The sequence below is a fragment of the Myxocyprinus asiaticus genome, chromosome 11 (assembly GCF_019703515.2).
Source record: "Myxocyprinus asiaticus isolate MX2 ecotype Aquarium Trade chromosome 11, UBuf_Myxa_2, whole genome shotgun sequence".
Lineage (NCBI taxonomy): Eukaryota > Metazoa > Chordata > Actinopteri > Cypriniformes > Catostomidae > Myxocyprinus > Myxocyprinus asiaticus.
Window position 1 is genome coordinate 22,990,243 of NC_059354.1, and position 69,008 is coordinate 23,059,250.

The window sequence follows — 69,008 nt, forward strand, 5'->3', positions numbered from 1 at the left end:
GGAAACCTTGGCTCAAACCAAACAAAGCATATCTCCGATTTCATTTCCGCTTATAAAAATTTTCTGCCATCTTGGATTTTTCATAAAACTTACTTTTGCAAACTAGTCCTAGGTTTTTCGTCTGATCGGGACCAAACCAGTGCCAAACGATTCTATGGAGTCTCAATATCAAAAGTTATCAAAAAAAGTTTGAACTTTCGACTCGAGCTAGCTACGGAATGCAAAAACATCGGAAGCAGGAGTGGCCAATTTTACGTAAATGGCTATAACTCATGAAGGAATGAGATATCTTCACCAAACTTGGCATGCTAGTCTAAGAGGTCAATCTTTGGTTGCCCAGAAAGGTTGGCACGGTTTTGCCACATGGTGACGGTATAATACCAAAAAAAACATGAAATTGGTTGTAACTATGAAACCGTTAATCCTGTTGACTTCAAAATTTGCATACATTGTCTTTGTTTCAGCTGCCATCATTGTCTATATGGACATTCATGTATGTTGAAAAACATGACCGCCATCGGCCAATCAAATTTCAGCAGCTATTACACAAGGTTAACAATGACTGATCAGAACAAAACTTGGTGGACCTATTTGACTTTTGGTCTGAGAGGGTTGTGCAAAATTTAAAAAATTGGCCACTAGGTGGTGCTATCACGATTTTTGTAGGTGTTAATAGTTGTATATAATTCAGTGTTGTTAAAAAACACAAGTAATATATATCACCTGATAGCTCTTCTCATTCTAAACAACTTTGCCTCATGACGCATTGGTGTCTGTCAAACCGTTCGGTAAATATTTCAGATAATGTTAAAAATCTACTTTTGCAAACTAGTCCTAGGATTTTCTCCCGATCGGAACTAAACCAGTGCAGAAATATACTCTGGAGTCTGATTATCAATAATTATCAAAAAAAGGTTGAAATTTCGACTCAGGGTCGCTGAGGGGTGCTAAAACATTTGAAAAGGGCAGGCCATTTTTACTAAAATGGCTATAACGCCCGAACTAAATGAGATATTTTCACCAAACATGGTACACGTGTATGAGCTCAATCTGAGGTCACACAGAGTTTGGCCACTTGGTGGCACTATAGCAGGAAAAAAAACATGAAAACGGCTCTAACTATGCAACCGTTAGTCTGATTGAGTTGAAAATTGTCATGCAGTGTCTTTGTCCAAGGTGCCATGACTGTTTACGAGGACATTGGCTTATCTCAAAAAACATGGCCGCCATCGGCCAATGAAATGTGAGCACCTATTAGACAAGGTTATCCGAGGCCGATCGGCACAAAACTCAGTGGGCCTGTTCGACTCCTGGCCCTAGAGGTCTGTGAGAAATTTGAAAGAAATCGGCCAATGGATGGTGCTAACGAGTTTTCCGCCTCTGTAATCACGTAGTGTTTCACACATACACACAGTGTCCCAATTCAAAGGCTGCGAAGGTCGGACTGAGCATTGTTAATTGGGACAGTCTAGCCTACGGAGGACTGTTCTTGTCGCCTAACAACTGTGACAGCTGCCGAGTGACTAACATTTGTACTGGACTTTTTTGAAAGTTATATTAAACTGTCTGAAAACAAAACAGGGTTCACAAACTGTCTAAATATTTTCACCATGGTCCATTTCTGTGTATAATAAGGAGTATAAACTATATTTAATTGCATCTTAGTAAGATATAAGTCAACATTTGAACCACTTTAAAGGTTTATATATATATATTTGTATCATTAAATATTTGAGTAAGTTAGCTATCTGAAACTTTGCATCGCAAAATTTACCAGAAAACATGAAAGATATTTTTCTCAAGAAATCTGTAGTAAACATATGAGCATATTTCTCTAAATGTGCACACTTTGGACTAAAAGTTCTAATGGATATTGTTTATTGAAGCATTGACATGAAATAGCCTATTCAGCAGAGCTTCCCTGATTGAACAGGTATGTGCATGTTACATTATTACAGTATTTTTGTAGAACAGCTTCACAACAGGCAGGAAGGAGAACACAGAGAAGCAGGTTTTTCCTGGCTCAGGTAGGACTTTTAATAGACCACTTCAGTGCTTTACAACTTCACAAACTCACCAGCTTCACAGGCGCATAGGCATTTAACACATCAGCTTCACAAACACGTAGTCACTTAAACACATCAGCTTCATAAACAAAACAGGTTAAACGTAACAGCTTCAGCTTCAGGAGCACCATGGCCTTCTTTGTGCCAGACTCTCTCACCCTCTCTGCTGGTGGTGTGGCTGCTTATATGCCGCTCACCCCATGCTCACTGTAATTAGAGACAGGTGTTACACATAATCTAGCTCAGGTGCAAGCGCCCTTACCTCTTTCTCTCTCTCCGGACAGACGCTCGACCACGCCCCCGCTGCCACATATCCCCACCGCCCGACTCAGGCCGGGGAGACATCTGGCCTGTCTACCACCCCCCCCATTTCTGGAAGGGAAGTCAGCGACAGCCATCTGCGCTCCCGGTCTGTGGACCACTTTGAACTTAAATGGCTGAAGAGCCAGATACCAACGGGTGATCCACGCGTTGGTATCCTTCATGCGGTGGAGCCGTTGGAGTGGGGCGTGATCCGAGCAGAGAGTGAAGGCCCGCCCCAACAGGTAGTACCAGAGAGTGAGGACCACCCACTTGATGGCGAGACACTCCTTCTCTACGGTGCTGTACTTAGTCTCCCTCAGTGAGAGCTTGCGGCTAATGAACAGCACCGGGCGCTCCTCCCCCTCCACCACCTGCGAGAGTACGGCCCCCAGCCCTCTGTCTGAAGTGTCTGTCTGCAAGACAAAAGGGAGAGAGAAGTCAGGTGAATGTAAAAGCGGCCCCCCGCAAAGTGTGGCTTTAACTTGCTTAAATGCCTTTTGACACTGCTCCGTCAACTGGACCGGGTCTGGAGCTTCCTTTTTTGTGAGATCAGTCAATGGGCTGGTGACATCCGAATAATTAGGCACAAATCTCCTATAATAGTCAGGCAGCCCCAGGAACTGTCTCACCCCCTTTTTGGTCTTGGGCCTCGGGCAGGTCACAATCGCCGCAGTCTTGTCAATTTGGGGATGCACTTGCCCGTGGCCCAAGTGGAACCCCAGATACTGTACCTCGACCCACCCAATCGCGCACTTCTTGGGGTTTGCTGTGAGTCCCGCTCATCTCAGCGATCTCAGAACCGCCCACAGATGCTGCATGTGCCGCTGCCAGTCACTGCTGTAAATGATGATGTCATCTAAGTAGGCAGCGGCGAAAGACGAATGCGGTCCAAAGATTCAGTACGTGAGACGCTGAAATGTAGCCGGGTCTCCATCACAAATTGGTGTAATCCAAACGGCGTGGAGAAGGCTGTTTTTTCATGGGAAATTGGAATCAAGGGGATCTGCCAGTAACCCCGTTGTCAAATCCAATGTAGAATAAAATCGAGCAGTGCCCAACCGATTGAGCAACTCAACGCGAGGCATTGGGTATGCGTCAAATTTAGACACTGCGTTGACTTTTCTATAATCCACACAGAACCATACAGACCAGTCACTCTTAGGAACTAGAACAACCGGGCTGGACCAATCGCTGTGGGATTCCTCTATTACCCCCATATTGAGTATTGCATCCAATTCTTCCTGGACAATTTTTTTTTTGTGCTCGGGCAATCGGTAGGGACGGCTACGTACCACCACCCCCAGCTTGGTCTCGATGTGGTGCTGTATAAGGTTCGTACAACCCGGTAAAGGGGAAAACACGTCTGCAAACTCCTTTTGCAACTTGGCAACCTCTGCGAGTTGATACGGTGAGAGGTGGTCTCCGCAAGTGACATGATTGTGTTTTGTATTCACCTCTGGCCCGAGCTCCGCCCTCTCCGGGACTACCATAGCCAATGTCACAGGGACCGCCTCCCTCCACAATTTCAGGAGGTTGAGGTGATATATTTGACGTGCGCCCCTCTATCAGTTCGCTTTACCTCATAATAGAGATCCCCCACTCATCGTGTGACCTCAAAGGGTCCTTGCCACTTGGCGAGTAATTTGGAGCTCGATGTGGGAAGTAAAATGAGTACCTTGTCTCCCGGTGCAAATTCTCGCAGCCGAGTTCCCCTGTCGTACAGTCGGCTCTGTCGTTCTTGAACTTGGAGCAAATTGTCTTGGGTTAGTTGCCCCAAAGTGTGGAGTTTTGCTCTAAGATCAAGAACGTGTTGAATTTCATTCTTACTGTTTGAAGGTCCCTCCTCCCAAGCTTCGCACATAACATCAAGCATGGCGCGCGGGCACTGCCCATATAGCAGCTCAAATGGGGAAAATCACGTGGAGGCTTGCAGGACCTCTCGAACTGTGAATAACGGGATCGAGCCATTTGTCCCAATTTCTAGCATCCTCGTGCATGAACTTACGAATCATATTTTTAAGGGTTTTATTAAATCGCTCCACCAGGCCATCTGTTTGTGGATGGTAAACACTGGTGTGGATTGATTTAATGCCCAATAATTCGTAAAGCTCGTGTAGTGTTCGTGACATAAAGGTTGTGCCCTGATCAGTGAGGATTTCTTTCGGAATCCCCAACCGGGAGATTATTTTGAAGAGTGCCTCCGCAACACTGCGTGCTGAGATGTTGCGCAGAGGCACTGCTTCCAGATATCGTGTTGGATAGTCCACTAGGACCAATACAAAGCGATGGCCCAACGAGGTCCATTCCGATTCTCTCGAAGGGGACCTCGATCAGCAGAAGAGGGAGCAATGGTGCTTTTGGGGTGGCCGGTGGATTCACCAGCTGGCATTCGTGGCATGCCGCACACCACCCGCGGACATCGCCGCCGATGCCCGACCAATAAAAACGGGCTATTAGGCGGTTCAGTGTTTTTCTTTCCCCTAGATGACCCGCCATGGGATTTTAATAAGTTGCCTGCAACACTATTTCCCGATGGCTCCACGATATTAAGAGCTGGATTGTATCTTCCTTTGTTTGAGCATCCTGCGTCACTCTATACAACCGCTCTTTTATAATTGCAAAATAAGGATATGAAAGGGCGACACCCGGCTGGAGTTGTTGACCATCGATCTCTCTCACTTGGTCAAAAGCATGCTTGAGGGTTTCGTCTCACCACTTCCCCTTCGGGAAATCCCCAGAGGACAGGAGGGGCTGCAGCCTCCCCCCCCCCATGTCATCCTGATGTGGAGCAGATGAAGACGGCCCTGGCTCTGCCTCCCCTGCCAGAGCATCGCACATCTCACAACTCATTGCTTTAGTGCAGGACCCATACACATATTCCCTTTAATGCATTTCTAAATTCAGGCCAATTATTCCCCAAAATCAGCGGATGGGTGAGGCGGAAACTAACCGCGGCCTCCACTCTATGTATTATTCCCCGAAATTTAATAACAAGGGTCACCACAGGGTAGTTGTGAATATCCCCATGCACACACTTCACCCTCACCGTTTTAGCTGTGCCCAAAGTCTCGCATTGAACCAAGTGTTGGTGGATATTGGTTTGGTTACAACCCGCGTCCACCAATGCTTGGTGAGTACTCCTCTTGACACTTACTGGTATCCGGTATGCTCTGGCCCGATCGAGGTCAGCCTGTGGAGTGTCGAAGGTCCAGACCACTGTTACCAGCTCCATCACAGGACATTGATCCCGGAAGTGTCCCGGATCCCCACAACTCCAGCAGACCGGCCCAGGCGCCATGCCCGCATATGCATCGGTGTACACTTCCACCTGAGGGGGAGAGTGGCGGGGCACTGTAGAGGCAGGGGGGTGTACCCCCCACCTCGCTCGGGGAACTGGCCATGGTGGCAGAGCTCCTCACCTCTCTCTGAATGGATGCTCGACCACGCCTCCGCTGCCACAATTATATTACAAATCACTTATTTCACATTTTGCATGCTTTAATGTTAACTCCTGATACAAATTAAGAAATTACTTTCGATATGGCATTTCTGTCATAAAACAGTGGTCTAATATCGAAGCTGGCGAACTGGAGGATGAGCTTCTCCTTATCCTTCTGATAATGTTTAAAGCTTAAAGATAAAGATTAAAGAAGAATTTGAAATATGATACAAGTACATACAGTACCTTCTTCTTGTTATGGCACTTTTCCACTGCACGTTATGGTTCGACTCGACTCGACTCTGCTCGCTTTACTTTTCTGAGCTTGCTTTTCCACTGCAGTTTAGTGCCGCCTCAACGTGGGTGGGATTATAGGCTGATCGTCATAGTTGCTCCGCCTCTACTGCCGTGACATCATCTTAAACGCGACACAAACATTACTGACCATAAACAATAACACGACTGCTAGCTGTTAGATACTAACTCATTGTGCTGCATAAAGTAGTTGTTGCATGGTGATTTTACACAAGTATAACAGTTAAATTGGCCTGTTTTTTTTAGAAGCAAGCTTTCCAGTAGCTGGTCAACTAAATAAAGTGAAGCTTTCAAGCAGAATATAGAGTTAACATAACAAAACGTACTATCCTCCATTGTGGACTCCAACAACGCCGAGTCCAGGGCACTCTCCCTCCCATTGCTCACTGGTCTATTGCCATAGATAGCGTCTATTTGGTCGAACCACTTCCACTTTCTTCTGTTTGAACCACTCCGGCTGCTGTGGTCCTTGATGGGTCTCTGTCCCTTTATGACAAGGACTCAATTGTTTAAAGACTCAGACTTGATTCTGACTTGACTAAGGTGGACTCGAACCCAACACTACATATTTCATATTGGCCTACATGCTCTGGAGATCATGAAACCCTGTCAGTCCCATCAGGTCCCGTCCCTGTTACCCGAAGGGTGGGTGTTCTTCGTGGACGGTCCCCGATTCTATGTGGATGGAAAGACCAACACTGGTTGGGCTGTGGTGGAAAACCTCTCCTCCATCCAACAGGGGAGCCTTCCAGGAGGGCATTTGGCCCAAGATGTGTAACTGATAGGTTACAGAGAGGCACTACATGAAGATGATGTTGAGCCCACCACTATCTACTCTGAGTCCCAAAACTGCTGTGAGGGTCCTCAAACAGCTGCTGGAACAAAGATGTGCTTTGCTTTAAGTCTCAAGGTCGAAATTGCTAGGAGCCTCTAGAACAAAGCAGTTCTCATTCTGCAATCTATAAAAGGCTATGTGTTGATGTGCTGTTTGTTCTCTGTGCTTAATAAAGAGAACATGCCACGGAAGCTCAGACTTGAGTCTTTATTTCCTACTACAGTTGTATAAGTCGTACGTTTTCGTATGAACAAAGTCATACGATTTCGGCATATTGTGCTATTCTAACGAATTGTCATCAAACTATCTTGCCTGTTCCTGCAGCTGTTCTGTTCTCATCAGTAGAATCTTGTTCTGCTGCCTGGGAATCTCACCTCAAAAAGGGTTCCTTCTTACCTGGAACCAAATCCTGTTTTGATTTCACCAACACTAAATTCAACTTAATCTGTTTTATCTGTTGTTCTATTGCCCGTCTCACATACTTATTACACTGTGTCTGTGTCTCTATTTTCAGATGCCTGCAGAGTCTCTGCCTTTCCAAAGTTTGTAACTTCAATCAGTGTTTTTGTGTTCTTGCCTTGAGCCTGTGTTTTCTTTTCCAGCTCACGATTCCATATCTTTGCCCATACCTTTGTTCCAGTTCCTGTGAATGCTCCTTTGTTTAATTTTCTGTTTTCTTTGGATGCGTAAATGTCCATTCCCAAGTCTGAAACAATGTCCACACTCAACTCCAGTGGCGAACTCTCAGGGCCAGCAAAGCCTTATTTGGCTCTGCTGGCATTACAGGGTCTTTTTTCCCTTTCATTGTTATTTATCTTTATTCTTGTATGTATTTTTTATAATTCCCAATTCTATGCGACTTCAGTCTACAGACAAATAGTGGTAAAAAGTTTATCCAATAGGAATTTATTTCTTGTTGTTTACAAGCAAAGAGTGAGTCTGAGCTTCAACCAGGACCTTTAAAATTTCCAGTGAATCCCTCAACAGCACAAATGAATTGGAATCTTATGTCAGATTGTGATTCATTAACAAGTAAAAGAGTTTTATTTGTAACAGGTGAGTCTAGTACTCATTTAGATTTGTCTCTGCCGAGCCCTTCTAGCGGGTCTTCAGTTACGCAATCTCACATTATGTGATGTACGTAACTTTGAAGCCATTTTGTTTAGTTTGTATGTTGGTAGCTGTAATTTTGGAATTCACAAGTCATGTCTAATATGATCCATGTTAAATCACACAGTTCTGTTATCATTTAAATATATATTCTTCACTTGGGTTCAACTTCATCAATCATCTTGCTTTGTTTATAAGCCGTTGGCATTTAGTTGCTTAATAGCATTTTACCAAGCTATCAATAAAATGTATTGATCAATAATTTTAAAAACATTTTAGCCTACATCTTGAAAACTGAAAAATAAAATAAAACCATCTACAGTCCAAGCCTGAGGAGATTTTATTTTATCAAATATTTTTATGTAATCTGCAAGTGTTTAACTCATGGGGTAGTTTTTGTGTGGATTGCTCATGCAAACATTAAGTAGCATTAAAGATTTTTCATATGATACGCTAATACAACTATTGGTTATATTATGCTATAATAATTTACCAATGATTTCTGTTAGATATTTTTCTAAAACGTATAGTTTGATTTATAACTTAAGAAAATACATTTACATTGGAAACTTTGGAAAAGGCTATCTGAAGAGATCTGAATTTTCTGCAAAACTTTCATCTGGTGAGACCAATCTATAATTACTGCAGTTATTACTACAGAAGGAAGGCCATCAGAAATATTGTTTAATTGTACATTTGCTTTTGTATTAACATACAAAACCCGATTCTATTTTTTGTCCACCACAAATTACTGGTGAAAGCAACAGGTCATACAACAAAAAGAATATCAAAATGAATTGATAAACAGAAAAAAGCAAAAGGATTTTGAGGATTTTTAGTTCAAAAGTGCTTTATTGTAAAGTAGCACCAATTTTGTGACACAAGTACGATTACATTTTTAATAATAGGAATCAATGATACGCCTCATGCTCATGAATCTCATGCCACCCATATTGCTGAAGCTTCTGTACTCTCCAGGCCTGAAGTAGTGCATCCTGCCTCTGTAGTTGGGCTGCTCATACATGAGCCAGTGACCGTCCATCACATGGCAGGACATACAGTGAGACATGCGATAGCGGTCCATGATGTTGTCACAGTCATCCATCATCTCATACATCTGGCCCATGAAGTTCTCCCTCTCATAGATCCTCATTCTGTAGGATCCCCTGTACTGTATAAGAAAAAAAGAATATATATAGAATATTATTTTTTCTGTTCTCAAAGTGAATCGATTTATTACAATCACATCAAAATGTTCAAGGAACTCACCATAGGGATCATACGGCAGGACTTGATGCAGTCACTCATTCCAAACATAGACATGTAATCAGCATACTCGCCCCTCCTAAAGAAATACTGGTTTCCCATGTAGTTGGGGCGGTCATACATCATGAAGCAGCCGCTCTCTATTCTGCAAGAGTGACAGCGGCTCAGATAGGAGGACATGTCAGCACAGTCGCTCATGCACTCATAAGAGCGCCCCTGGAAGTTCCTGTCCTCGTAGAAGATGACCTGGGAAAACACAATATAGTAAATTTTGATTGGATTACTATTTATCATCAGTGAGAAGAGCAGCACAATTTTAAACATTACCGAAATAAATATCCAATTATCCAAAAAAGTAGGACTGTTGTACTGAGAATTTTTTATATGAGCTGATTAGATGTTATTTTTAAAACAGAAAAGCAAACAATTAAAGTATGTATTTTAGAAATAATGGTATGGTTATCCTTTACTCTCTGCTTACCTTTCCGTGCATGGTTGCAGTTGTGGTTGTTCCAAACTTGTCATTGAAACGACAGCCTACTGCCTTATTTATACTATATGGACTCCCAAAGAATTTGTGTTCCTATTGTTTAAAAAGGACTTAGTCAGCTGGATGGTATAGCGAGTGGTACCCTGTGGTACTACAGACCTGAAAGGGTTATTATTTCAAGCCTTGTGGTGGAGAATATTAGAATTTTCTGCCCGTAAACAATTCTATGGGCAAGAAAGCACTCTAAACAGACAAAATACAGCCTGAAACAAATATTCTTGTGTAACTTAGGCTTGTGGGGAAAGTGAACATAATCATAATATTTATTATTATTTTCTTTATCATTCTATTAGCATGTATGTCAACTAAACTTACCCTTGCTTGGTTGTAAATATACATATATCACCACAGATTTTTCACATTACACTTTTGGTTTTAAACTTTTTTACATGTTAAAATATAGAAATTAAATATAAGGTTATTTAAAAATTAAGATACCTTTGTCCTTTCGATTTCTGAATTGTACTGAATTAATTATCACATTTAATGAATGAATTACCCATAATAGAATGTGAGATATTTCCAGTGAGATATCTGTACAAATATGTGAAAAAACTTTGGATAAATTATCCAAATATTCTCTCATGATATTACAGTATTTCCAGATATGACTCCTACATGAATTTTATTTTTATTTATTTATTTTTTTTTTTGTGGCGTGTAATAGTCTGATTCCATGTGGCCTCTGTGTATATGTGAGCATATAAAAGCTATTATTAACAAATTATATTGACTGCTGTCTAAAAGAATTAGCAAAATTCTGTTTATTTGCTTTTTTAGATTATAGCATGTAACACTGCAGAACGTGTAGGCTAAGCTTTCCAAAAATATTTCATGTCAATATACAGTATACCTACAGTACTGTGCAAACGTTTTAGGCACCTGTGAAAAATTTTGCATAGTGAGGATGTCTTCAGAAATAATGCCATAAATAGTTTTCATTTATCAATTAACATCATACAAAGTCCAGTAAACATAAAAAAGCTAAATCAATATTTGGTGTGGCCACCTTTGCCTTTAAAATAGCCCCAATTACACATGGACACAGTTTTTCTTGGTTGTTGGCAGATAGGATGTACCAAGCTTCTTGGAGAATTCACCACAGTTCTTCTATCTATTTAGGCTGTCTCAATTGCTTCTGTCTCTTTATGTAATCTCAGACTGACACAATGTTCAGTGAGGGGCTCTGTGGGGGCAATGCCATCTCTTGCAGAGTGCCCTGTTCTTCTATTCTAATCTTTTCTATATGCAATAGTAATGTTTGGGAGTCTAAAATGTATTTTTCCTATTGACACACTAAAGCTGAAGATATAAATAACCATCTTAAGACAAATGTTTTTGTGAAACATCTTAAGTGCCTACAACTTTTGCACAGTACTGTATATACAGGGTTTTAAAATAACAACCAGCAACCATGACTGATAGTTTGGGTTGCCAACTGTCCGGTTGTAAGGGGGTTCAGTGGAAAGGAGGAGGCGAGAACCGGCTTGACAACTTTAATAACAATTTATTAAACACAAAACACAACCAAAAACACACAACTAAAAACACACAGTACAGCTGTCTGCAATTCTCTCTCTCTCTCGACCTCTCGCCTTTATCCCTCGCGCGCCCCATCAGGCTGATTGGGGACCGGGTGTGTCTCATTCTAGCCTGGCCCCGCCCTCCTCGGCTCTACACTCCTCCCGGCGTTGCCTCAGGCCGGGGGCTCCCCGCTCTTACATCATTAGTCATATATATGACTAATGATGTACATCCCCCCCACCCTTCCTCTCCGGGGGGGGCGTGCCTTATGCCCCGACTGCCGGCGGGTCCTCCCCGCCTTCCTCGACCTGGGAGGAGACAGGAGGAGAAAAACAACACAAAATGGCGAGGGAAAGGCCAACACGGAGCGACAGAGAGAGAGAGAGGAGAGAGAGAAAAAGAAACTCACCGGTTCTCTGATGCACCGTCGCGTGGTCCTTGATCACTGCTCCACCCTCTCAGGCGGACTGCAGCCGCTCCTCCCCAGGTGGACCGGAGTCAGACCTCCGACCCCCAGCGGACAGAACGCCCCTCCGCGTTCCCGGCGTCCCGTGGGGACTCTTCTCCGCCCCTGGCAGCGGCCCTACCACTCCAGGCGGTCGGGGAGTCGCTTCCCTCCTCCCCCCCGCGGACGGCGATCTTCTCTCGACCCCTCCGTGTTCCCGGGGGACGGCAGGGCACTCCTCCGCCCCGGCAGCGGCTCCTTCGCTCCAGGCGGTCAGGGAGTCCCGTCCCCACTCGCCTCGCGGACGGCGGCCGTTCCCCGCGTCCGGGTGGTCGGGCTACTCCGTCCCCCGTCGGACGGCAGCGGCGCTCCCCTGGGTGGACGGCAGTGTCGAGGACCCTGCGACGGGAATCCCTCCTCCTTCCCGGGTTTCGGCACCAGTGTAAGGGGGTTCAGTGGAAAGGAGGAGGCGAGAACCGGCTTGACAACTTAAATAACAATTTATTAAACAAAAAACACAACCAAAAACACACAGCTAAAAACACACAGTACAGCTGTCTGCAATTCTCTCTCTCTCTCGAACTGTCGTGCCCGGCCGCCTTTATCCCTCGCGCGCCCCATCAGGCTGATTGGGGACCGGGTGTGTCTCATTCCAGCCCGGCCCTGCCCTCCTCGGCTCTGAAAATAAATGACACAGGTCTATTGTCCTATATTTAAGTTGCGATATCTCATACTACGTAATCAAAACAGCATTTCTGGCATGCTACTCAGTTAGCCGTATGCTAAAATAGCAGGGAAATTGTCTACCAGTATACTGAGCTAGCATTTAATATGCTAGCCTTATGCTAAATAAGCAGGCTGATCAGTTAGCAGCATTAGAGGTCGACCGATAGTGGATTTTACCAATACCGTTTGGCAGTACCTGCCGATACCCGATTAATCAATCGATAGTTTTTAAAATTGATACTGACTTAAAAAATAACATTCAAATAAAATAGTGTTGAAATGTATTACAAAAATAAACTGACTGAACCATGAAAATGTATTGTACATTTTTAAATGAAATAAATACATAAATATTAATATATATGAAGTAATATTCGAAATATATATATATATATATATATATATTAACTAATATTAAAATATTAGTCAGCTGATGTTTAAATTGACGTTGTTTCCTTAGTCCACAAGAGGGCGCAATAAATACATAAACCATTCAGCACCATTATATTATTGCATAGAACATTTCTATCTTGGCTGTTAAAAAAGAGCTTTTCATTTTCAACTAATGTGCATAAAATAAATAAATAAATAAAAAGTTTTAGTCAGTCCATATTCTCAAATATTAAGTCAAAAGTAAAATGACAGGGGAAAATGCTTCAATAGACAGTTCATAACATGGTGTTACACTTGCACTGATTCCTACTACTCCAGACTCAAGCTTCATAATAACAGCGAAATACCACATTGTTTTTTATTCAGTAAAATTGTTTGTAGAGTAGCAATATTTACAGATAGCAGTGGTATTCGGCTGAACTCAGTGGTGAAGCAGCTCAGACTATGAGCCCAGGCCAGGGGCTGTTCAAATAGACAGAACACAACAGACTGGAACCAAACACGAGGATCTTGAGAGACACAATTCCAAGTTGAACATCTTTCCTGACAAAGCATTTAAACAAATCATTGCTTAATCTGAGAAATGTTTATATGAGAGCAAGACGCAATGGCCAAAGACCTCCACCAACTTTAAGGGGCCGTTCACATGGAACACTTTTGCAACCATCCAACCACAAAGAAACATCTTTGTTTCCCTTTGCTTTTGTTTATTCAGCATCTTGTGCAGGAGCGCTGTTTTTTAGATGATATGTCTAATTTAAAACAACTTTAAAAGCATATTGAGACCTGCTTTCTGTTAAACTGTGTTTGTTGTGCTATGTCTAGCCTTTTTCAGCACAAGAATGTGATCAATCTGAAGTCATCATATTACAGTGAGGATAACATTTTTTAATTTAAATCAGATAAGTTTCTGATTTGTTTATATGTTTTTCTCGGCTGCATGAAGATATTCATTTGTTTTCTCATGCCACTAGCTTTATATATGCAACTTATCTGGCTAGCGAATGCATAAACGTGACAAGCTGGATATAAACTAATGCAAATTGATGGTAACAAGCATGACATTTAAACATTTGGGTAGGACTTGCGTGTATTTTTGTCACATTGTTCTAACCGCTTGAGGTCAGCTTTAATGTTAGTGTCCTCTCAGCCTTGTTGGAAAACATACTGCTGTTCTCTACTAATGCAGCATATAGTCAACAAGTTAATTATTTTATAATGATATGACAACGTGTACTTTAGTGTACTGTATACATACCTTTTCGTTGTTGATGTTTTAAATCCGCATCTGAAGTGTTCTGCTCCATGCAGAGTGTAGTCTCGTGTCAAAACAAACACCTCAAGGCATCAGTGAAGTGAAAGTTTTTATTTTGCCTCTAGAGTCCGTTCTCATACTGTATAATGACAGCGGACCCTTCCCAGCCGCTCCAGCACCGGACACAACGGGGAAAAACTATCGGTGTGGATTTTTGCCGATAACCGATAGTTCCAGAAATCTATTATCGGTGCCGATTAATCGGCAAAACCGATTTATTGGTCGACCTCTAAGCAGCATGCTTGAAGCTTGTAGAGTAATGTCCTGGTTACTTGCGCAACCTCCGTTCCCTGATGGAGGGAACGAGAAGTTGTGTCGATGTAGTGACACTAGGGGTCTCTCTTGGGAGCCCGAGACACCTCTGGTCTTTGATAAAAGGCCAATGAATATTGGCGAGTGGTATTTGCATGCCACTCCCCCGGACATACGGGTATAAAAGGAGCTGGTATGCAACCACTCATTCAGGTTTTATGCTGAGGAGACGAGACAAGGTCCAGCCATTTCAGCGAGTAGTTCGGCATTGTGGCAGGAGGAACACAACGTCTCATTCCCTCCATCAGGGAACGGAGGTTACGCAAGTAACCAGGACGTTCCCCATCTGTCACTCACTCGACATTGTGTCGATGTAGTGATACTAGGGGTCCCTATATAAAACGCTGCAACTGGCTGAACTGTGTTACGTGAACTGGCGGTGTGTGAAGGGCAGACAACTGTGTGCCTCGTAGCCAGTGAACCAGGCAGACACGTAACATCCCCCAACATAGTTATGAGTGTCGAATGGCCCTTTGGGGACAAGCCGACTACCCAAAAGATAATGGCTAACCCAGTCGTGGCCTCTTTTCCCCTTCTTTTTTTCCACTCCCTAAAAAACAAGGGGGATTATCTGACTGGGCTGCCAGGTCTAGTCGGGGGGTGTCCCTCCCAAGGGGAGGACACCGCGGAGACCACACCTTGCCCAAAGACCATGTGGAGAAGTCTCATGGTAGATCCTACCCAACGGGGGAGGAGTTACTACAAATATGGAGACTGTGGCAGATGGGGCTCTGCCCAAGGAAGACTCAGTTTGCCAACAGGGAAACGAATTAGGGGAAGATATACATAACATGGGGTTACCTTACAGGGAACTGCCACATGTGGAGCACCTACCCCAGAACAGGGCTCTTAGTTAGCATGTGTACTGGGCCGGCAACCAGGGAACAAAGTTTGTGAACACTACTGGGAATTAATGGTGCACGTCTTCAGCTCAGAGAAGGTGAAAGGCGCTATGTGCAAGCGATACACCCAGCCGGCTATCCCAGGCTTATCCGCTTGTATTGCGTACCTGGGACGAAATCGGTTCCACCTGGAGGTTGTAGAACCTTGCAAAGGTGTTGGGTGTTGCCCAGCCTGCTGCTCTGCAAATGTCTGTTAGAGAGGCACCCCTGGCCAGGGCCCAGGAGGCCGCTACGCCCCTGGCTCGTAGCCCTACTGGGGATGGCACGTCCTGGGCATGATACGCCATAGCTATGGTGTCAATGAGCCAGTGGGCGATCCTCTGCTTGGAGACAGCGCTTCTTTTCCGTTGTGCACCAAAGCAAACAAAGAGCTGCTCAGAGATCCTAGAGCTCTGCATGTGATCCAAATAGATGCGTAAAGTGCGCACCGAACACAGCAACAACAGGGCTGGGTCTGCCTCCTCCTGGGGCAGCGCTCGCAGGTTCACCACCTGGTCCCTAAAAGGGGTCGTGGGAACCTTGAGCACATAGCCCGGTCGGGGTCTCAAGATCACATGAGAGTAGCCCGGACTGAACTCCAGGCACGTTTCGCTGAGAGAGAACGCTTGCAGGTCTCCTACCCTCTTGATGGAAGTGAGCGCAGTCAGGAGGGTAGTCTTCAAGGAGAGTGCCTTAAGCTCAGCTGACTGCAAAGGCTCAAAGGGGGCTCTCTGTAGACCCTGAAGAACTACAGAGAGGTCCCATGAGGGAACGAGGCGCGATCTGGAGGGGTTCAGCCTGGGGGGGGAGCTGTCACGAGGAGCATGAGGTCCGAGAACCACTTCTGGGTGGGCCAGTAGGGTGCTACCAGGATGACCTGCTCCTCGTCCTCCCTGACCTTACACAGAGTCTGTGCAAGTAGGCTCACTGGGGGAAACGCATATTTGCATAGGCCAGGAGGCCAGATGTGTGCCAGTGCATCTATGCCGAGAGGTGCTTCGGTGAGGGTGTACCAGAGCGGGCAGTGGGAGGATTCTTGGGAGGCGAACAGGTCTACCTGTGCCTGCCCGAATTGACTCCAGATCAGCTGGACCACCTGAGGGTGGAGTCTCCACTCTCCCCTGAGGGTAACCTGCCATGACAGCACATCCACTGCAGTGTTGAAGTCGCCCAGGATGTGAGTGGCTCACAGCGACTTGAAGTGCTGCTGACTCCAGAGGAGGAGACGGCGGGCAAGTTGTGACATACAACGAGAGCGCAGACCACCTGCTCTTTTCCCAGTTGACCTGAAGCCCTAATCAGCTGAGGTGTGAGGGCACCATGTCGTGTGCACACAACATGTCCCGAGAGTGAGCTAGGATTAGCCAATCATCGAGATAGTTGAGAATGCGAATGCCCACTTCCCATAATGGGGCAAGAGCTGCCTCTGTGATCTTCGTGAAGATGCGAGGGGACAAGAACAGGCTGAAAGGGAGGACCTTGTACTGATACGCCTGACCCTTGAATGCAAACAGCAGGAAGGGTCTGTGTCGAGGTGAAATCAAGACGTGAAAGTACGCGTCCTTCAGGTCTACCGCCGGACGCTCGCCTGAATGCGTTTTTGCGTTAGCATCTTGAACGGGCGTCTGTGTAAAGCCCGGTTCAGTACTCGCAGGTCCAAGATTGGACGCAACCCACCGCCTTTTTTCGGTACGATGAAGTATGGGCTGTAAAACCCCTTCTTCATCTCGGCCAGAGGGACAGGTTCTATCGCACCCTTCCGTAGGAGGGTGGAGATCTCTGCGCGCAAGGTAGCAGCATTTTCATTCTTCACCATGGTGAAGTGGATACCGCTGAACCTGGGCGGACACCTGGCGAACTGAATCGCATAGCCGAGTCGGACGGTCCGGATTGGAAAGCACAAGCCACGCATCCAAGTTCTGTGTGAGGGGGACCAAAGGGACAACGTTGTCGGACGTACCGGCAGTTGGGGCCTCGCGACGGGGCGGAGCTCGAGGTGCCACACCATGTCGTGGCCGTGCTGACTCTAGGGACAGCGAAGCACTTACCTGGCTCCTTGTGACCACCCCCGGAACAGCCTGGGATGGGGGAGGAAGAGGCCTTTCCTCGTGACCCGTGGAGACGGTCACATCGGGGGCGGATGTGTGGGCGGGGAGACCAATCCTGCAAGGGAAAAAAGGAGGACGGTGGTCATGATGATGACCGTGCACACCGGGTATGTGACCCAGGGAAGGAGGAAACCGCTCTTTTGCTGAACTGTTTGGTACCTCAGCCACTTGGGCATGCAGCGAAATTAAATGAAAAGGCAACAAAAGATTCTCCATCCGGCCCTCCACCGAGGGATGGAGTGGTCTTACTACCAGCTCCGATGCAGTGGGTTTCACCAACCCAGGGTCGCCCATCTCAGGGGCGCTTTGACGACCTTCGTGGGTTCTTGGCGGCCGGCCGTGAGACGGGTGGCGTCTGCTTCCTGCGGTGGGCTCCATGCCGGGGCTGGGCCGAAGGGGCGGGCTGCGGCCGGTGCAGTCACCACAGGGGGACACCCTTGCCAACGAGCAGATGGGGTGCAGGATCTTGAGCCATGCCGGAGCAGGATATGCCAGATAGCCTCCGTCTGCTGCTTCACTGTCGAGAACTGCTGGGCAAAGTCCTCAATGGTGTCGCTGAATAGGCCAGCCTGGGAGATGGGGGCAGGAAGGAACCATATCTTGTTGGCCTCACCCTTCTCGACCAGGTTGAGCCAAAGGTGGCGCTCCTGGACACTAGTGTGGACATCATCCGCCCGAGAGACCATGCCATGAAGCAGTTCCTGCATCAGATCTGGGGCGGAACTACCCTTATGCAGTTCCTTTAGCACCTTGGCTTGGTGGACCTACAAGAGAGCCATGGTGTGCAGGGCAGAGGCAGCTTGTCCACAGTGTTGTAGGCTTTGGCCGTCAGAGACGACGTGAACCTACAGGGCTTGGACGGGAGCTTTGGGCATCCACGCCAGGTGGCGGCGCTCTGCGGGCATAGGTGCACCACGAGTGCCTTATCCACCGGGGGAATCGCCGTATAGCCCCTGGCCGCCCCGCCATCGAGGGTAGTGAGAATGTGGGAACTGAGAAATTGGGACCGGGCAGTAAAAGGTGCCTCCCACGATTTTGTCAGCACCTCATGCACTTCCGGGATGAAAGGCACTGGAGCAGGGCACGGCTGCTTTGAGCGGAAAACTGTTCCTGTGCCTGGCTGTTCTTGTGCTCAGTGCTCTGTAGCATAGGCCAGAGGGCAACAATTACAAAAGATAGTGGGCTGGGTGAATGGAGTCAAGAATGATTTTCCAGCCCTTTTTGTCACTCTGGATGTGTACAGTTCTAGCAGGGTGGTTAGTGGAGCACCAATAATCCTCTCAGCAGTCCGAACAATCCTTTAAAGTCATCTGATATCTGACTTGATAGCTGAAACAAACCAGACAGATATAGAAGTGCAAAGGACAGACTCAATGACTGCTGAGTAAAACTGTATCAGCAGCTCCTGTGGCAGGTTGAACTTCCTCAGCTGGCGAAGGAAGTACAACCTCTGCTGGCCTTTTTCAAAATTGAGTCTATGTGGGTCTCCCACTTCAGGTCCTGTGAGATGGTAGTGCCCAGGAACCTGAATGACTCCACTGCTACCACAATGCTGTTCAGAATGGTGAGCAGGGTTAATGTTGGGGTATTCCTCCTAAAGTCCACTGTCATCTCCACTGTTTTAAGGGTGTTCAGCTGTAGGTTGTTTTGACTGCACCAGATGGCTGTTCAACTTCCCTTCTGTATCACACTCATCGACATCTTGGATGAGACCGATGACTGTAGTGTCACCTGCAAACCTTAGGAGCTTAACAGAGGGGTCATTGGCAGTGCAATCATTTGTGTACAGGGAGAAGAGTAGCAGGGAGAGTACACATCCATGGGGGGCAACAGTGCTGACTGTACATGTGCTGGAGGTGAATTTCACCATTCTCACTAGCTGCTGCCTGTCTGTCAGAAAGCTGGTGATCCACTGACAGATAGATGCAGGAACAGAGAGCTGGGTTAATTTAGTCCATAGGAGAACGGAAGTCAACAAATAGTATCCTTGCTTAAGTCCCTGGTCTGTCTAGATGTTGAAGTATGTAATGTAGTTCCATATTGACTACATCATCCACAGACCTGTTTGCTCAAAAGGCAAACTGCAGGGAATGCAGAAAGGGTTCAGTGATGTCCTTCAGGTGGGCCAGCACCAGTCTCTCAAATGAATTCATAACCACAGACATCAGAGTGATGGGTCTGTAGTCATTAATTCATTTGATATTTGATTTCTTTGGGATGGGGATGATTGTGGGGCTTATGAAGCAGCAGGGTACTTCACACTGCTCCAGTGATCTGTTGAAGATCTGTGTGAAAATGGGGGCCAGTTGGTCAGCACAGGATTTTAGACAAGTGGGTGAAACAATGTCTGTCCCTGTGTTTTTCTTGTCTTCTGTTTCCGGAAGACCCAATGCACACACCCTCTTCACAGATCTTAAGTGCAGGTAGAGTAGCAGGAGAGGTAAGGAGGGGGGGTTACAGGAGGTGTAAATGTTTGTGTGCTGTGAAGGTCAGAGTGGGTGTGGGGTGTGAGACTGGGCTTTTCAAATATACATTAAAACACATTTAGGTCGTCAGTCAGCTGTTGATTCCATAAAGTGTTGGGGGATGGTGTCTTGTAGTTGGTAAATCTTTTAAGTCTCTCCACACTGATGCAGGGTCAATAGCTGAAAACTGTTTTTCAGATTTTCAGAATAGCTTCTTTTAGCCACTCTGATCTCCATTGTCAGTCTGTTTTCGACCTGATTATTCAAGATTTTATCCCAACTTCTGTAAGCATCCTCTTTGGCCTGACAAAACTGCCTGAGTTTTGCTGTAAACCATGGTTTGTCATTGTTGTATGTTAATTAAGTCCTAGTAGGAATGCACATATCCTCAAAGAAACTGATATATGATGTCACACTATCTGTGGGCTCGTCCAGGTCTGTGGCTACAGCCTCAAAAACACTTCAATCAGTGCAGTCAAAGCAGGCCTGTAGTTACAGCTCTGCTTCATTGGTCCATCTCTTTACAGTCCTTACTACAGGTTTAGCTGGTTTTAGTTTCTGTCTGTAGATTGGAATAAGATGAACCAGACTGTTTGATGGCCAATTTGTCTGAATTTGCAAGAGACCCAACACGCTGTTACACATACGTTCGTCAGTAGTGCTCACCATGTTCGCAATCCGTCACACTGCTAGCATGCACTAATACTAAAGTAACCTTTGGTTTAGCACTACGTTTGTGGGCAGATTTATTTCTGCCTCAATGTGTCTCAATGAGGGCTCATTGCAGTACCATATTTGACCACAGATTTCCATTGGGATTGAGGGGCGCTATGGAGTTCAGGAGAGCAGTGGATTCTCTGCCCCATATGCATCTATGACAATCACAGTGTAACAGAGGTTTCAGCTACATTATGACTTTAAAATAGATTAAAAACTTAGACTAGGCCTGCTTTTAAATACATATGTCAGCATTCTGAACACATTTATTGGTTAACAAATTACATTATTGTCACTTTATATTATGGATCTGTTTTCAAGCACATCAATATTTAGGTGGGGCTCTGCCCTACCAGCCCATATAGACGAGCCGTGTCTGCTTACAATCCATTGAAACAAAACCTGCAAATGCATCCCATTGGTTGGCAGCATTGAAAAAGTTCTTCATTAAGTGCAACGTATGCATGTGCATCTTGTGAATGACTCACTACTCCAGGTAAAATAATTACCAAAAAAAGTATCAAAACACTAACATTAACTGATAGGACAAGTAATCAAAGTTAGACATGTACAGTACCATGGTAGTACCATTGTGTTCTTTGAAGTACCTGTAAATATGATGGTGATACATAATATTGTATTCAGTTAAAGGGATAGTTCACCCAAAAATAAAAATTCTCTCGTCATTTACTCACTCTCATGATATCCAAGGTATGTATGACATTTGATGTATGACTTTCTTCACCAGAACACATTTGAATACCGGCAGCTGTATCAAAATTATAGCAGATAGCCCGTGCGTTATAAAGGAGCCTGGGCTCACTCACTGGGCTCACAAAAAAAAAGTTTTTCAATAAAAGAAAATGTTTATTATGCCCATAGACTACTCAAAAACACACACAAAAAATATGTAAACAATTAAAAGGTAACGTTGTAATATGGAATTGAGTACACGTGTTTGTGCGGGTCTCCATAAAATTACTACATTTTACAATTGTTCATGAAAAGTTCACTTCCCTTTTGGGCTGGGCAATATGTAAAAAAATATTTGAAAGATAATTGCCTTGAAAAATATCGCGTTATCTGATTATATCGTCAACTCCCCTGCTGAGGGTCAGTGAATATTTTAACTTTATTGATTTTGCTTTAAAAAATTAAGTTAATTTAATGAAACGTGAAAAACGTAAATACATTTCTAAATTCACATTGCACTTTAAATGAATTGAAAAAGTAATTAAAATAACTAAGTGATCGATTAAAAAATCTTATATATAACCACCTCCCCAAATCCAAACATTTACCGTCTCCAACGGCCCCATTTGCCATCACGCAAGTACCAGTCAGCGACAACAGGTGAAAAATTACTAATAGCCTACAAATTAAGAACTAAAGACAATTATAAATGTTAAGATAAAAATAATAATAATCAAAATAAATAAGCCTAATAAATTCCCATGTGTTCCCAAATGTGTGTTCTTATCGAATGTGTTTGTTTTGCATTTTGGTAATACAAGTTATGCTGCCTAAAGAATATAAAATAGCACTCAATTTTAGGTTCAAGGTGTCTTATATTATTTTATGATTTAATCACTACCGTCTTTGTTTCTTTAATACAAATATATATTATATATAACAGAGTTGCATTCACAATGCTTAAAAGGAAATAAAGCGAAACTCACAGCTCCTTCTGAGATGATCGGAGATCATTTGCAGCATTCTCATAGACAACATTATTCTTACAAAAAGTTTTCAGACGAATGAAATGGATAAAAAGGAGTGATAACTCTTTTGTGTTCCATGAGACAGGGTCCCACTGCACTCTTCAGAACAAACAGCGAATCAGACACAAGCAATGACGGCTTTTCTTTTGTCTGTTTTTATATAATAAAAATATAATAAAGTTTCTTCAAGTGCGTGTCTTTGTGACTTGGCAGGAGTTGGCGCTGTTTTTGCTGCACAATGGTTTTAATGGTTTTAATGTTGTGAGCATTTCTTGTCATGTGTCACTCCGAGATGTCTTACAGGTCACCCACCTGTTGCGGGTAGATGAGCAAAATTACTCACGCATGAAATACCTGCATTTGGACAAGGAGCTCGGGAACTGGATTGAGCCTTGTCGCATTTGGCGATTTCACACATGTTTTGTCAAACGCATGTCTTTGTGTATAATTTCTTGTCATACAGTATATCACTCCGAAAGGTCTTACACGTCACCCTCCACAATGGCTGGTACTGTACATGAAAAATTTGCATTTGGCAGGTGTTAATTTCAAACCTTGTTCACCAGGAGTAGGCTGTACGACAATTCAGGAGAGAGGAAATCAAAACAATGTCTATGACTTCAAGCTTTGCCATCACACCCACACTTTCTGCAGGAAAATTATATCTAGAAAGTTTTAAACGATCATGTGTTGGTGAATGGTGAGACACCTAGTGAGCAACTTGATTTTTTAACAAAGAGCCACTTGTGGCTCGTGAGCCATAGGTTCCCGACCCCTGGTCTAAACTGATGGGTAGCTTCACGTAGATATTCAGTGCCCAGACTGGGCATAACAAGTGCATCGTCAGTTCCTCATCCGAATTAAACGGTGGAGAAAAGAAGGCTTGTAGGCGGATGACCTGGGCCCTGAAGGGCATGGATAAAATTTTAGGCATGTAGCCTTTTCTGGGTTTGAGGGTGGCCTTCAAGATACCCGGCATGAATTCCAGACATGTGCTGTCGATAGCACTTACATTTCACCCACCCATTAACTGAGGCTAGAGCCAGCAGGAGTGTGGCCTTTAAAGAGAGCACACTCAGCACATTCCGAAAGCTCAAATGGGTGGCTTGAGAGTGCCTGCAGAACCAGGTTCAGGTACCAGGTTGGGACTGTAGCAGGGCGAGGGGGGTTAAGATGCCTCGCTCCCTTGAAGAACTTTATAATAAGATCATGTCTGCCTATAGAGGAGCCAGCCTCCGGGGCATGGTATGTCGAGATAGTCACTACATAAACCATAAGCATCGACAGGGTGAGACCTGCATCCAGCCACTCTTGGAGGAATATGAGGATCTCAGCTATGGAGAAATTCACTGGGTCTTTGCCACGTGAAGAGCACCAATTTGCAAAAACACGCCATTTTAGCATGTAGAGGTGTCTTGTTCATGGCGCTCTAGCCTGCAGGATGGTGTTCATTTTGGTGCAACCAGTAGAAGCATTTCCATATCCTCTCGGATTTTGCAGAAGACAGAATGGAGGAGGAGATGTATACTTGCATTTTGCGGGCCTCTTGTGAGCCATGGCATCCACCCCTAGCGGGGCTTGGGACATGGAGTACCAGAGGGGACAGTGGGTGGTCTCCGTGGAGGTGAACAGGTCCACTTCCGCTTTGCTGAATATGCCCCAAATCCTCAGTACCACCCTGAAAATCCTGAGGATGAAGCCTACAATTCCCAGGAATCACTCCCTGGCATGACAGCAGATCTGCGCCATAGTTCAGATGGCTTGGGACATATGTTATGCATAAGGAGAGGAGATGGCACTCACTTCAAAAAGGAGGTGGCATTGTGTCAGGCTCATTATAGGCAGCGATCGGATTCTGCTTTGGCGATTTATGTAAGCTACGACTGTCATGTTGACTAATAGAATCAGAACGTGGTGATTACTAGGCTATTCAAATGGCAGAGTAGCAAATTCCTGTGCTTGCGTGCGTGCAGAGTAGGGGCACGACATGTCTTCGTGAGCTCCACGTGGACCTCCGGGAAGAATGGTGCTGCTCTTTGGGATGCAGTCTTTTGATGGTGGCTGGATGGCAGGAAACATTCATCTAGGCCAGATCTTTCCGGCTCCACCGGAGGGGACCACTGTAAAATGGGCTCCTCAATGCATGCTGTGTGCACGCTCTTCACCCTCGCTGGGGGGAGGGGCGGCAATATCCTCCGCCGGGCCTGACCATTCACCCACCGATGCTGCGAGGGACATGGCATCATCCCTATCATCAGATCCGCCGAATGTGATAAGACCATGCCTTCCGATGGAGGGCAGGAGATTATCATGGCCGTACTGCACGGGCAAAGATGCTGCGTCGGGAGACCGAGGGGTTCGTAGGTCTTGGGCCAGTATGAGATCTTCCCCGAATTCTTCCAGCTCAACCTTGCGGCCAAATACCATTGTCAATTATAGAATTGCCGTTATTTTAAGGGTCACAAGGAATTCCCATAAACCAGCCCGTCTGGCACCAACAATCATCCATGCGATTATCTAATCAGCCAATCATGTGGCAGCAGTGCAGTGCATAAAATCAAGCAGATACGGGTCAGGAGAATGGGAAAAAATGTGATCTCAGTGATTTGGAGCGTGGCATGATTGTTGGTGCCAGATGGGCTGGTTTGAGTATTTCTGTAACTGCTGATCTCCTGGGATTTTGAATTTACTCCGAACGATGCAAAAAAAAATAAAAAAAATAAAACAAAATCATCCAGTGAGCGGCAGTCCTGCAGATGGAAACAACTTGTTGATGAAAGAGGTCAACAGAGAATGGCCAGACTCAGATAACCGCTCTGTACAATTGTGGTGAGAAGAATATAATTACAGAATGCTATTCTGACATGTGAGTTGCCGCTGTTTTGGCAGCGCAAGGGGGACCTACACAATATTAGGCAGGTGGTTTTAATGGTTTTAATGTTGTGGCTGATCGGTGTAATTACGGGATAACTCAGTTGTCCAGCATCTGCGAAGAACATCAAAAACTAGCATGGGTGTAATAACATGCAGTATTTTCACAAAGTTTACTTGCATAAGTGTTACGTCCCGTTCCTCTTTTGTCTAGGGTTTGAGGAAAAGGGTAACAAAAGAAAACATTCAGGAGGCTTTGTCTCCTGTCCCAGAATGATTGTACAACATACGAGTTCAAAACAAAGATATATATTTTTTAATGGTTTTAAATACAAACTAAGATGGCTTCAGGAGGGGACCAGGCCAAAATAATAAAAAAAAGGTATTCTAGCTAGTTAGTTCCACTCCTATCTTACCTTTGATAAAATAAAATTAAACAATAAACAGAAATCTACCCTCACTCCCTAACTAGCCAAAAACAGGAGAAAAAGGTGGTCAATAAACACAAAATGGCATCCTCCTCCCTACAATTTTCTATATTAACAAAGTGTTCAAAAATTATAAATAAAGTCAAGCAATTTAGTATTTTCTTCAGTCTTAGCACACAGCACAAGATGATAGAAAAACACACAAAAACTCTCTCTGCTCACAAAGAGGTTCAAGCACAACAGTTTCTGGGGCAGGAGAATCAAAGATCCCTGACGACACGCGCATGGAAAGCAGACCACAAGTCTTCCACAAAAGGAACTCTGCCTTATATAGCTTAGATCTGGCTGCATCTCCAATCAGGGTGTCATTGCTAGCAACTGCTGCTTCAGCTCCTTCATTAAAGAGAGAAATAAAACACACAGAACATATGCCCCCAGCAGGCATATAACAGCATTACAACAATAACACGTTAACCTGCATAACATTAAAATATGTCTCAAGGACATAACAATAAGTTAAATTTAAATGTATATATACAGTATATATAGATGGATAGATATATACACTGGTGGCCAAAAATTGAAAACATCACTTAAAATACTAACCAGGCATTTTTTAGAACTTTTGAATCCAGAACTACGGAGGTTAAATGGGCTAAGGGTTGAACAGGCGTAGTGATATACTGCAATGAAATTAGAAGGCCATGAGTTGAACATTTTGTGCACAGTTATATATATATATATATATATATATATATATATATATATACACACACACACACACACACACACACACAAACACACACACACACACGCACACACACACAGGCGGCCAAAAATTTGGAATAATATACAGATTTTGCTCTTATGGAAAGAAATTGGTACTTATATTCACCAAAGTGGCATTCAACTGATCACAATGTATAGTCAGGACATTGATAACGTGAAAAATTTCATACCACTCCCCCGGACATACGGGTATAAAAGGAGCTGGTATGAAACCACTCATTCAGATTTTCTCTTCGGAGCCGAAGGGTCGATGTTTACTGAGCTGACTGTTCATTCACCTCTGCTGGATCTGACAGCGCATTTCAGTGGCTTCTCCCTCCTCTGCACTGGTGCACTGCAGAGAACACCCCTGGGCGCTTTGGCAGAAATAAGGGAGTATATTTTTCTAAATGAGTATATTTCTCTAAGAGAGCGGCACACACGGAACGTCTTTTTAAAGACGCATCTTTTTAAATATGCCTTTCCGTTTGTGTGTTATTCCTGGTTGCGGTCTTTATCTCTCAACTTCTGATGGTCACGATTGCTGTCTTTCGTGTCTGGGCGCGACCCACGTGGAGACATCGTTCGTGGATGGATCATGTACTCATTGCGAGACAATGACAATGGCAACGTTGCGGTCGTGGCTTACTTACAGATTGAGAGGTCTCAGTATGGGAACAAAAAGATGGAGAGGTCTGCTTACCAGCTCCAGAGCAGCGGGTTTTGTCGTCCCTGGATCACCCGTCTCAAGGGCGCTTTGAAGCCTTTCACGGGTTCTGGGCGGCCGCGAGACGGGTGGCGTCTGCTTCCTGCGGTGGGCCGAAGGGGCAGGCTGCGGCAGAGCCGGTGTAGTCACCGCAGGGGGACGCCCTTGGTGACGAGTAGACGGGGTGCGGGATCTTGAGCCGCGCCGGGGCAGGATATGCCGGATAGCCTCCGTCTACTGCTCCACCGTCGAGAACTGCTGGACAAAGTCCTTGACGGTGTCGCCGAATAGGCCAGTCTGGGAGATGGGGGCAGCAAGGAATCGTGTCCTGTCGGCCTCACCCATCTCATCCAGGTTGAGCCAAAGGTGGTGCTCCTGGACCACTAATGTGGACATCGTCCGCCCGAGAGACTGCGCCGTGACCTCCGTCGCTCGGAGAGTGAGGTTGGTCACCGAGCACAGTTCCTGCATCAATCCCGGGGCGGAACTACCCTCGTGCAGTTCCTGTAGCGCCTTGGCGGACTTGCAGGAGAGCCATGGCGTGCAGGGCGGAGGCGGCTTGTCCAGCGGCACCGTAGGCCTTGGCCGTCAGAGACGACATAAACCTACAGGTCTTGGACGGGGGCTTTGGGCACCTGCACCAGGTGGCGGTGCTCTTCGGGCATAGGTGCACCGCGAGCACCTTTATCCACCGGAGGGATTGCCAAATAGCCCTTGGCTGCCCCACCATCGAGGGTAGTGAGGGCGGGGAAGCTGAAAAGATCGGGACTGGGCAGTAAAAAGTGCCTCCCACGACCTTGTCAGCTCTTCATGCACTTCCGGGAAGAAAGGAACGGGGGCGGGGCGTAGCTTTCAGCGGCGCCATGAGCCCAGGAACCAATCATCGAGCCGCGAGGTTTCAGGGAAGAGCGGAGGATTCCACTCTAGCCGACACTCGCGGCTGCCCGGGAAAGCATGTCATCATCTCTGCGTCAGCCTGTGACTGGGCAATCATCCCCAAAGGGAGGAGCCCAGCTGAGGCTTCCACGTCCAACTGGACGAGCCCGCTCTCCGATGCTGTGCTCGAGAGCTTATCACTTTTGCGGGCTCTGAATAAGAGGTTGAACTCGCCATGAGACGAGCCGGCAGACTCATCCAGAAGCCTGATTGGGGCAGACGAGCGTGCTGGGGAATGGGAGGTCTGCGGGGGGATTCCCGGCGGAGGCGGTCCCACTGGGGTCCCCAAATCACCCCCAGTGCTAGCCGCGCTGGCCTCATACCTGTGGGTAAAAGGACCGAGGCGGGGAGCCTCTGGGATGGCTTGCTTTCATACGAAGGCGAGCCGCGACCGTATCGTTGCCATGGACATGTCCTTGCAATGAGAACATGACCATCCATGAATGCTGTCTCCGCGTGAGCAGTGCCCAGACACGAAAGAAAGTGATCGTGACCGTCAGAAGGCGAGAGATAACGAGCACAACCAGGAATAACACACAATCGGAAAGGCATCTTTAAAAAGACGTGTCTTTAAAAAGATGTTCCGTGTGTGCCACTCTTTTAGAGAAATATACTCTTTTAGAGAAATATACTCTTATTTCTGCCGAAGCGCCCAGGGGCATTCTCTGCATTGCACCAGTGCAGAGGGGGGAGAAGCCACTGAAATGAGCCATCAGATCCAGCAGATGTGAATGAACAGTCCTGGGAATTCAGCTCAGTGAGCATGACCGTTTGGCTCCAAAGAGAAAATCTGAATGAGTGGTTGCATACCAGCTCCTTTTATACCCGTATGTCCGGGGGAGTGGCATGCAAATACTACTCGCCAATTTTCATTGGCCTTTTATCAAAGACCAGAGGTGTCTCGGGCTCCCAAGAGTGACCCCTAGTGTCACTACATTGACACAACGTCGAGTGAGTGACAGATAGGGAACAGCCTCTCTCTCCCATACTGAGACTTCAGATAGACAATCAAGGCAACGTCGCACACCCAAGCATCTGGAGGAGAACATCCTTGACTATAGTCAGCATCGACCTACCCTTTCCTACCACCGTACTGGAAAAGGGTCGGCTATCCAGCAGTGTCACCCCCACTTGCATTGAGTTATTCACTTCCTCACTATACTTTTATGCATCCAGCAGCATCAGTCCCTCAAACCCTGTATAATGCTTCAGTTCCCACATTGACCATTCCAGCCTTCACTGCCCCTTCACAGCAGCCATTTAACAGGCAATAAAAGAACCAGAATATTTGATGCCTCGTCACCCGTTGCATTCTGCCCCCAACCAAGAATTCCTAACTTTGTTAATGACAATGAAAGAGAATTCGCTAACCTGAAGATAGCATTGGTTAACCTCCTTAAGCCTCACGCAGAGCTGGATGAGAAATACAAATATGACATCCTGCTAGAACACCTTAAACTGCCTGAAGCCCAGATGATTGGGCAGTCCTGCCGTCATCACCCATACCCATATTCAGCAGCATTGCAAGCTCTTCAATTACAATATGGTCAACCACACCAGCTGGCTCAGAGTGAGATAGCGGCCATTCTCACAGCACCACAGGTAAAACCAAATGATGCTCGCAGCTTCCAGAGTTTCGCTCTGCGAGTTCACCTCTTAGTGAGTATGCTGTTGTCTTTAGATGGACCTAGAGGGATGGAGCTAAACTGCTGCTCACACGTTGATCGCCTGCTTAGTAAGCTACCCAAGTACCTAAGAGATGGATTCATAGAGTTTCTCCATCTACAAGGGAAGCTCAACTCCCCAAGCATTAATCCATACAATCTGCAAGACTTCACTTGATGGCTCCATGTCAAGGCCCAGCAGCAGAGGCTGTCCGGTAGATTAGTGCAACGCTACCAATATGAGAAATTTCCAAGCAGTGCAAAGGAGAAGACTGTGGTTAAACCTAAAAGCCAAATTACAGCCTTATATCATGGTACAGTACCTGCAGAGTCTAAAAACTCCCTCAACCCCAAGGTGTCTTGGAACAAAGCCTCACTCAAGGTCAACTGTCTCTACTGTGCCAGTAAAGAACACTATATCACTCGATGCAACAGTATCAAAGAGCAGTCGGTTGCTGATCTTTGCAAGTGGATCTCAAAGGGAAAGCGCTGCTGGAAATGTGCTCATTCCCATGCACCTAAGATATGTAATTTAAAGAAACCCTGCAGTGACTGTGGTGGAATTCACCTTCAAGTGCTTCATGGTGTGGCCCAAATTCGTATGACCAACACATCATCAGCTACCTCTGAGAGCCATATATACCTCCTACCCTCCATAGCATCAGGCAGAGTCCTCTTGAAAGTGGTACCAGTGCTGCTACACCACAACTCAAAGACATTGGAGACTTATGCTATATTGGATGACAGAGCGCAGCACACCATGATCCTACCCACTGCTGTCCAACAGCTACAGCTTAGAGGTGAACATGAGACTCTAGCCCTTCGTACAATATGACCAGAAACTACTCATCTTAGTGGCTCCAAGGTGACTTTTGAAATCTCTCCCAGAAGTAACCCAGAGAAATGCTATAAAGTATTGGGAGCATTTACAGCTTCAGGTCTAGATCTAGTGGAACAGACATACCCAGTTCAGAGACTTCAGAGAAGGTATTCACACTTAAGGGGAGTTCTGCTACAGCCATTTTACAAGGTCCACAGGTGCTCATAGGATCAGACCAAGTTCATCTCATTACCGACGAAGAGCCTATTCGGCAAGGTGCCAGAGGGGGTCCAGTAGCAGTCCGTACAGCTCTTGGGTGGACTCTCCAAGGAGTAGAAATGAGTACCGCAGACCATGCACCAGTGCAGCAGTATTTCTTCCTCTCAACTGTCAACCCAGATGATCTTCTCTACCGAAATGTGGAAAGGTTATGGCAACTTGATGTTCTGCCCTTTCACAATGAAAAATTGGTGGTCCAATCTAGGGAAGATAAAGAGGCTATGCATCTTCTTGAGTCCCGAAATCAGCAAGTCAATGTCAGAGGTGTACAGCGTTATGCCACCCCTCTTCTATGGAGACCTGGTGCACTTAAACTTAAAGGCTCCATACAAGCTGTGCTTGTGAATCTGAGGAGTACTGAAAGGAGACTCAAGAAAGACCCTGAGAAGGACTCAATCTATTCAGGAGAGATTGCTAAATTCAATGAGGTGGAAAAAAACTCAGTCAGAGGAGGTGTGGTACCTACCCCACCATCTGGTGAGCCATAACAACAAGCCACGACTGGTTTTTAACTGTTCATTCAGACATCAGGGCCTGTCCCTTAATGATCAACTCCTGCCAGGTCCTGTGCTTGGACCATCACTGTTAGGCATACTCCTAAGATTCAGACAGCATCATGTTGCTGTAAGTGCAGACATCCGAGTCATGTTCCATCAGGTCTGTCTGCTGCCAGAAGACAGACCCTTTCTCTGATTCATTTGGAAAGACCTGCGGAGCGAGAACCGTCCAGATGTATATGAGTGGCTGGTTCTATCATTCGGTACAACTTGCAGTCCATGTTGTGCTATCTTTGTTCTGCAGCAGTATGTTCACAATTCTGAAGCCAAATATCCAGGTTTGCTACAAACAGTGCAGCAAAGCTTCTACGTGGATAACTGCCTAACAAGTTTCCCTACTGTCTCTGCAGTCAGAGAAACAGTGGATCAGTTACGCAGTATGTTAGCAGATGGAGGGTTCATCATGGCTCATCTTCCGACTGAAGCATGGTCCTCTGTTACAGAGCAGTGGTTAGTTCATAACCGAATTGACCCTCTGGAGCCCACCCTAGGCCTCAGGTGGAACTGTGCAACTGACACACTTGGCTATCATTATCAGCCCATTGCTCATGCAGCACTGACTATGAGAGCAGCCTACCAGGTGCTGGCATCTCAATATGATCCACTGGGGTTCATACTACCGTTCACCACCAGAGCCAAGGTGATCATCCAACAGCTGTGGGCTAAAAAGAGAGACTGGGATGACCCAGATTTACCGCCAGATCTCCAAGCCGCCTGGATTAACTGGGAAAGTGAGCTTGAATATATAAGTGCAGTGTCCATTCCTCATTGTTACTCATCAGCATCCACAACTACCGCAGAACAGCACAATTCCCTCCATATGTTCTGTGACGCCTATGAATGAGCATATGGAGCAGTGGCGTACTTGGCAGTACACACAAACAGCGATATTCACATCTCCTAAATAATGGCCAGATCGAGGGTCGCTCCTAAGAGGCAGCAATCCATGCCTTGCCTGGAGCTTTGCGCTGCCTTAGCTGGAGCTCAGTTTGCCAAACTGGTGAGGGATGACTCTCTCCATCGGTCAAACAATCCTATGGACAGACTCCATGACTGTGCTGGAGTGGATTCAGTCAGACTCCTGTCGATTCAAAGTGTTCGTTGGAACACGAGTCTCCGAAATACAAGAATTAACAGACCACATATCATGGAGGTATGTAAATACACAGCATAACCTGGCTGATGACATAACAAGAGGTAAATCCCTCCAAAGTCTGGCCGAGCTTAGTCGATGGGGTCAAGGGCCTTCATTCTTAAAACAGAGCCCAGAGATTGGCCTAAGAGACCTGAACTCACACAGTCATAGGGAGCATCTGAATTGAAAGGGTTTCCCTGCTATTGCCTAATGGAGGTTGAAACCGCTACCAACCTCCCTGACGCCACTCAGTTCAATACATGGCGGGAATTAGTGAAGGCTACTCGACAAGCCTGTCAAGGGGCGGCCATATCAAATACTGCAAACAGTAAGCCTATGACTAATAGAGAGGCAGAAGCTGTTCTGTTGAGGGCATGTCAAACTCAGAGCTTTCCAGAAGAAGTAGCTGCCCTTAAGGCACAGAAACCTGTCCCTATACACAGCCAACTAGCCAGTCTTGCTCCTGAGTGGGATCCATTGACCAACATGCTCAGAGTTGGGGGGCGACTATGGAGGCTGACATGTACAGACATGTACTCTTGACATTTTCTCAACCAACTTCTTGAGGTATCACGCTGGGATGCTTTTTAAACAGTATTGAAGGAGTTCCCATCTATGTTGGGCACTTATTGGCTGCTTTTCTTTATTATTTGGTCCAAGTCATCCATTTCTTTTTTTATTAACTTTTTATTAAATTTTAGTTTTATAATGAAATAAATTAATAGGTTGACCCAGTTATATTTTTGTCTACGAAACTAATTTCAAACAATTAAGCATGCGCCTTCAGATCAAAAGATTTTTAAGATCATGAGAAACATTTCAGTCAAGTGTTTCAAAACTTTTGAACAGTAGTGTATATATATTTTTATGTTTAGCACTGAAATAAATTTACAGCGCAAATTATGGTTACTCCAGGGATGCTTGTGCATTAGCATTAGACACTGGCAATTTCCCACCCCTTACTGAAATGGAAAATATGATTGGTTTACTTATTAGTGTACTGGTTTACTTATTGGTTGATTGGTTGACACTCTGTTGTATGCCAGAGGGTCAACTTCTTGGTTATGGGCCCGCTAGCTTGAATAGCTTGAAAGGGGTCTTTTTTAATAATTTTATTATCTTCCCTGAGATCCACTGATAGTGTTAGTAAAGTTTTTTGCACCAAAAAAAGTCATAATTTAGTAATATATGATATTTTTTCATCCTGTCTCTGGCCCTCTGTCTGAAATGCTTGATTTTGTCCTAAGTGCCTCCTTTAAATTTCAATGTAAACACCCACTGTTCAGATTGGCTAACATCGTGCAGCCCCTCAAATAAAGCCATATTTGAAACTCAGTTGGAATAGAATGAACAAGCTCCACAACATTATGAAACTACATTTCAGGGTTTACACATACCGCACATGCAATACATTGCTTCCGAATATATTAAACTGTTAATCTTAAGCACAAGCTTTAATACTCAGCAACATAAACTATAAAACAATCATGACATTTAAAATTTTCATTAATGAAACTGTTTACTTATGGTTTTACGTTTTAGTGTTTTTAACTGCCCCATCCTTCAATAACAGTTCCTTTGCAAAGCTTGAATCGTATTATCACTGGTTCACAAGCAATCCACGGTGATATGAGCCCAAAAAAACATACATAGTCCAAAGCACATTGAACTAGACATACACACATATAGCTATTTTCCACCGAATTTGCGATGGTTCTCGTGCTGAGCTTGTGCTCTGCTGGTTCACAGCCAGGGCAATTTGAAGCCTATCTTAAACTGGCCACACTTTTCCATTGACCTGAGAGCTGAACGGTGACGTAACGGGTTACTGTCTACGTGGTAGTTTCACATGACTACCTAAAACATAAACAAACATGGCCCATTACAGTGTGTTTGTATACAGCTTTTGCTCTTGTTTTTGAGGACAGATTTAAACATATCATCAGAGACGACATCTACGCTAAAGACGACAGGTAATGTAATTACATTATATTGTATGAACTATGGCTTAACTTGAAATTATTAAAAGGCGTATGGCGAATGATAAAAGAAAAGAATTAAGTAAAACGTATGCCATTATAATGATTGACATGGAGATAATTGTCCAACCACGAAATGAAATAATCATTCAATAATGTACAGCAGGGGTCTGGATCTTTTCTGACATGAAGTGACATTTTTCATTTCCCTTGTTAATCACTGTTCCATACCCCCTCCTTTATAAAAAGAAAAAAGACAGATAGATAGATGGAGAGATAGATAGACACAAACAGACAGACAGACAGACACCGTCCATACAGTGGACTAAAATATAGTTACTAAAATAGAGTATAGTTACTTCATCTCATGTGAGTGATCATTTTATACATATATTTTAAAATTAAATTTAATTAGGAGTAAAACTTTGCAATGAGGAAAACAATGGCTGAGTGCAGCTTTAATTATGTTGTTTTGAGAGTCACCATCTTGTGTGTGTGGAACATTAAGGACCGTGCATGCAATTTTGATAATCTCAGCAGTAACTCTTTATTTACACCAGGCAAGTAGGCTATTGTTCTGAAAGCAAAACACAACTAATAATAAAAGAAACTGTAGGCTGTCATCTGCTCGCGACCAACACAAAGCAGACACATTTACTCATGTGACCCTCTACTTCAGCACTGCTGAACCTGATGTGTGTTGTGCTTTGAGCGGCTCGTGATGTATGAGCAGGGTTGGGAGTAACAGAATACATGTAACGGGATTACATATTTAAAATGTAAAATATAAGTAACTATATTCCACTACAGTTACAATTTAAATCATTGGTAATTAGAATACAGTACATTCAAAAAGTATTTTGATTACTAAAGAGATTACTTTGCATTTTATTGTCATTTGTTTCATTTAATATTTAGTCCTTTCAGATGGAAACCATTTATACATATAAATGATGTGATCCAAAGTGCATTTGAACAGCGGTAAAACACATTCTTATGATGTGTTACATTCAAACAAGCAGACAGAGAAGTATGTTTGAAATAAAGAAGAAACAGAAATAAACCTTGTGTAAATTGTCAGTTTACGCTAAGCTTTTTCTAGCCATTTTACATGCACGTGTTACCAGGCACAATCATATTTTATTTTTTTTTATCAAGAAAATTTATGTTGGATCATAATTTCTTTTTTTCTAGTAAGACCTTTGATATTAGGGCAAAAATCTTATTCTTGATAATTTTTGTATTGTTTTCCTGTAAAAATATCTAAAAATCCTTAAAACAAGATCAATTCAGTTTATCTTGTTTTAGAAACAACACTGCATAAGATATTTAGGTTTTTCAGAGAATGTATTTTTAACGTGTATTTTGTCTTGCTGTTCTGGCAGAGTTTTTATAGTCAAAACAAGTACATTATGGGGAAGTGCATATACTGATTGTGATGGGACTGTAGTAGAAGAAATGCTAGATTGGAGTGTGCTAGTGTGCATCTATGATGGAAGGGCTACAAGAGTTTATGTTTCTCTTGGGCAGTATTCTGCATTATATTTATCTCTTGTCTCTGAAAATCTAGCAGGGAAATGTGTCTGTAATGTTTTGAGTCAAAGCAAAATGGGAAGTGATCATTTTACTATTTGCTGCAAAAAAGGGGTGGATGTATCACAAGCTGTGGTGGAGAGAATTCCAATTTCAAAATGGCTAACTGGGATAAGATAAGGAAGTATGTCAAAATAAAATGATGGGAATGGGTGAACCCATAGAAGAGATAGAAGATTTTAATAATTAGTTAAATTAAGTCCTTTGGAGTACAGTAGAATAAATAATTGGTAAAAAGAAAGGGGTTAGCTGGAGGAAAGCAGTTCCATGATGGAACGAAGAATGTAGTGGTGCAGTCCAGAATAGCGATAAAGCACTAAGGAAAGTAAGAAGACCCTTCTCATATATTGACTTCATTAATTATAAGAGGGCACAGTCAATAGTTAGAAGAGTAATTCGGATTGCTAAAAGAAGCTATTGGAGGAAATTTTGTTATAATATAGGTGAAGAAATTGAAATTAATGAAGTGTGGGATATGATTAGGAAAATGGGAGGGATTCAGAGAAACATCAGTATACCAGTCCTAAGTAACGGAGACAAACTTGCAATAACAGACATTGATAAAGCAGAGGTATTAGCTGAAACCTTTGTAAAAGTGCTCAGCAATACTAACATTTCAGAGGACATGAGGATGCGCAGAGAACAGAGTGTGAGGGAGAACCCACATACAGTATATTGGAAAAAAAGGTCCATCCGGATGTACCTTAGATTCAGATTTCACTCTGTATGAAATTAAGAGATCTCTTGCAGGGCCTAAATAAACATCTCCAGGGAAAGATGAAATATGTTAAGACATGATAAAACATCTACCAGATTCATTATTGTGTACCATCTTGTGCCTTTTTAACAAGGTGTGGCAAACAGGGAACCTAACCTCTTCCTGGAAGCATGGGGTTATTATACCAATTGCAAAGCCAGGAAAAGATAATTCGCAAGCTATTCACTACAGGCCCATAGCATTGACATCTAATATGTGCAAACTGATTCAACGTATGATAATTTTTAGGCTGGCTTATGTAATTGAAAAAAAGGATATTTTTCCCCATATCAGAGTGGCTTCTGGAAAGGACGAAACACTATGGATACTGTTCACTGTTTGGAAGCTGATATAAGAAAAGCACAAGTCAATAGAGAAGCGTTGGTGGGTGTGTGTTTTTGATGTGGAAAAAGTGTATATGTTGTGGAAAGAGGGGCTCTTAATTAAACTGTATTAGTTTATACATCCAGGATGTATAACTGGATTGTGAACTTCTTGTTTGGCAGAACCATACAAGTTAGAGTGGGATCTTCCTATTCCAAGACATATCCAATAGAGAATGGAACTCCACAAGGTTGTGTCTGCGTCCCTATTCTTTTTGATATAATGATCAATTATTTTATCTCTCAGATTGATACTGGAATAGGGAAGTCATTATATGCAGATGATAGGCATTATGGAAGAGAGGACGTAATATTCCATATGTGGTTAAAAGCATACTGCTGTTAGCGAAGTAGAAAAGTGGTCCAACAAATGGGGCTTTCGATTTTCAGTGGCCAAAACACAAATAATCTGTTTTTCTCAAAAGAAAACTACATCGATGTAACCCTGTGTAATGTGAAATCAGCTGTGTAATGTGAAATCAACATAAATTAATTGTAAAAAGAAAAAGACAATAGATATGAAACTGGTTACAGTAATAATAAGGTAATCAGAAATTATTAAAAGGCGTATGGCGAATGAAAAAAAGAAAAGAATTAAATAAAACGTATGCCATTATAATGATTGACATGGAGATAATTGTCCAACCACGGGAGATCTAAATCTGAAGTCCCGCCATACCACGTTAGTCACTAGATGGAGGGAGCCATTTTCTTTATTTTCCATGAGACTGGCGATGTGAGCAGAATGATGCTGAAGTGTGAATCATTTCTGAACAAAAAGAAAAAAGTTTAAAAGCGTTGGCGAGGATAAAACGGAGACATACGTTTTGCTTTCTTTGGATTTGGTGAGTGCATATATTTGATATACAGGCGATAGTTAATGTGATTAAAGGTGCAATATGTAACATTTTTCTTGCCAATGTGTGAATGGCTTGTAACGCAATTTAAAAAATGAGCCCTTCCCGGACTTCCTAGGTTGCCTATAAAAGCCTGTAGACTGATTTTCACGTGAAGGGAGCGGGTCGCTTTTGCCGGGAAAATCCAAAGGATGTGACGTTTATGTGCACTCCCGAGAGCCTTGCCTCAGACAGTAGCTTCTCTTCCGCTATTCAACAGCAACAACAAAATGCAACACTAGGTAATGTTATCTTAGAGATGGAATCCAGCAAATGGCCGGCTCCCAGCACAACACCGACTCCTACACAAACTCAGAGTAAGCCAAAAAAAAAAAAAAAATGTATCTACTGAATCCTGTCGGGCTAAGCGGGAACGTGATCGTGGTCGAGCGAAATCTAGAGTGAACATCTGTAGGGCATTTGATTCCTGGAGGAACCTTCGTTCGGTTTTGGGGATCAAAACCGACCCTGAATTGATGTTCGTCTTATTGGACAGGTAAGCTTACATAACTGCAAAGCATCTGTGTAATTTTAGCTAACTTGATCTTGCCTGCTAACGCTGACGAATTGCAAGCTACATTGCTTCGTAACTTTTAAATAATTTCAACGATCTTCTCTTTATACTAAAAGTCAGGTTAATGTCAATGTTAATCTGTATTTATTCAGCAAGGTAAACTACAGTAATACATGAAATGAATGCTAGACAATGTTCAAGATGATGTAAAAAGACCCATTCGTTAATGTAACATAACTTGGTCATACAGAAAATATATACATTCTCTTATTATAAAACGATAGCGCATCGATATATCAAAATGACAGCTGTGATGGAATCACATCAATACTGAATTGTGTCAACATATTTATAATTTTATAAACAGCTACAGTCATCATCCACCCAAATTTAGCTAACAGCTATTGATAAAGCTAGCTAACGCCGACATAGGCTATCATATAAATGCAGTCAAGGTATCATGCAAAGAAAAGTGATTACTTCAAACTACAGTCTCGCATAGTCAGACCTATATCCACACTTTGTTTTAGCCCTGTTCCAGCACTCGAGAGTCAAATATAATATGCAGTCTCAAAGTTTGTAATAAAACAATCATAACTGTGTAATTTTAATTATGATACCTCATCTGTCAGCATGATGTCAGTGAATCACGTTCAGCCTCTCCACTCCGCGTCCAGATGGAGTGTGTGTGTGCGATCACGAGCAACAGGTAGCTGGCTGCAGTTCACATAATGGCCACAGGTGTCATTAACAACAAGGGTTTCTGAATCTTACATACTGCACCTTTAAATATGCTGATGGTGTATTAAACAGAGAGAAAATGAATTTCTTTATCAGATGGTAATGCTGATAAATACTGATGTTTACAAGTTAAGTGAGATGTATTGGTTAAAGAATGATATGTACATGAGTTAATAATGTTCACATATATATGATAATGAGAGTAAAATAAGTAGCTCCGAAGCTAACTGAGCTGCTGTATTTCGGTAGCAATATAAATATTGAATATGTTAATACTGTTACTGTGTAATGTTGTTAAGTCAGTAATTGTGAAATGTGTTGTAAATGGATTCAAAAGAGTATCATTTATTTGAGCAAGTTGAATATATGCTGTGAGTTGAAAACTCCCTGTTGGACAAACAGGACAGGTTTTTTTCTATGGTGGAATTAAAATCTCCCAGTATGGTGATGATGGAAGATGGCAAGTCAACCCAGTGAGATGATGAACAGTGATTAATGTTGAGAGCCTAAGTTCAAACAACTCAAAGGACTGTGGTAGGAATGTTCCAATTAATTATTTTTTTCCAGAGGAACGGAGCTGAGGTTACAATTGTTTCCTTCAGTGACTGCTCAAATATATTTTTCCTGCTTGGATGATCCACAAAACTTATGTCACATGGAGTATGTCAAATACTTGAAGTTATATTTTTGAACTAAAGGTTTTGAATCTACTAAACTGAGATTACTGAATGGAATCTAAGAGGCTGACTTATTGGAATTATTTTTATTTTTATTTTTTATTTCTTTATCTGAACTGAAAAAGGTTATCATATTGAATGGAAGTTAATTGAAATGTCTGAATTTCATAACTGTGGATATGATTATGTGTTAATATTGTGTGATGGCTCATTCCAGGGTAAAATCCTATAGCTCATAGGGTGCACCCAGGTATAAATAATCAGGTATATTATGAGTGATACTGGAAAGAAATTGTGAACAATTAGTTGTAACTTAATTTATTTTATTATTTTATTTTCTTTACTAGTGTTAAACCATTTATTACAAAGGACAAAGTTCATTTTTCAATACAGAATTATCTGGCTACTCTTTCAGTGTTGTTTCACTCAACTGCACCTCTCTAGTCGAACCTATTGGCCTATAATTAGAGTTAATACATAACTCCTGATACGTGTTACACAATAGTGAATCTTAATATGTTTGGACATCAGCTAGAACAAGTAACAGTTATCAGATTTTTAGGAATATGGATGGATTTAAAACTGACTTTTGGAGTGCATATACAGAAGCTGAAAGAGAAATGTATAAAAGGCATCAACATATTAAGATGCTTGGCAGTTGATTGGGGTGCAAGCTGTCAGTCACTTAGAAATATATGTTGTGCATTAATTAGATCAGCTATAGATTACTGAAGTATGATATACAGTTCAGCATCTAACACATAACTGAAAAAGATAGAGGTGATACAATCACAAGCTTTGTGCATATGCTGTTGAGCATTTAGATCATCACCAGTTTCAGCAATGCAAGTGGAGATGTGGGAGATGCCTTTAGAAATCTGAAGGATTAAATTAAGTATGACATATTGAACTACCTTAAAGGGTAATTTGGAGAGACATCCAGTTAAAAAAGTGTAGGAAGATTGTTGGGAATACGAGTATAGTAAAATAAAAAGCTTTGGATGAACAGTCAAGGAGGCACAGGGTGTGGGATTAACTGATATTGATATTGCTCCTTCTGTGACTGTGTCAGTAACACCCCCTTGGCTTTTTTCAAATGCCCTCAATTGACCTCCAGATACATGAAGATGTTCATAACCAAGAAAGGTGCCTTCCTATAAACATATTAGCGCAATAATATTTAAATCAGACATACAAATCCATGATACAGATTTTTACAGATGGATCAAAAGAACCAGGTTTAGGATTTAAAGTGGAAACATCAGTATATATACCACATTTTAAAATCACTATAGCAAAAAGGACAACAGACCATATAACAGTATTCTCAACAGAATTTGTAGCCATTCTTCTAGCCCTTCAGTGAGTAGAAGAAATACAACTACTGACAACAGTAATATACACAGATTCATTATCAGCCCTTACAAGCACGTCAGGTGGAATATCAACATCACGACAAGACATCTTGTATGAAATCCTGCAGAGCCATTTTAGAGTACGGCAATTAGGCTTGGCAGTTTTAATGGGTGCCGGCTCATGTAGGAGTTGAAGGCAATGAGGTGGACCATCTAGCTAAGCAGGCTCTGAGACGATCACAAGTTGATATTAAAGTGTCACTAAGTAAATCATAAGTGAAAGGACTAATCAAGGTTGCTGTAATGAAGAAATGGCAGGAGACCTGGGATAATGAATCTAAGGGAAGAAATATGTACAGTATTCAGGGACAGGCTGTAGTTGAGAGGGTGAGATAACAACAGACAAAAGGACATTGTTATGTCCCAATTACATATTGGACACTCTGGTTTAAATCACAGTTGGAAAGAAAGAGTCTGGTGACTGTGAAAACTGTGGTCGTTCAGAAACAGTTGAACATGTACTTTTAAAGTGTGTTGTTTATGAAAAAGAAAGAAATCAACTTCTTCAAGCACTTGAGATAATGGGAATCATTAACATATCACTCCAGGTTATTTTGAGTAGAGGTCCGGGGCAATCACAAATATATAATGAATTATTCACATATTTAAATGAGACAGGATTAATTAACAGGAATTAGTATGTGATTATGTAATTAAAAAAAATATATATTTTTTTTACACTATACAACCATATTGCGCTCCACACTCCAGTCCAGTTGGTGACGGAAATGCACCTCTAACGTTGGTTTGCCAACTGCCATAAAACACTAGTAGAAGAAGAACAACAACAAACTCAGAATCCCATCTTTCATTGTAATGAAAATATGGTGGGGAGCATAGCCGGCAAGTGCATTCGTGATCGCATCTCATCTCATTTATCGTAATCAATCATTATAAGCATCTAAAAACCACATTATATGTTTGATAATATATAATCTACCCTTCAGTGCACTTGCTGTGATCTAATCTGTCCTCCAGTGCATCTGCTGTGACGTGTAAGGTAAGATTTATTTTCATTACAGTGCACATTAAAGAACTCACTCAGGGAGGTCCGTCAGTACAGAAGAAACTCATGTGTGAAAAGAATCACATGAGCACATATTATGATTTTAATTTTATTAATTGTCCATTCATACAGTACTTTTATCACAGATACTGTATGTCCACTTCCATGACATTTTGTTTTATAGTTACTTCCGTTAGACCCTACGTGTCAACATTTCAATGAATTTAGCTGTTGTTGCCACCTTATTTGAGCAACTAATAATTTACTAATGATATCTGTTTGATATTGTTTTTTACACTCATAATTTGAATTACAACATATAAAAAAATATATTTACATTGGAAAATTCATCTGATTAGGCCAATCTATAATCTATCAATGGGAGGCCATTAATAATATTGTTTAATTAAACATTAGCCTATGTATTAACATATCAATTCTATTTTTTGTTTCACGGAAATTACTGGAAAAATCCATAGGTCATACAATAACAAGTGTATCAGAACATATTGATACATTTAAAGAAGCAAAAGGATTTAGAAGATTTTGTTTAAAAATGCTTTATTGTAAAGTAACTCCAAATTTGTGACATTAGTAGTTAACTTTTTAATAATAGGAATCCATGATGCGCCTCATGCTCATGAATCTCATGCCACCCATGTTGCTGAAGCTTCTGTACTCTCCAGGCCTGAAGTAGTGCATCCTGCCTCTGTAGTTGGGCTGCTCATACATGAGCCAGTGACCGTCCATCACATGGCAGGAATTGCAGTGAGACATGCGGTAGCGGTCCATGATGTTGTCACAGTCATCCATCATCTCGTACATCTGGCCCATGAAGTTCTCTCTCTCGTAGATCCTCATTCTGAAGGGTCCTCTATGCTGTAAAGTATAAAGTTAGAAATGTACAAATTGTGCTAAATTGTTATAAAAGCATTAATTGAACAGCAAAGTAAAGTTTAGTATATTATGCTCTTACCATAGGGATCATTCGACAGGACCTGATGCAGTCACTCATTCCAAACATAGACATGTAATCAGCATACTCGCCCCTCTTAAAGAAATACTGATTTCCCATGAAGTTGGGACGGTCATACATCATGAAACATCCACTCTCCACTCTGCAAGAGTGACAGCGGCTCAGGTAAGGGGACATGTCAGCACAGTCGCTTGTGCACTCATATGAGCGACCCTGGAAGTTCCTGTCCTCATAGAAGACCGCCTGAAGATGTAAACCATATGAGGTTATTAAAAATGTCATGTATGCATATCAGTAAATATTGCATTCAAATATCTTCTCTCTTTTCTTACCCTGCACATGCTCATTCCGGAGGTAGTCATTTTTTTGCGTGTTCTGTTTCTTAAGCTGCTTTGCTGTTTTACACTGTACTGTCCACCTGCCAGCTTTCGTCCTTACTTTTATACCCCTAGCAAGCTAAAAAAAAAAAAAACTGAGCTTTCTATTTGGATAGACAATCTCCTGACTCAGCAAACAGTATGGAAGCCTTTAGAGTGCTTTCATTGTTGTCCTGTGGTGTAGGCTTTTCACAATAACTTTTTCAAAGACTTTGAAATACAGTTTTGTTAATTTGTGTTTCTTTGTATGAAATCATGTATCTTTGCCCATGTAAAGTTGCATAGTTGTTTTCAACAATGCTATTCAAAATGTTAAAACAATGGCTATTTACAGTATATGACTAACAATTACTATTGACTGTTTAAACCTGCTGTGTGATTCACTAGCTTTTTTTATAAACCGTGTATCACATACTGAAATGAAAGGACAAAATATTAAAGCACAAATACAGTTATTTGTTTAGAATCTTTCCAAATAATTTAAATCTGCAAAAAATACCAGGTTCAAAGAGATTTTGTTTTTCTGTTTTTCTCTTCAATCTAAAATGTAGAATCTTTGAATTCTGATACAAGGTTCTTCTTCATACCCCCCAAAATAAAAACAAAACCACATCACAGACTTTTCATGACTTTCAAAAGGTTAGGTTTACCTTTACTGACCATCAATGTGTGAAATTTGACTGTGCGGTGAAACAGTGAAAAGCTGCTAAGTTTTCCACTATGTGGAATGAGGACAGCATTGTACTATGTTCTCCATGAGATCTGTTTAGTTATTTTAAACTACATTCTCCATTGTGATTATTTTGGTCTACAATGGATTTTATATATATATATATTTTTTTTATTTATTTATTTTTACTGTCAGATTTTATTTCTGTGTTTGCAAAATCCTGCCACATCAACCTGTACATGGTGTTCACTATTGCACTTAGCAGCTCAGGTCATGCAGGGTGATTTTACAGCAGTAGTTATTACTATAAAATACAATGTGATAAAAGTTTATCAATATTAATGAGTTCTACTAAAATGAGAGAGTGATATGTCTCAAGAACAAATATAAATATAAGGTTTTAATAACCTCAGGGGAAGGATATGGGAATTTTGTTAAATTAATTTACCAACTCTGGTGAGATGAAACTCTTTGTTTTGAAGTGAAAAAGATACAATGAATATGTGTAGGAAGAGCAAAGAACTCCACACATATATAGTATCCCTTTAGGTTCAGTTAATTGTTTATTAAAAACTCAAGAAACACCATGCTAGCCAACAACACTAGGTACTCAAGAATGATAAACAGGAAAACATCTCAATCAAACTGACATATTGTGAAAGCATTTCAGTTTTCCATGGGCCTCTATTCCATGTTGCTTGGTCAGGAGTTTTCACAATAGGAGGCACATTTTCTTTAGGTTTAGGCAGGTATAAATGTAAGGGTTAAAATGAGTAGAGTGTCAGTGTAACAGTACGAAAGTGCTTTAAAGGACTACTACCACCACCGTCATGGGCAGGGTAAGTATAGCTGATAAAATGTGAAATAAAAAACAATAGTTAATCTTATTGATGGCTCTTTTCCTTGAATAAACATTTACCCAAGTGGTTCATTGTTTCTTGTCATGTTCCAAAAAGATCATCTTCTACGAGGACAGGAACTTCCAGGGTCGCTCTTATGAGTGCATGAGCGACTGTGCTGACATGTCCTCCTACTTGAGCCGCTGCCACTCTTGCAGAATTGAGAGTGGATGCTTCATGATGTATGATCGCCCAAACTTCATGGGAAATCAGTATTTCTTTAGGAGGGGAGAGTATGCTGATTACATGTCTATGTTTGGCATGAATGAGTGCATCAGATCTTGCCGTATGATCCCTATGGTAAGAACATAATAATGGACTTTGCTCTGCTGTTCACTAAATTCTTTTATAATGACAGAGCACAATTTTTATTTTTCTTATTTATACCTTGACAGCACAGAGGACCCTTCAGAATGAGGATTTACGAGAGGGAGAACTTCATGGGCCAGATGTATGAGATGATGGATGACTGTGACAACATCATGGACCGCTACCGCATGTCTCACTGCAATTCCTGTCATGTGATGGACGGTCACTGGCTCATGTATGAGCAGCCCAACTACAGAGGAAGGATGCACTACTTCAGGCCTGGAGAGTACAGAAGCTTCAGCAATATGGGTGGCATGAGATTCATGAGCATGAGGCGTATCATTGATTCCTATTATTAAAAATGAAATTGCAAAAATTTTCTAAGAACATGTGATACTACAATAAATTCTAGAAATAATTTCTAAATGTAAGGTTCACTCGTTTTTAATTTTTTTATTTATTTACTTATTAATTTGTTTTGCCTAATTAAAAGATTTAACACATAAAGAAATGAATAGCACTTTGGGCTATAATTCAGATGATGCACACTCATTTGAGATGAAGACTCCCGACATACTGTATCAGTAACCTAGAAAGAGCAATTTTACACTTCATGGTGTGGGTCTCCCTGCTTGGGGGCTGACATCTTGTGATCACTTGATCAATCATGCCTTCAATTCAACATACTGTAGTTAGTAATAATAACAACAAAGTCATTCAAGTGCTTTAAACTGAGCTGTTCTATGGTGGATGGTGGTGGTTCTGAATAGGTTTTTATTTGGGAGTATACAAAACTTCTATTCTGCAGATATTTGAAAAAGTGTTTCTGTGGGAGGTCATATTTTACCACCAGTGGTTATTTAATCCTGCTCAGTCTGTTTAAGTTTTAACAATTTATTCAATCCCCTTGTTTTCCAACTACAGACCCTATCTCCGACCTACATATCATGTAACTGTAATATAATTATTGGCATGAAGATACTGTTTGTCTGTGCAAAAACAAAAAAAAAAAGAAGAAGAAACAATTAACACTGCACCCAGCCAGTCATGCATTTCCCCAAATTAAATGCCTGATCAGAACCCTGAGAACAAAATTTGGTTATGAAGAACATTTGATCCATACAATATAGAGCAACAATATGTGAGCTTTCATTCATTGTGAGCCCTCACAGGCTCGCTAAAAAATTAAGACAAGCAGACCACAAGACTTAGGTCAGCCATGTACAGAATCATCCTTATAAGATAAGAACAGTTGACTAACCCTATTCAGTTCAACTGATACATATACTGTAAAATTCTTAACTGTAAAGTGTTTTGTTGTGGAATCATAATTTAGCTACTCCTAAGTTCCTGACTTTATTCAAGGATCGTTGTAATAATTCTTCAGAATTATTTTAAAACTGTTAACCTGTAAAATCTGTCCTCAGTTCTCCACATGGCGTTGTTCATACGGTGGCTTGTACCCCTCAAATAAAGTCATCAGCCTCTGGGACAGACTTGAAGATGTGGTGCTGGTCAGTGTGTGTAACTATCAGATGTGTGGGGTAGAGCATGCCATAAGAGATATCCATGGCTCTGAGCTGGGCCTTCACCCCGTCTCAGCTGAGAGATCAAGGAACAGGCTGATTTGATGACCTCCATATAATATCTCCTTCAGTTTCCTGGCTGCCCTCAGAGCCTTTTCTTTGTCTTTGTAATTCAGGAACTTCATCACAATCATTCTTGGAGCTATAGGGCGATTTGTATTAACTTGTCCTACCCGGTGTGCCTGTTCAGTGATAGAAGTGAAAGTGAAAGTGTCGCCCAGAGCTTTGGGGAGCCAGTCTTCTAAGAAGGCACATGTATCCGATCCATCTTTTTTTTCAGGCTAGCCAACCAGCCTCATGTTAGAGCGTCTTCCGCGATCTTCCAGGTCTTGTACTTTACTGCTTAATGCCTCGGTTGTTTCCTCAAGTTTTTTTACTTTTTGCTAAAAAAGTATAACATCCTCAGTTTGCAAGATTCTCTCCTCTGTTTCTCATTCTTTTTGAGTGTGACAGTAAATCCGTTTTAATGCCATTAATAGCCTCCAGCATATCGGCGGATTGTTTAGAGAGATCATCCTTCAGTGAACGAATAGCGCAGAGAATAAAGCTATTTGTAGCCACGTTTTCATTAGCCTCGCTCTGTTCATCAGCTACCATTTTGCTAGCCTAGGATGAGCTATCCACATCAATCTGCTGTGACTTTAACTATTGCCCCGATTTAGCAGGTTTTGGTGGCATAACCTCTCGTAGGTCTTCTCCAGTAGATTTAAACACATGTACAAGAGTTTTGGTCGTTTTAAACTATTTTTTCCCCAGAAATTATGCGACAAGCCAAAGCCGTGTGTCTTATCAGCTACATGTCATAACAAGAAGTAGCCTGGCTCCCTTTAACCCTTGTGCACCCTTCGTTACATGTGCATTCTTCTTTGGGGTCTTTGGGGTCAAACAATTTTGTACCATAATCATGGAATATTTGTAAACAAATGTAATTACACTAACTTCACTAATTTAAAAACTTGTGAAGTTTTTTGGGGAGGGGTTGTGATATTTATATATATTATTTACCTCTAAATTACTAAATTACATCATTAATTTTCATATAAAATGAGATAATTTTATGTTACATTGACTTCAGTGAAGATCTACATTTCTCAGTATAATTCAGGGAGGAAATATGAAAAAGGTGTCATGCATTAGGGGCAGATTGCTCCCATTTGGTGAAGAAGAAGAAGAAAAGAAAAAAAAAAAAACTTTTACATTAAAATTACCTGAAATTACATCTATAACCAGCAGACTGCTGCAAATGTCCACTCATTTGCCTGGTTGTAGCAAACAGATTTTTTTAGATCTTATCACAAGTTCTGCATTTTGATATACAATATATTTAGACATTATCAAAGCCATTTAAAAAAAAAAAATCACTATTTTTGATAAGGTCTGGCATTTTTTGGGTTTGAGGTGTTTTGAAGTGTCAGTTATTTGCAATGATGCCACATTATGATTACAAACCATGGTGTTACAAAGAGAAGACTTAGAGTAAGATTTTGTTACCTATCATTTATTTCAAACATCACAATTCAAATTCAGTTGATTTAAATTCCAATAAATTAATAATAATAAAAAAATAAAATAAAAAAAAAATAAATAAAAAAAACAGAAATAAATTGAAATGATCAGGAAAGAACAGTGATATTTAATTTTGTGTACTAACATAAGACTTTGTGAATTTGCAATCACCCCTAAGCGTGAACATCCTCATTGTGGAAAAAAATCAACTCTCTCAAACTCAGCCTTTGATCTCTCTCTCTCTCTCTCTCTCTCTCTCTCTGTCTGTGTGTGTGTGTGTGTGTGCGTGTGCTCGTGTGTGTTGGTGTGCATGCATGTGCTTGGTGTGTGCTGTGTTATTGTCTCACCCCTTCATTTCTGTGTGTGTTCTGCATTGTGACCAGGGTTGGGAGGGTTACTTTTGAAATGTATTCCACTACAGATTACAGAATACGCTGTTAAATGTAATTTGTAACGTATTCCGTTAGATTACTCAAGGCCAGTAACCTATTCTAAATACTTTGGATTACTTCTTCAGCAGTGGTAGATTTTTTTTTCACTTGTTTTGACTATAAAAACTCTGCCAGTACAGTGAGACAAAATACACATGTTAAAAATGCATTCTCTGAAAAACCTAAATATCTTATGTAGTGTTGTTTCTAAAACAAGATAAATCAAATTGATCTTGTTTTAAGGAGTTTTAGATATTTTTACAGGAAAACAATACAAAAATTATTATCAAGAATAAGATTTTTGCCCTAATATCAAAGGTCATACTAGTAAAAAAGAAATTATGATCCAACGTAAATGTTCTTGATAAAAAAATATGATCGTGCCTGGTAACGTGCATGTAAAATGGCTAGAAATAACATTTTAGCTTAGCGTAAAGCTGACAGTTTACACAAGGTTTATTTCTATTGCTTGTGCTCCAAACTTACTTCAAACTTACTTCTCTGTCTGCTCGTATAAATGTAACACATCATAAGAAAGTGTTTCACCGCTGTTCAAATGCACTTTGGATTGCATCATTTATATGTATAAATGGTTTCCATCTGAAAGGACTAAATATTAAATGAAACAAATGACAATAAAATGCAAAGTTATCTCTTCAGTAATCAAAATACTTTTTGAATGTAACTGTATTCTAAATATCAATGATTTAAATTGCAACTGTAGTGGAATACAGTTACTTATATTTTGTATTTTAAATACGTAATCCCGTTACATGTATTTCGTTACTCCCCAACCCTGATTGTGGCTGATTTAATTTGACAAATTAAAAAAATACTGCTCTTTGTTATAGTGTGAAATATTCATTATTTTGTGTGATTGTGTGTGTGTGAGCATGTGCATTCCGCATTGTGGATGTGTTATAATATCACTCCTTCATTTTTGTGAGTGTGTGTTCTGCATTGATTTTATTTGACAAATAAAAAAATAAAAAATGCTTGGGCTTTATCGTTTCACCCATTCATTGTGGGGTAAAATTTGACCCCGAACACAAAGAGTGTGAGTTTTTTTGTCACACCACCTCCCACCAGAATCCAGCCCAATTTTTTATGTGTATATAGATAGCAAATGTTTGCTATTTGCAAGAGCAAATCCATCCTCAAAGCAATTTTCCTTACAGGAAAGTCCAACAGCTTTACCAGCTCCGGAAACCAAGGGCATGGTTTCCTTGTCCTCTTGTTTCTTGCACAACAGTTGGTGTAACAAGCAGACTGGAGTGACAACATACTTGTAAGCTAGGACGTCCATGTGGAGCTTGTGTCATGAAGAACCAAAGAAAAACCAGGGCACCCCAGCCCGAGCTGAATGCATCTGTTACAACAACTTTACATCTGGCCACTTGGCCCAGCACCACACCTTTCTGATAAAACGAAGGTGTTCTCCAAATTGCGAGGATGGCTCAAGGAGACGAGTGACTGCGTAATCACATATGACAAAGAACCCTCGAGTTGACCAAGCACTGGAGAGGTCTTGTGTGCTACAATCCCAGAGTGGTGAAGGCAGCTGCGACCATCAACCCCAACACCCGGTGGAATTTTTGCAGTTTTAACTTCATCAAGGATTGGAGAATAGACTGAATGCAGGCTTCTGTCAGATGAGTCGACATGGTTCCAGTGTATAGTTTCATTCCCAAGTAAGAAACCTAACTAAGCACCAAGGTACTCTTTGCCCAAATGACTTTAAGGCCCAAATGTTCCAAGTACGTAACAATGCACGCCAACTCCTCCGATTGCGATAAAAGCAACTAATTGTTGAAGGAATAAATGTTAACTTAATATGAATTTTTATCATTAAATTTACACAGGCAGCATGTCATCTCAAGAGCTGGTAGATAACATTTTTATTGTCTACTGTTTGTTTAATTGTTGTGTCTAGAGAGTCTGCTCACCTCTGGTTTAGAACCCTGGTCTCGCATGCCATACAGTAAGTAATTTCTTTACCCACTGTACTATCTGGGTCTTGGAATTGTTTGAGGCTCAGGGCATGATGAGTGTGAATTTCAGGCTGTTTTAAGTCTTTAAATGGAACTGCCGGTAAGCCTCTCCACTTCTCTTGACACCCTATGTGGTACTTCAGGATTTATCCCTTCACCACTGGTGGCATAGCCTTATCCAGTAGTCCTCGTTTTCTTTTAACTCAAATACCCCAAGCTCCCAACGATATTTTACTGGGATCAATAAAAGTATTATTTTAAATTTACTAATTTTAAAAAGACCATAATATAACCACAAAAACTAATTAAACAATGTAATTTCTGTAAATCAATATTTGAATCCTATCTTGTAGTGGGCTTGTACCCCAGTTTCCCAGTTTATGGTTTATGATCTTTCCCCTTCACCACCTCCCCTCTTACAGCCTTAGAACAATTATAAAGTGAGGGTAAGGACCAGGGTTCAAAAGTACAAAACTTTTATTTCTAAAAGTTCTTGCTTCTTTCTGAATAGGTGACGACCAAAGGGATGAACCTTTGGGATTCGGGCATCACACGGGGACCTTCACTGTGGATTTCTTGCAGAGTTTTGGATTTGATAGATCTTAGAAATCTCTTAATACTTTATAAGATAGAAACCGCTGCATGGAAGTGTGTTTTTAACAAGCATATTCTATAGAAACTAATAATTTTAGATTTTATAAGGCCGTTAAATGTAAAAGTAGACTATGAGTGTCTGTAGATTTGAAATATACTTTAGTTTGTAAATATTTATTGTCTTGTTGTATCTGTGAAAAGGAAACGTCTTGGTTACTGATGTAACCTCTGTTCCCTGATGGAGGGAATGAGACGTTGTGTTGATGTAGTGACACTAGGGGTTCGATCTTGAGGGCCCCAATCACCTTTGCTTAAAATAGAAAAGGCCAATGAAAATTGGCGAGTGGAATGCGTGCCTCGCAGCGAGAGCTCAACCATGCAGCGAGTTAGGTAAGGCGTCTCCCTAGTCCTGTTAAGGGGGGAGAAGGCACTTACCCAAGTAGGCTACTGGCGGTGCCTTTCTTAATTTGCTGTTAAGCAATCTCCTGCCGAGCACTTTCTAGAATAGTGCAGGGAAGTGCTCTTCCCTCTCCAGGAAGGGGAGCACTACGGAGACCACATCCTGCCAGAGGGAGGTTAACATGTGGAGCATATCTCACATGGACTTACCAACGGGGAAGAACACATATGGAATGATACCACAGGAGGACCCTATCTACAGAGAGGGTACGCAGCACAGTGGCTGAGACAGAGAAAGGGGGAGGGGGAACACAGGTTTCACCTAAGGGAGAAACCGAACAATGGAAACTCATCATACAGGATTACCAAAGGGGAATCACCACGCATGGAGCACTGAGCCCAAGCACACAGGCTCACCTGAAAAGGGGAATACCACGAGTACTGGGCCTGGTGGCATTACTCCTCCACTGAGTTCGTCACCAGACAGTGCTAAAGAATTAAAGAGGCGTCCGGAGTTCACCGGTACGGGGAACTGTTGTGGACAAAAAGTGCACACTATCACCTTTGAAAAAGGGGAAAGGTGCAATGCAAGCGGTACACCCAACCGGCCGCCTGGTCTACCTGCTGTTACTGCGTAACACTTGGGTCGAAACCGGGTCTATGCATAGGTTATAAAACCTCGCAAAAGTATTGGGCGTAGCCCAACCCGCAGCTCTGAATATGTCTGCTAGAGAGGCCCCCCTTGACAGTGCCCAGGAGGACGCAACACCTTTAGTGGAGTGCGCCCGGACCCCGAAGGGGCACGGCAATTCCTGAGACTGGTATGCGAGAGAAATGGCAGTTACAATTCAATGGGCCAACAAAATCAGCTGTACTACATGGGGGTGGAGTCTCCACTCCCCGCAGAGCATTACCTGCCGTGAAAGCACGTCCGCTGCACAGTTGAGGGCACCCGGAAGGTGAGTGGTTTGCAGAGACTTCAAGCTATGCTGACTCCAAAGGAGGAGGCGGTGGGTGAGATGCGACATGCAACACGAACGTATGCCACCTTGGTGGTTTATGTACGCTATGGTCGCTGTGTTGTCGGTTAGGACCAACACATGCTTGCCCTGAATCAATGGCCGGAGCCTCCTCATGGCTAGGGATACTGCCAGCAACTCTAAGCAGTTGATGTGCCACTGGAGTTGGGGCCGTGTGCAATGGGCAGGCAGTGTCGGGGCTCTGGACGGGGCACCAACTCCAGCCCAGCCCGAGTTTGACGCGTCTGTCATGACCACGATGCGCCTTGAGACCTGCTCTAGGGGAACACCTGCCCATAGTCTGACGGCACTGTGGCGTGATGGTCACACACCAGGTGCCATGTCGCCATGCCCACCTCAGGACTCAAGTCTGTAGCCAGTGCTGAAGCGGTCTCATATGCATCAACCTGAGGGGGAGAACCACCACCGAGGATGCCATATGCACCAAGAGCCTCTGAAATTGTTTCAGTGGCACCGCTACCTTCTGCCTGAAGGTCTTCAGGCAGGTCAGCACTAACTGAGCACGTTCGGTCGTAAGACATGCCCTGAGAGTGACAGAGTCCAACTCCATACTAAGAAAAGAGATGCTCTGCACATGGGAGAGCTTGCTCTTCTCCCAGTTGACCTGAAGCCCGAGTTGGTCGAGGTGCTGAAGCACAAGATCCCTGTGTGCACACAATAGATCTCGCGAGTGATCTAGGATTAGACAGTCGTCGAGATAATTAAGAATGCGTATGCCCTTTTCCCTTAGCGGGGCCAGGGCAGCCTCTGTTTGATAAAGACGTGAGGACACAGGGACAGACCAAAGGTGAGGACCTTGTTCTGGTATGCTCGTCCCTAGAAAGCAAACCGAAGAAAGGACTGTGTCGAGGAAGGATCGATACCTGAAAGTACGTGTCCTTCATGTCGATGGCTGCAAACCAATCCTGATGTCGTACTGACACCAGGATGCGCTTATGCGTTAACATCCTGAATGGAAGCCTGTGTAAGGCCTTATTTAGGGCATGCAGGTCCAAGATTGAGCGCGACCCTCCCCCTCTCTTGGGCACGATAAAATAAGGGCTGTAGAAGCCCTTGCGCAACTCGGCTACGGGGACGGGCTCTACTGCTCCCTTCGCCAGAAGGGTGGCAACTTCCACCTGAAGGACGGAGGCACCCTCGCCCTGCACCATAGTGGAGAGGACACCACTGAACCGGGACGGGTGTCTGGCGAACTGGATCACGTAGCCGAGGCGAATCGTCCTGATAAGCCACCGTGAGGGGCTGGAGAGCTCTAACCAGGCCTCCAGCCTCCATGATAGTGGCACCAGGGGGACGACTGGACTTACCGTGCCTGGGCAGGGTGGTTCGCAGCAAGGCAGAGCAGGCGCCCCACCTGGAAGACAGCCCAGGGGGGACGTGCTCCTCTGCAAGCCCGCAACGGTGGCCACTGACTGGCCCCAGAGACCAGCGCACTTACCTGTTCACCAGCTGTCTCTCATTGGAGAACGAGGGAATGGGAAGTACTCGCATTCGCCTGATTGACAAGAAAGACTTCCAGCGCCTGGTCATTGCAAATGCGCTGGCCCTCCTCGTCTGGACAGAATGAGCGTGCTGGGGGATGGGAGGTCTGCGGGGGCTGAGCCGGCGGAAACGCTCCCATGTCTTGCCGACCCGTCCGGCTGAGCGTCAGCCCAGGACGGACTGGGTTGGGGAGCAGCCGCGGTGGCTCCTTGCTTCATGAAGAAGGAAATGAGCCGCAACCGTAATGTTCTCATGGGCATGTTCTCGCGATGAGAACATAACCCTTCCACGAAAGCCACCTCGGCGTGCTGACGCCCCAGACACTCGAGGCAGATTTCATGGGTATCCAGAGGGGAGAGGTAATGGCCACATCCAGTAGTGCAAACACAGAAGGACATCTTTAAAAAGACGCCAAGCATTTGCACGAGCTCTTTTAGAAGGAAATATACTCTTTCTAATATACTCTTTTAGCACCTGCAGACTCAGGCTGCCGAAGTGCCCAGGGTTAACACAGCACTCAACCGTGTGAGGGTGACCGCTGATATGCACCGTAAGAATCCAGCAGCATAGCAAAGAGTGAGAGGATGAACACACATGCATTCAGCTCCGAAGAAAAAATCTGAATGAGTGATGCACGCCATCTCCTTTAATACCCGTATGTCCGGGGCGGAGAGTGGCATGCAAATTCCACTCGCCAATTTTCATTGGCCTTTTCTATTTTAAGCAAAGGTGATTGGGGCTCTCAAGATCGAACCCCTAGTGTCACTACATCGACACAACGTATAGTGAGTGACAGACAGGGAACTGTAGTGTCCAAAAAATTTAGCTCTTTATCACTACTTTTACACTTGACATACACTTGTGCTCAAAAGTTTGCATACCCTGGCAGAAATTGTGAAATTTTGTCATTGATTTTGGAAATAGGACTGATCATGCAAAAAGACTGTCTTTTATTTAAGGATAGTGACCATATGAAGCCATTTATCATCACATAGTTGTTTGGCTCCTTTTTAAATCATAATGATAACAGAAATCACCCAAATGGCCCTGATCAAAAGTTGACATACCCTTGAATGTTTGGCCTTGTTACAGACAAACAAGGTGACACACACAGGTTTAATTGGCAATTAAAGGTCAATTTCCCACACCTGTGGCTTTTTAAATTGCAAATTGCAAATAAGCTGTGAGGCATGTCAAGGTGTTGTCAGGCATATTGTAACTGGGCTTTTTTGTGGCATTGGCTTCTTTCTGGCAACTCGACCATGCAGCTAATTTTTGTTCAAGTATCGTCGTATTGTGCTCCTTGCAACAACCACACCATCTTTTTCCAGAGCAGCCTGTATTACTCCTGAGGTTACCTGTGGGTTTTTCTTTGTATCCTGAACAATTCTTCTGGCAGTTGTGGCTGAAATATTTCTTGGTCTACCTGACCTTGGCTTGGTATCAAGAGATCCCCGAATTTTCCACTTCTTAATAAGTGATTGGTTGTTAACCAGCTGTTTGTGCAGCTCTGGGAAGAGGAACTTGGAGACTCTGTAAAAAATGTTCAACAAGTCGTGAATGCAGTTTCTCAACTGCCCTAGTGAGAACTTCAGTCAACTCAGCATTAGAGGCTACCCTGGCCGGGTTTACTGCCCGCAGGGGGAAATACCAGCGAGCGCCTCACAGTGATATAGCATCCCCCTCATCATCTTCTCCATCAAACGTGATCAAACCATGTTTGCTAATTGTGGGGTGCAGATCAACACGGGTGTACACAACAGGCAAAGCCACTTGAGATTTAGAGGAAAGACGAAAGGCCTGAGCTGGCGACAAATCATCCATGCTCTATATCCTGTCCTGACTTTCTCATGTGGTAGCCGCAGAGGTTGTATATCAGGAGAGGGAATTGGTGTCAGCTTTCTGAAAGAAAGCCAGTCGAGAGCAAAGCATTTTTAGTTTCATGCCCTAACAATGAAGGCAATCAGTCTCTCAGTTTCACATGGTGGGAAGCACTTGTGAAGCACCATCCTGATAGAAAAATTTTTTTGCTTGAAAGAAACACACATAATAAAATTCCAATGCAATTGCAAATACACCGTAGTTTAAATGATACGCTTATTTTCGGAAGCACAACAGTGAGATGAAAAATAATCGAGATGGCGAAGCCATGCATCAGGCTCGCAGAATACGGGAGATGTATTTGTGACTCACGAAAATTTCTGATGAAATGGCACTGTGCTCTGGTTTATTTGTCTACACTGACATGTGCAGAAGGGCAGGAGCGTCAAGCACCATCTGCTAATAGACTGGTGTGATACTATACAGCTTTAGAGATATTTTCCCTCAAATATTAAGTTCTGCCATTGACGTTTTAAGACTTTTCACAATTAATTTTACAATTAATGCAAGGCTGGGAACAGAACCACATTGACCAGAAAAAGTTTTCTTGTTTGACAATATTTGATTGATTTTTACTGTTAATTGTAAACTGCATATTGCTGGACTAATGGACAGAAGCAAACAAATTAAAATTGGTTGGGGATGGTTTCTTTTAATAACTGCATGAGATAATTTGGATATTTGTCAAATTAAAATTCACATTTGAATGCAAACACTGTGGATTTGTATTTTAGATGTGTGCCAAGCCCGACAATGATGTAGGTGAAGGTCTTTGACCATTGTGTAATGCTTTCTTACTATAAGTTCAGTTTCAAAAAGTGTCTCGAGATTCCCACGTTCTGTTTCATTCAGTTGTACTCTGTATAGGGTCCTGTTTGAATAGCCCCTGTTGCTGCACTAGGCTCAGATAAATGTTGTAACCACAGTGAGGCAAAGCCACAAATGTCACATCACAACCAAGTTTAATCGAATACTACTAGTATCTGGGAATATTACGACCATACATACAAATGTACAGTAATTAATGAAAAACACTGTGGTACCTCTGGTATTTTAAAGCTTGAATAAGATTTGACAATATGAAATGGCTAAATCCTTTGATTTTATCAGTTTTTGCACTTTAGTTTAAAATGGAATCCACTTTTGTTAAAAGCCATGTATGTTCTTTGCAATAAACAATAGAATACGGTGCTGTTTGGCTTATATTTATTCACTGCACACACTTGTGCACTTAGGAGACAATGTCAATTTCTGGTGACCATGTCTTGTAGCTTTTTCCCCCTAACTGAAATAATGTCTTTAAAATTTTAATAAGGGATGTCAATTTAACTTGTCAGTGCAATAAATTACATGAAAATAACGCATTATAAAAATGAATGCAATTAATCATGCCCCTGATTCATATGTAAATTCGGTAAAAGGAAAGTTCCTATACCACTGAACAAGTTAAAGCTTGATGTACCACCTTGATGTGGCAGTAGGGACAGTCAGCTCCAGCTATACGGATAACACACCTTGACAAACCAACGAGAGCAACATGAATCACAGCCTTACACAGATGCGCTTTTATGCTCAAAAACAGTTGAAAACTAGTAAAACATTACGCAACCAAAGTGAGACGCTCCAAAAGCATATGTCTGATGCATAAGTACATAGACCAACAATTAAAAATAGCTCAGACGGAAGTAGGCCTATAATAGAGTTACTGTATGTTCAATGAAAAAACAAACAACATTCTGACTTTTAAGCCACGTTTTGTATTGTAGAAATGCTTAACTTATCTGCTGCCACAACATATGAATATGATGTGAAGTATTTGAAATTATGCATATACTGTATATATAATATCTGAATTATAATAGTTATTTTTAAATGTATAATATTTTTAATTATAATACTGAATTGTGCTTATTTGGGGGCATTTCTCAGTAAATATTGATGTATGTGATTAATTATTCTGCACAACATGTAATTAATTAGATTAAAAAATATAATCTAATGACAGCCCTAATTTCAATATAATTAGGTTATATTTAAAATTTGAATATGACTTGAATTTTTTTAATATTTAAGTGAGCCTGAGCTGGTGACAAATCATCCATGCTCTATATCCTGTCCTGACTTTCTCATGTGGTAGCCGCAGAGGTTGTATATCAGGAGAGGTAATTGGTGTCAGCTTTCTGAAAGAAAGCCAGTCGAGAGCAAAGCATTTTTAGTTTCATGCCCTAACAATGAAGGCAATCAGTCTCTCAGTTTCACATGGTGGGAAACACTTGTGAAGCACCATCCTGATAGAAAATTTTTTTTGCTTGAAAGAAACACACATAATAAAATTCCAATGCAATTACAAATACACCGTAGTTTAAATGATACGCTTATTTTCGGAAGCACAACAGTGAGATGAAAAGTAATCGAGATGGCGAAGCCATGCATCAGGCTCGCAGAATACGGGAGATGTATTCGTGACTCACGAAAATTTCTGATGAAATGGCACTGTGCTCTGGTTTATTTGTCTACACTGACATGTGCATAAGGGCAGGTTTCTCAGTAAATATTGATGTATGTGATTAATTATTCTGCACAACATGTAATTAATTAGATTAAAAAATATAATCTAATGACAGCCCTAATTTCAATATAATTAGGTTATATTTAAAATTTGAATATGACTTGAATTTTTTTAATATTTAGGTGAAAATTTTAAATTTAGTTTGTCAGCCTTTTTGAATGTGCCTTGTGATTTTTGTTTTGTTTTTTATGAGTGTTAATCTCATGGGATATTTTTGTGTTGTGTAGTCATCCAAATATTAGTGTCATTAATGATTTTTCACACTGTGCTTATTTTTGTGGAGAAATTATTTTATTGAAACACTAATACCAAGAATCCATGATACGCCTCATGCTCGTGAATCTCATGCCACCCATATTGCTGAAGCTTCTGTACTCTCCAGGCCTAAAGTAGTACATCCTGCCTCTATAGTGGGGCTGCTCATACATGAGCCAGTGACCATCCATCACATGGCAGGACTGGCAGTGAGACATGCGGTAGCGGTCCATGATGTTGTCACAGTCATCCATCATCTCATACATCTGGCCCATGAAGTTCTCCCTCTCATAGATCCTCATTCTGTAGGATCCCCTGTACTGTAGTGGAAAGATGTCCATTACATTTTATCAGGCAGAACTAATTTGAGATTAAAAGTATCAATACACTTTATTGTTAAACATTAAACAAACTGTAAATGTAATATTTCTTTAGATAAAATATACTCAAGGAACTCACCATGGGGATCATACGGCAGGACCTGATGCAGTCACTCATTCCAAACATAGACATGTAATCAGCATACTCGCCTCTCCTAAAGAAGTACTGATTTCCCATGTAGTTGGGACGGTCATACATCATGAAGCATCCACTCTCCACTCTGCAAGAGTGACAGCGGCTCAGGTAGGAGGACATGTCAGCACAGTCGCTCATACACTCATATGAGCGACCCTGGAAGTTCCTGTCCTCATAGAAGATGACCTGAAAATAAGAAGCAAGCATGAGGTCATTTGTTAGCCACATATACAGAATTTATATTTAGAATTTGACATTACAATTTATCTTTAGAATGTTATATGTCTGTAGCTGATTCATTAGTCAAAACAGAATTTTAAGAACGCACTTTGCCCATGATGTCTTTCAGCTGTTGAAGTTGATATGGCTCCAGTGCTCTGTCTTTGCTCTTGGCTACCTTTATATACCTGTCCCAGTTCAATGAATATGTGTCACCAATTGTATATGAATGCCTGACCTAGCATCACAGTGCACTGGCCTTTTAAATAGTGAACTGCTTTCTCCTTCTCCATGTGACTAGATCATGCTTTCCACCTGTACCATTGGTTCCAACAGGATTGAGGGAATGCTTTCAATGAATTTTTGTTTAAATGTGTTTAAAATATTTTTGGAAGAGAAAAGGATTCTCTTGAATGAACTAAAATGCAGGAAAAAAAATCTAGTAGTATGTTGTGAAATTGGTAGATTTACATTTTGCTTAGTCATGATATTCAGGATTCAAGTCCTAACAAAATAATTATATTATGTTTGTTATGTATTGTCCTAAATTTGTTTGGGCATATTTGAATACAAACATTCAAGACAGGCAAGTTATGCCGTGTTCTTTTTCTTTTAATGCAAATACTTGTAATTTCAAATTTTTATATAAAGTTTTTTTTTTATTACTGTACAGGTGTAGCTTTCTTGTATTTGTCTTAGACATTTTTTTTCTGGGCAATCCCAGGAATTCATCTTCCTGAATTTTTTTATTTTTTTTAAATTTTCTATTTATTATTATAATTTTTATTTTATTTTTTATAATTGATGAATGCAAGCTTTCGTTTCTAATCACTTGTGCCAAATTGATACACATTTTAAATGAATAAGGCCCAAAATAACTGGAATCCGAAATTACACAGATTGGACATAAATCCAAGCCCATGACTAATTTGTGTAGTGGGCTTGCAATATCTTGATTTCATTACTTTTTATTTACTTAACAAATTGGGGTAGAGTATTAAATAAATGCTATTTTGTGAAAGTGACCTGAAAATGTAATTTATAAGTCACAGTCACAGTGATCAAAGATGTAGAGTATTTGGCACTCATTGTGGATTCCTGCAATGATCTGTGCTTGATAAAGAGGGATGTTCTCACATCTTTTATGTGAGGGAATGATTGTGGACTTGTGGAGGAAATGATCAGTAGTTAAACTCTAAGAGAGGTTACTGTCGGTAGGGAAGGTTAATAGTAGGCTCTAACTCACTGTCACTGTCATCTGGAACCAAATGTGAATGAGAAACAACATTGGTATGCTGTGAAATTGAGCCTTCTTTGTGCTTTGAATAATCTGCATTGTTCCAGAGTTTCTATACCATGTTTCAGCACCACAAAACAATGCAAACACCAACAAAACCATTGTGTCAAAGGCTGTAAAAAGAGGAAATACTGTGGGGGAAAAAATAGATCTATCATAAAATGTTACTGGTGGCAATGATTCTTATAGTCTCAAAGAAAGATTCTTTAATTTTCTAATCCTCAAGAACAGGAGAGATTTCAAATCAGGGAATTAATCAAATCACAGAAGGTGTGATGAATCACATGCTACAGGAATGTAATTCTTTTTTTCTGTGATTTCTTGGGTCGAACTTAATGCAGTTGGTGGTTTCAGTCTTCAACCCACAAGATTTTCTGACATATTGGATTTGAACAAAAACTGTTTTTCATTACTTCTCTTAAAATTTTCAAACTTCACCATATTTGTCTTAAATTGCCAAATAGATTTTTGATTTTCATCCCCATTCTCCCATTAATCTTTATCAAATATGATGGCGAAGCTAGAAAATAGAAGGTGAGTCGGTATCTCAGCAAAGTTCTCTGGCAAACATGCTTGAAACAAGAAAAAACTATAAGGTTATGACAGTAACCATGGTTCCCTGAAATGAGTGAATGAATGCTGTGTCATTGCTGACACTATGGGGTTATCCCGCAGGTATAGCCAATCTCTGAAACTCTTTAAAAAAGTGACAAACCTCAACCGCCTCGCACTACATGAGAATTTCACAATCAAAGGGTGTCTGCCTATTGATAGAACGCCTAGTGGGATATGTCTTGTTGCTATGTGTAACCCAGATGTAAAATCAGAGTAAACTGTATTCTTAGCTTAAAACTAACTAAAGTACATATTTAACTAAAATATGTGAAGAAACTAAAGACAAGTAACTAGAAACAGAATGAAAACCAAAGAGTCAGAAACATATGCAAAATTGTATATTTATTATTAATACTTGCAAATATATGTAAAACATATTGCAGATAAACTTGACCAATAAGAGTCTGGATCAGCACTGCAAATGTGGTTTATCCAATCAGCCAATATTGCTGTAGCCGCTGACTCCACCCTAGAGTTAACGCAGCCAGACACAGAACAGACGAAGAACCGAAGAGCAATGAGAGGCCGATCAACTGCGCTGTCAGGAATTTATAGCAGCAAAAGTCTGAAAAATAGAAAAGGTTAGTTTAATCTTAAACTAAAGCTCTAGAAAAAGAGAAAAAATACTTACCTGAGAGTAAATCTTGATGTCCAATCGAGACAAAGCTGAGTGATGAAGTTATTTATTTCACTGTTCATCCGGATAAAACCTAGAAGAAAAGAACAAATTTAGTTAATTATTGAAGAATTCGGTAAGTTTAATCTTTTATTCTAAATATAATTGAGAATCAGAAACGTAAACTTGTTTGAGTAAACTTAGTTGAGAAACTGTGTTGTGTAAATGCTACCACGAGGCATAACATTTAGAGCTAAAGATAATGCATGTATTGTAAGTTAAGAAAGTTAAAATAACTGTCTGAAATGTTAGAAAAATGTTTCTGAGAATTTTTTCCTGCTTTGTGCAGGCCAGTTTTATATATATGTATTTTGTTCAAGTTGGACAACGTTTTCAACGAGGATAGTGAACATTTCATCATGGATGTTTCTGCACGAACTTTCTGGAAAGTTTGATGGTGAGCCAAAAACCCAAGAGTCTTATCTGAACTGTGAATATCTTCTGTTGATGGATTTCTGAATAATCTTCAATTCATCTCTACTTTGAATTCATTCGACAATGAAAAGGTCAAGGTATTTGTGAATCTGGACATTTATTGAAAGTTTATTCTTGAAGAACTCTGAATTTAGTACATTTGGTAATTCAGTTGATTGATTATTGTTTGTTTAGTTGTATGATTTTTTATTTGAATTGTATAGGTAATTAATAGGTAACTGTAATTTTATTTGTTGGTTTTAATTAAATTTTATTGAGTTTATTTGGAAAAAGAGTTACGAAAGTGTTAAATCTGATGATAGATAGGAACTAAAATCGATAAACTATTTTATTAGCTTTCACTAAACTAAATAGGCGTGATTAGATTAACAGAATTTAAAGAGAAAGAACACTGAATTGAAATAACTAAAAGGAAGATAAATTCGTGAAAAGGAAACAGAACTAAGTCTATTGGTGAATTTAAATATCGAATTGTTTATTTTATTATTTTAAGATCCATTTGTTGTATTGTCTATTGTTTTTATCTGTGACGTTTATGTTATTCAAGTTAATCAATACAAATCAGTTATTTCACTAAAGTCAGTTGTTGAGTGTGTATGTGTACTTTTTGCCTCCTTCACGTACCCTGGTTATCTTCTGATTGGCCAAACTCTTTGCCGCCCCGGGTGCCATCACACGTGCTACCCATACTACGTGCATGCCACATGCTACATATGGTAGCAACATACACTTTGAGCATAGACAGGCTGAGACCCACATCTATACGAACACCAATCAGCGAACACTCATTTCAACATGTATAAACATCTTGTTGATGGGGCTCTGGCTAATAATATGTTGTCGAGCATTGGTTGCGAGAACCTGTGCGCATCAGTAGGGCACCATTCAGTGGCCACACATGAAGTTTCCATAATTCTGGATGTGGATGCCAAATCATGCCCCAGCCTGTGTGAGCAGGTGCCCCAGGGCATTTAAGAGCTCTATTAACTCTGGGAACCATGGGTGGCTGGGCCATTCTGGTGCAACCAACAGTACCGCTTTCTCGTCCTCCCAAATTTTGCACAATACTTGGTGAAGTAAGTGGATGGGAGGGAATGCATACTTGCATCCCGCAGGCCATTTGTGTGCTAGAGCGTCCAGGCCCAGCGTGGAATGAGAAAGGGAGTACCACAGGTGACAGGGTGTTGTCTCCGTTGATGCAAACAGATCTATTTTGGATTCCACAAATTCATCACATATCATCAGAACTGTCTGAGGATGAAGTCTCCATCCTCCTTTTATAACAGCCTGACATGAGAGCAAATCTTCGCCGTGGTCCAGGTGACCTGGAACGTGTGTTGGACATCGATAGGAGATTTTTCTCGCACCAGAGGAGAAGCTGGTGGGCCAGGTTCATCAATGGCCATGATCAAACTCCCCCTCTGTGATTTTTGTAGGCCATGACCTCCATGTTGTCAGTTCTGATCAGAACAAGAAACCCCTGGACGGATGGTAGGAAAGTCATTAATGCTAGAAATACAGCGAGTAGTTCCAGACAATTTATGTGCCAAGTTGCTTGTGCACCTGTCCAGATACCAAAAGATGGGCACCCGTCACACAGGGCTCCCCAGCCCGTTTTCGACACATCCGTTGTGACCACTTTGTGTCTGGACAGTTGACCGAGAGCCAAGCCCGTTTGATAGAATGTGGGCATTTTCCAAATGATTAACACAGCTAGACAGCGGCGTGTCACCACAAGACGTAAGCGGCCGTGTCGCCATGAATGATGGGGTACCTTCAATCTGAGCCAGCACTGAAAAGGTCTCATCCGCAGCGGTCCCAGCAGAGTGACCACTGTTGCAGACGCCGTGAGGCCCAGGGCTCGTTGAAAAATCTTCAATGGAAATGTTTTTCCTAGCTTGAAAATGTTCAAACACCAGTGAATGGAATGAACATGTTCTTCCATCAGGTGTGCCATCATAGAGACTGAGTTGAGATTCATGCCCAGGAATGAAATCTGATGGCTGGGCATGCTCTTCCACCAGTTGACTTTCAGTCCCAAATGCTCCAAATGTACAAGTAACAGGTCTCTGTGTTTGCAAGCTTGTTCCTCTGACTGTGCCAAGAGCAACCAGTTATTGAGGTCATTCATAACGTGAACGTTGCTACGCCTCAGCGAAGTGAGCATCACATCGACACATTTTGTAAATGTGCGAGGAGCCAGAGATAAGACAAAAGGAAGGGCTTTAAACTGGTAAGCAGTCCCCTCGAAGGCAAATCTCAAGAATGGCCTGTGGTAAGAGGCAATGTGTATGTAAAAGTAAGCACCTTTCAGGTCGATTGATACAAACCAGTCCATTAGACGAAAGTGAGACTGAATTTGTTTCTGAGTAATCTAGGGCTGCAACAACTAATCGATAAAATCGATAATTATGGATAATGAAAATCATTGATAACAACTGTCATTATCAATTAGTTGGATATGTGTGGAGAGCAGGGGAAAGCTCCATTAGTGACATCACTTTACAGCCCAGTGAAAAATGTGTTGCATGATGAAACTCGTTTGAAAATTGATGGACAAAATTAATCGGAAAAAACACGACACAAGAACACTTTATAAATACTTCAAAGAGTACAGTATCATAATAACCATACAGTTTTGACAGAGTGATTGTGCTGTTTATTGTTTCTCTCCAGTGCATAACTTACATTTTACTGCTATTTTCTCTGTTTTATAATGTATACATGTTATGAAATCGAAATCAAGTGTGTATTTCCGCATGTTTCCCAAAACTGTTTGTCTTCACCACAAGTAAGTCTCCATTAATCTTCACTGAGCAAACGAGCGAGCACATCCATGTCAAAAAAACGTTGTGGTTACTTGTGTAACCTCCGTTTCCTGATGGAGGGAATGAGAGGTTGTGTCGATGTAGTGACACTAGGGGTCACTCTTGGGAGCCCGAGACACCTCTGGTCTTTGATAAAAGGCCAATGAAAATTGGCGAGTGGTATTTGCATGCCACTTCCCCGGACATACGGGTATAAAAGGAGCTGGTATGCAACCACTCATTCAGGTTTTATGCTGAGGAGCCGATAAAAGGTCCGGCCATTTCAGCGGGAAGTTCAGTGTTGTGGCAGGAGGGACACAACGTCTCGTTCCCTCCATCAGGGTACGGAGGTTACACAAGTAACCATGACGTTCCCTATCTATCACTCACTCGACGTTGTGTCGATGTAGTGACACTAGGGGTCCCTATACGAAACGCCACAATTGGCTGAACTGTGTTACGTGAACTGGCGGTGTGTGGTGGGCAGACTACTGTGTGCCTCATAGCCAGCACACCAGGTCGACACGTAACCTCCCCCAACATAGTTATGAGTATCGAACGGCCCTTTGGGGACAAGTCGACTACCCAAAAGATAGAGACAGGCTTAACCCAGTCGTGGCCTCTTTTCCCCTTCTCTTTTTTCCACTCCCTAAAAAAGAAGGGGGATTATCCGACTGGGCTGCCAGGTCTAGTCGGGGGGTGTCCCTCCCAAGGAGAAGACACCGCGGAGACCATACCTCACCCAAAGAAAGGGGGGGATATTTAAGTGGAAGAATACGTCACATGGTCTTTCCAACCATGTGGAGAGTCTTCAAGGTAGATCCTACCCAATGGGGGAGGAGTTACTACAAACATGGAGACTGGGGCAGAGGGGCTCTGCCCAAGGAGGACGCAGTTTGCCAACAGGGAAACGAACTAGCGGAAGATATATATCACATGGGGTTAGCCTTACAGGGAACCGCCACATGAGCACCTACCCCAGAACAGGACTCTTAGTTAGCATGTGTACTGGGCCGGCAGCGAGTCTCTCCGAATACTCGACTGCCACAGGGCTCGGAGGAAGTCAACCAGGGAACAAAACTTGTGAACACTACTGGGAATTAATGGCGCACATCTTCAGCTCAAAAGGAGGTGGAAGGCGCTATGTGCAAGTGATACACCCGGCTGGCTATCCAAGGCTTATCCGCTTGTATTGCGTGCCACTACCTGGGATGAAACCGGTTCCACCCGGAAGTTGTAGAACCTTGCAAAGGTGTTGGGTGTTGCCCAGGCCGCTGCTCTGCAAATTTCTGTTAGAGAGGCACCCCTGGCCAGGGCCCAGGAAGCAGCTACACCCCTGGTAGAATGGGCTCGTAGCCCTACCAGGGGGTGGCATGTCTTGGGCATGATATGCCATAGTTATGGCGTCAATGAGCCAGTGGGTGATCCTCTGCTTGGAGACAGCGCTTCCTTTCCGCTGTGCACCAAAGCAGACAAAGAGCTGCTCAGAGATTCTAAAGCTCTGCGTGCGATCCAAATAGATGTGTAAAGCGTGCACCGGACATAGCAACGACAGGGCTGGGTCTGCCTCCTCCTGGGGCAGTGCTTGCAGGTTCACCACCTGGTTCCTAAAGGGGGCGGTGGGAACCTTGGGCACATAGCCTGGTCGGGGTATCAGGATCACGTGAGAGTAACCTGGACCGAACTCCAGGCACATTTCACTGACAGAGAACGCTTGCAGGACTCCTACCCTCTTGAAGGAAGTGAGCGCAGTCAGGAGGGCAGTCTTCAAGGAGAGTGCCTTAAGCTCGGCTGACTGCAAAGGCTCAAAGGGGGCTCTCTGCAGACCCTGAAGAACTACAGAGAGGTCCCATGAGGGGACGAGGTGCGGTCTGGAGGGATTCAGCCTCCTGGCGCTTCTTAGGAACCTGATGATCAAGTCATCCTTCCCTAAGGACTTACCGTCGACTGCGTCATGGTGTGCTGCTATGGTGGCAATGTACACCTTCAAGGTGGAAGGGGACAGCCTCCCTTCCAACCTCTCCTGCAGGAAGGAAAGCACTGATCCGACTGCGCATCTCTGGGGGTCTTCCCGTCGGGAAGAACACCACTTAGTGTACACATCACAGATGCCACTTAAAGGCATACAGGCACCTCGTAGAGGGGGCCCTAGCCTGAGTGATCATGTCTACCACCGCTTAGGTCTTCCGCGTCCCATCCAGGGGCCAGACATGGAGATTCCAGAGGTCTGGTCGCGGGTGCCAGAGGGTGCCCCGTCCCTGAGAAAGAAGGTCCTTCCTCAGGGGAATTTGCCAGGGGGGCTGTCGTGAGGAGCGTGAGGTCCAAGAACCACGTCTGGGTGGGCCAGTAGGGTGCTACCAGGACAACCTGCTCCTCCCTGACCTTGCACAGGGTCTTTGCAAGTAGGCTCACTGGACACAACGTCGAGTGAGTGACAGATAAGGAACTGATCGCAATGTAGAAAGGGAGTGCAATTATTTTGATTAAACTGGTGCAAAATCATACCTCGATTTCAGTATCAGTGTAATCAATCGTGCAGCTTTAATTGATGTCTCAGAGGTCAAAGCGTGCCAGTTTTTGAAGTGTTTTAGATCATTTCTCATCATGTAAGCTGATGTAATATGATCACCAGGATGAGACTTTTCAGCGTGAATCTGCACTGCATTTACTGATGATTGTACGATATTAAACTGTATATAATGCTGAATATAATGTATAATAATATTAAGGGTCCTGATATTTGATAGTTCTGATAATCCAAATGTAATGTCTGATTTAACCAGTAAATTTATACTAGGGGAGTCAAGTGGCACCATGCGGGGGTCGGACATTTGAACGGCGAGCTCTGTGCACTTTGCTACT

General features: G+C 42.4%; 4 protein-coding genes across 5 annotated transcripts; 1 reads left to right on the top strand and 3 right to left on the bottom strand.

The window, feature by feature from the left end:
- Positions 1 to 8,900: 8,900 nt before the first annotated feature.
- On the bottom strand, positions 8,901 to 9,958 carry LOC127448322 (gamma-crystallin M2-like). The gene is made up of 3 exons (XM_051710765.1): positions 9,816 to 9,958; positions 9,338 to 9,580; positions 8,901 to 9,239 (listed from the first exon to the last, which is right to left on the bottom strand). Exons 1-3 carry the CDS (start codon positions 9,825 to 9,827, stop codon positions 8,967 to 8,969), a joined length of 528 nt encoding a protein of 175 aa, XP_051566725.1. The 5' UTR covers positions 9,828 to 9,958; the 3' UTR covers positions 8,901 to 8,966.
- Positions 9,959 to 43,160: 33,202 nt separating this feature from the next.
- Positions 43,161 to 44,043, bottom strand: LOC127448316 (gamma-crystallin M2-like). The gene is made up of 3 exons (XM_051710758.1): positions 43,925 to 44,043; positions 43,593 to 43,835; positions 43,161 to 43,495 (listed from the first exon to the last, which is right to left on the bottom strand). Exons 1-3 carry the CDS (start codon positions 43,952 to 43,954, stop codon positions 43,223 to 43,225), a joined length of 546 nt encoding a protein of 181 aa, XP_051566718.1. The 5' UTR covers positions 43,955 to 44,043; the 3' UTR covers positions 43,161 to 43,222.
- A 1,312-nt stretch (positions 44,044 to 45,355) lies between these two features.
- On the top strand, positions 45,356 to 46,273 carry LOC127448333 (gamma-crystallin M2-like). Its single transcript, XM_051710780.1, has 3 exons — positions 45,356 to 45,478; positions 45,596 to 45,838; positions 45,934 to 46,273. Exons 1-3 carry the CDS (start codon positions 45,470 to 45,472, stop codon positions 46,204 to 46,206), a joined length of 525 nt encoding a protein of 174 aa, XP_051566740.1. The 5' UTR covers positions 45,356 to 45,469; the 3' UTR covers positions 46,207 to 46,273.
- Positions 46,274 to 59,595: 13,322 nt separating this feature from the next.
- On the bottom strand, positions 59,596 to 60,569 carry LOC127448319 (gamma-crystallin M2). Of its 2 annotated transcripts, XM_051710763.1 has the most exons (3): positions 60,426 to 60,569; positions 60,041 to 60,283; positions 59,596 to 59,901 (listed from the first exon to the last, which is right to left on the bottom strand). In XM_051710763.1, exons 1-3 carry the CDS (start codon positions 60,432 to 60,434, stop codon positions 59,629 to 59,631), a joined length of 525 nt encoding a protein of 174 aa, XP_051566723.1. In that variant the 5' UTR covers positions 60,435 to 60,569; the 3' UTR covers positions 59,596 to 59,628. The 2 variants fall into 2 exon arrangements, with proteins under 2 accessions (XP_051566723.1, XP_051566722.1); XM_051710762.1 differs by lacking the exon at positions 60,426 to 60,569 and having other exon boundaries at positions 60,041 to 60,304.
- Positions 60,570 to 69,008: the final 8,439 nt, after the last annotated feature.

Coding starts and splice junctions, on each gene's coding strand:
- LOC127448322 (XM_051710765.1), bottom strand. Junction 9,240..9,337: donor CCTGCCGTATGATCCCTATG/GTGAGTTCCTTG, acceptor TTTCTTATACAG/TACAGGGGATCCTACAGAAT.
- LOC127448333 (XM_051710780.1), top strand. Junction 45,839..45,933: donor CTTGCCGTATGATCCCTATG/GTAAGAACATAA, acceptor ATACCTTGACAG/CACAGAGGACCCTTCAGAAT.
- LOC127448316 (XM_051710758.1), bottom strand. CDS start 43,954: ATGACTACCTCCGGAATGAGCATGTGCAGG. Junction 43,836..43,924: donor CCGGAATGAGCATGTGCAGG/GTAAGAAAAGAG, acceptor TTACATCTTCAG/GCGGTCTTCTATGAGGACAG. Junction 43,496..43,592: donor CCTGTCGAATGATCCCTATG/GTAAGAGCATAA, acceptor TATACTTTACAG/CATAGAGGACCCTTCAGAAT.
- LOC127448319 (XM_051710762.1), bottom strand. CDS start 60,304: ATGCTTGCTTCTTATTTTCAGGTCATCTTCTATGAGGACAGGAACTTC. Junction 59,902..60,040: donor CCTGCCGTATGATCCCCATG/GTGAGTTCCTTG, acceptor TTTCCACTACAG/TACAGGGGATCCTACAGAAT.